Source organism: Homo sapiens, chromosome 19 (genome assembly GCF_000001405.40).
Source record: "Homo sapiens chromosome 19, GRCh38.p14 Primary Assembly".
In the NCBI taxonomy this organism is placed as follows: domain Eukaryota; kingdom Metazoa; phylum Chordata; class Mammalia; order Primates; family Hominidae; genus Homo; species Homo sapiens.
The window spans coordinates 32,327,764-32,388,711 of record NC_000019.10 but is presented as its reverse complement, the minus strand read 5'-3'; the positions used below and the strand labels follow the sequence as shown (position 1 = coordinate 32,388,711).

The 60,948-nt window shown below is 41.7% G+C and overlaps 1 protein-coding gene and 1 long non-coding RNA gene across 3 annotated transcripts, besides 5 other annotated features; one reads left to right on the top strand and one right to left on the bottom strand.

The window, feature by feature from the left end:
* Positions 1-1,044: 1,044 nt before the first annotated feature.
* Positions 1,045-43,102, bottom strand: ZNF507 (zinc finger protein 507). 2 transcript variants are annotated; one of them, NM_001136156.2, is made up of 7 exons: positions 42,929-43,102; positions 41,374-41,467; positions 33,755-35,883; positions 31,979-32,096; positions 28,094-28,208; positions 6,111-6,245; positions 1,045-5,995 (listed from the first exon to the last, which is right to left on the bottom strand). In NM_001136156.2, the coding sequence occupies exons 3-7, from the start codon at positions 35,879-35,881 to the stop codon at positions 5,629-5,631; spliced, it is 2,862 nt and encodes a 953-aa protein (NP_001129628.1). In that variant the 5' UTR covers positions 35,882-35,883; positions 41,374-41,467; positions 42,929-43,102; the 3' UTR covers positions 1,045-5,628. The 2 variants fall into 2 exon arrangements, with proteins under 2 accessions (NP_001129628.1, NP_055725.2); NM_014910.5 differs by lacking the exon at positions 41,374-41,467.
* Positions 19,595-19,889: a silencer, noted in NCBI's record as "tiled region #4314; K562 Repressive DNase matched - State 5:Enh". NCBI's record gives its function as "represses a minimal TATA promoter and a strong SV40 promoter by Sharpr-MPRA in K562 cells {active_cell/tissue: K562}" and the evidence as "EXISTENCE:reporter gene assay evidence [ECO:0000049][PMID:27701403]".
* Positions 33,810-33,978: a silencer, noted in NCBI's record as "fragment chr19:32845640-32845808 (GRCh37/hg19 assembly coordinates)". NCBI's record gives its function as "represses an EF-1alpha promoter that drives an FKBP-Casp9 reporter gene in an ReSE screen in HepG2 liver carcinoma cells {active_cell/tissue: HepG2}" and the evidence as "EXISTENCE:reporter gene assay evidence [ECO:0000049][PMID:32094911]".
* LOC124904689 (uncharacterized) lies at positions 39,359-41,227 on the top strand. The gene is made up of 2 exons (XR_007067225.1): positions 39,359-39,598; positions 41,082-41,227. It is a non-coding gene; the product is annotated as an uncharacterized LOC124904689 (long non-coding RNA).
* Positions 42,929-43,118: a silencer, noted in NCBI's record as "silent region_10479". NCBI's record gives its function as "represses an Ori minimal core promoter by ATAC-STARR-seq in GM12878 lymphoblastoid cells {active_cell/tissue: GM12878}" and the evidence as "EXISTENCE:reporter gene assay evidence [ECO:0000049][PMID:35858748]".
* Positions 43,149-43,278: a silencer, noted in NCBI's record as "silent region_10478". NCBI's record gives its function as "represses an Ori minimal core promoter by ATAC-STARR-seq in GM12878 lymphoblastoid cells {active_cell/tissue: GM12878}" and the evidence as "EXISTENCE:reporter gene assay evidence [ECO:0000049][PMID:35858748]".
* Positions 48,474-48,523: an enhancer, noted in NCBI's record as "active region_14428". NCBI's record gives its function as "activates an Ori minimal core promoter by ATAC-STARR-seq in GM12878 lymphoblastoid cells {active_cell/tissue: GM12878}" and the evidence as "EXISTENCE:reporter gene assay evidence [ECO:0000049][PMID:35858748]".

Genomic DNA, 60,948 nt, shown 5'->3' with positions numbered 1-60,948 from the left:
CATTTCATGCTCCGCTGATTTGGATTCTGAGATACACACCAAAACACACTACCTAAGTCAGTCTATCGTATGGCACCAATTAGTAACTTCTCTATGAATTTACAGGGCCAAAAATGTTCTCATTTTACATATTCACTGATTGACTTGGAAGAAATCTATGTATAAGAGTATGGACTTTTTCGTAGCTCTGCCAGTTTAATCAACAGCTCTAGACCAAAGCCAACTACCACCTCCTCCCTACCTTTGAAGCTGGCTTTGGAGTTGCACATGCTATTCATTATAAAGAGGTGCATTTAAGACTCTTTTCTTTATATCCTGGATTATTCAATTCAACTGTCACCCCAGCCAAGTGGATTAGTCACTGGGGTTACGTTGCACCATGGTTACATTTGCAGGCCATGTGCTGTAGTCCCACACCACTGACAGGGTGAAGCCGTGGGGGCCAACATCAACACCGTAAAGCTGTCAGGAGGCAAGCGAGACTTTTTATAGCTGCATTTTGAATTAGTTTATTATTTAATTATGCATTGTTATTTCAAACTGGCTTTAAATATCAGCGATGGAATAGGTTAAAGTCATAAAATATGGTTAAAATCTGTAGACAGGTAGACTATAAAAATTACAAAGGAAGAAACTAATTTAGTTATAAAGCACTACTATAAAAAGCTTTCTTTGTAAAAAGCCGTTTTCTTCCTGGTAGCTCTAGAGCACAAATTATACCATTGTTCTAGTTCAGAGGTCTAGTCAGAAGACTTTTTCTATCAGATAGGTGGTAAATTAGGTTTTGTGGGCCATAGAGTCTCTGTCACAATTACTCAGTGCTGCTGTTGTACCTTGAAAATAGCCATATATGATATGTACACACACAAAAGCATGGCTGTGTGCCAATAAAACTTTATTTGCCAAAACAGGTGGCAGGTTGGCTTTGAAGAGAGGGCCCTAGTTTGCTAATCTCTCTTCTGTACCAGCGCTGTCCAAAAGAAATATAATGTAAGCCACATATGTAATTTAAAACTGTTTAGTAGCTAAAGAAACAGGTAAAACTAATTTTAATATTTTATTTAAACCAAAATATCATTTCAACATGTAATCAATATAAAAAACTGTTAATACATTTCCATTCTTTTTGTACTAAGTCTTTGCAACTGCTATGTATTTTACACTTAGATATTATAGTGGCTGCCACACTGGACCATACGTTCTAGAGCTTCCATGCTCGGATTCTTTAATTTGGAGGTTAGTGACACAGTTTCAGATTGGGTTTTTCAAAGACAGGGGATATGATTATGTTGTCCCTGGGAAGCATGGGACGAAATATTTGGCCTTGGTCACTTTCAACTGAGGTGACCCAGGATTCTAGGGCACAAATGGATAACCAGACCCACGATACAGTCAGATGATGTTAGCTTCGTCAATGCAACAAATATGTCAATAGCTGTCTGTATAGACGACAGAGTGATCAAGGTGTGAACATATCACTGTAGTTTTTGGCCTTCACTAAGGAATGCTAATTCCTTCGTCAATAGCAGAACTAGTCTTTAGCACTTTGACTATATCAGAATTGAAAGCATATAAGCGTGTCACATTTGGAAGAGAAACTGAACTGGGTAGCAAGGAAAAAAGCTTCAAAATTAGACTTAATTTTTAAAATGATTTAAAAAGCTAAATGCTTATTCAGTTTATCTTCGTGTAACAGTCTAATGCTAGTCAGCAACAGATTAACAAGTTATCAAGAGTCATCATAACCTTCATTTAACTCTTGGGAAGCTTTTAATTATTTACAACTTTCTAAGCAATAAAGTCATCATTTCCAGGAAAAGAATGAACACAACCTGTGGTTAATAGAACTTGGAGCCAAGTTTTTTTTAACAAAAAATTTATTACCAAAATACAATATTAAAGTCAATACATGACAAACTCCTGTAAAGCAAAATAAATTATTCTAACATTGTACAGTATTTCCAAAGGTAGTTAAAGAAGCACTACAGACCTTGCCTCACTGTTCTGAACAGATGAACTGCTCTCCCATGAACACAGTCCTAGAGTTTCCGCTTTAAGGCATGCAGCTTGATGTGCAGGATAATTTTACAAAATGCAAATCATCCTATTTTAATAAGATACAGTGTCAGAATTAACTGTAGTCTTTACATGTCAGTATTCCAGAAATTTTTATACTTTGGCTATAGAAGCAATGCCATAGTGTTACACAATACTTATTTCTTAAAAAAATACATGTATTCATGTTCATGAATATCAAACGCAAATTTCTATTAAATATATTTTATCGAATATTACTTAGAGCACCTTGCTGTACAATTTAAAAAGATTAAATAAGTGTCTATGAAAACTAAAAACACAATAAGTCTCAACAGAGAAGCCTGCTTGTCTTTGTCAAGCCAATTACAGCACGGGAAGGTGCAATGTAAACATGGATGCCCACCATTTACTTTGTGAGAAAAAAAACAGAAAATTATGAAGCCACCAGCAGCCACCTTCAATAGGAAGAAAGATCCAGAACAAAGGCTTCGGTCGGTGTCACAACATTGCACTATCTGGCCAAAGAACTTGGACTACCGATCAAATGGAATATTAGCATGATACTGTTGAACACTGGGACACCCGCCATATTCTGGATGATTAGAGAAAGGGAGAAAATGATAGAGCCCTGAAAAGTATTCTTTATAATGATCAGAATGCATCATCTTCCCCCCTCCCCACCTTTGCCATATGTAGTTTCTTTTCAAAGCTATTTTCACTATCACGTCTTAGTATTTTTTAAGTGTTCGGAGCAGAAAACAAATACTATGAGCTCTGTCTAATAAGAAGTCAATACCAATAAATAACATGTTATTCTATGAAGGAATTCCTACTGAATTTTTTTTTTGGGGGGGGAGGTAAACAGAGGACCTCATCTGTCACCCCGGTTGGAGTGCAATGGTGCCATCACGGCTCACTGCAAGCCTCTATCTCCCAGGCTCAAGTGATCCTCCCACCTTAACCTCCCAAGTAGCTGGTGCTACAGGCACGTGCCAACTATGCCTGGCTAATTTTTAATTTCTTGTAGAGACAGGGTCTCCCCGTGTTGCCCAGGCTGGTCTTAAACTTCTGGACTCAAGCAGTCCTCCAGCCTTGGCCTTCTAAAGTATTGGGATTACAGGTGTGAGCCACTATGCCCAGGCTACTGATTATTTTAATAGCTATCTCTTCTACAGTTAGAATTGCATAATCTTCATTATTACTTTTAGAAAACTCAATTGTTCTTGGTAGACACATTGTTAACTTAAGGCTTGCCACAAAATGATAATGGGAAGGGAAAGAACCTCCTTGATATATGCTTCCTCCTATCGGCCAGGAGAAAGCTTTTAAGGACAATTCTAAGGCCAGAATCAGATGAAACTTTAAAGGCTTTGAACTTCTGGGTTAGTTTTTTCCCCATGAGGTGGGGAAATTTTAAATCCATGATTCCAGGTGGAAAATTTAAGTAACAATCAATGGAATTAGTTTAAAGAAATAAAGGTAATTTAAAAATTCACATCATTGAAATTTTGGGGATGCTTTTCATTATTATTTTCTAAATATGATATAAAACTAAAGCCAAGGAAATTTTCTAAGACAAAATCCTTCTAAGGTTGTTGATTTTCAGAACAACAGATTTTTATAAAGAAATACTGAGTCATTGTACCAGCAATGAAAAAACTGACTTACAATATGAGTGGCAACAGTATGGGTAATAATAATGAAATCATTTTAAATGTTCTATTTGAATTTGAAATTAAAATGTTTCAATTCCGAAAAAAGGAGAAAATGAATATAAGTCCACATACAGTGGATTTGAGGAATATAGTATATATAAATCCATTTCATATTTTTAAAAACCACGTATCAGAAATGGATTAACTTTCATAAATAAATTAAAGCTACCTAAATAAAAAAGCTGCAAAGTTACAATCATTTATGTTTGTTTAAATATCACCAAAATGAGATTAGAAAGAAAGAAAAAAAAATCAGAAAATGTTGCAAGATGCCTGGCCCCACTTAAATAATTCCTAATAATAATTTTATAAATATTAATCCAATCATACCTGGACTTTAGGAACAGAATACTTCTTAAAACGTGCCTACAGCGTATCCCATTCGAAAACCTTTACAGTGTTCCAAGTTGATCGGTCACAGCCTCATCCAGGTGTTAGAAATCAATATTCAGATATTCGGAAATAGCACCGTGAGGATGGTGCACAGAAGAGCGCACCGACCTTTTCACTTGTAGGCAGAATTTACTTAAACAAAACAATGCATAAATGAGTAATCAGAACTACAAAAACAAAAACACCCTGTTTTCTTCACTCCTTGAAATAATTAAAATACAAAATGTGTAATTAATAAGATTACATCTATTTGATGGTGAGTTTTAATGCTAAAGCACTTTGTGTTGGTTTTCCATATGTCCTATCGCACTCTAACAAAATAGAATTTCCAGATAGGAAGAATCCTATAGACTTGCCAAATGCTATTTGTTATTAAAATTTTTACAAACAACCTGAATTTCTGCTATATTTTAGTCACATTTGGTTATATTCCTCTTCTGCTAAATATAACTAAATTAATATACCCCAGGAAAGAAAAGCTCAACACAGCAGTACTCATTTTCAGGAGCTTTTAAATTTCACCCCTCATCCCCTAAGGGATTTTTGGAAATAGTTCAAACTATTTCCAATGCCGGATGATCAAATGTAAATTTTCATACATTGTTTCTTTCACACACTTTCAGATAACAAGTGTGGTTTCATTTAGCAGAGTATTAGAAGGTCTACGTACTATGGAGAAAGTATGCCAAGTTCTGACAGACACTGAAAAGAACCTCTGAGAACACGGAAGACGATTTAGCATTACTACGAATTGAGATCTGGTTTGAGTCTGGTGAGAATTCACCTGTTTCGTCCTCTGCTCACAAGAAATTCATCGTAAATTTAAGACAATACTTCTTGAATGCCTATTTACAATCTAGCTTTGAATTTAGAGATCTTTCCTTTCTTTTTTAAGGAGTAAAGGAACATGTCCTAGATTGAGTATGATTAATTTCTATCAATTTAGGTATTTCAGTAGATCATTTCAAAGCCCTCTAATTATGTTTCCTTGTTGACTCTGTTGGTGACACTGAAAAAACCCCCTCCCAGAACTGCCTCCCATTTCTCACTGGAGGCCTCACAGTCTGCATTTGACAAGTGAGAAGAAAACTAAGCTCTGCTTAAGACTGTGACCCTTTTATGACTTTTAGAATAGTTCCTGAAAAGCCCTTTCTTAACTCTTGCTGGCATTTCTACACTCTAATAAGCTTTTATTAATAAATACACTCGACACTAAGAAGGGGTGACAGAGGGTTAATACAGGATTACACCTCTACTTCCTCTTTGACCCACTCCCCCTCACTCAAAATATTTAAATATCATTACTGCTTGTCCATTTGGAATTCCTTTTATTACAAGTTTGGTTCCAAAGTCACATCTGTCATTTCCTCAAAAATCACATCAACGACTTCTTCTGTGGCAGGAAGTTGTCTGACAGCGTAAAGGTGAAACTGTGGTGAAGGAATCCTCTTCTACTGCTTTCCTGCTCGAGTCATTATTCCACCTAATTTGTGTTTAGAGCTGTATTGTGGTCCTTATTCAGGATGATGTTTACAATTTCACCCTCGTGCTCTTTCATATGATCCAAGAGGTTTTCTTTGCTGGTTGATTCAAAACCACAAATACAACAGCAGAAGAGTAAAACGCAGTACTCCATGCTAGGAGGGGCCAGACTGGAGATTTTTTCTAAACTATATGAGGTATTACTTGTAGGGCTCAGTTTCTCATTCTCGTTGGTACCCAGAACTTCACTGGGAGTCTGGGACATCAGTTCTGAAGATGACACTGCATTTTCTGAACTTCCAGTGACGGGATCTGCACTCTCTTCACTGCTCTTTAATTGAGTCTTTCCAGGGGATTTCCCCAGAACTCTTAAAAACAAAACAAACACAGCACACCGTGAGGAGGCTACAATGTAGGACTAGTAGATTTAATCCTGGCTTTAATTTACATATAGCAATAAAGGGAGGGGGTAGGATGAAATACCTGCCACTTTGTGAAATCGCGTCGTTAATAGCCTTGTTTACTTGTTCGTAGTTGTAATTTTGGTCACTTGCATGTTTCCACATATGAGACTTCAAAGAAGGAGGATGGCTACACACATACCCACACAGAGAGCATCTGGAAGACAGGCAGGCAAGGGAAAATCAGAACGGTCCCATAACATCAGTGAAAAATTATCATGATTCTGTAACAATTATTATAGCCCTTCCTCCGAACCCTTATTAGACATATCGTATTTCACTGAATCTAAGATGTTACTGATTCTAAGAGGTACACTGATTTCAGAGAGGTCCTAGAATGGAAGTCCTAGAATCAATGAAAGAAGGTCTTTTATATTATAAAGAATTAGTAAGAATCAAGACAAACATTCCAGATTACTTTAGTTATTACAATATTTGGAAAGATTTTTGATGTAGTAATATGCAAAATATTTGCTCTAAATTATTTAATCATACAAAGAAAAACTTACACAATTAATACTTTGTACCACTCTACTACTTGAGAAAGCAAAAAGGAACGAAATGATTTTCAACATGAACTGTGCATTCTTTATAGATCCACAAAAAATGGAAGCAGTCGTCTTGAAAAAGCTTCAGCAATTTAGATTTCATAAATAAAACAAATAATCTTAAAAAGTTTCTATTAGAAAACATAATTGTTCCACATACTTGAGTACACTTGGTAAAATCTGAATTTAACAATGAAAGATTTTTAGAAAAATTAATAGACTTTATTTTTTAGATGCCTTTAGGTTTACAGAAAAAACTGGTCAGATAGAACTGAGTCCTCCTATAACCCCTCCTCCCCTGCACCCAATTCCTCCCATTATTAACATCAGTGTGCTGTATTTGTTATAAATGATGAATCTATATTGATAAATTTTTATTAACAAAAGTCCATAGTTTACATTAGGGTCCACTATTTGTGTTGTACAATTCTGTGGGGTTTTTTGTTGTTGTTGTTGTTGTTGTTGTTTGAGATAGAGTCTTGCTCTGTCTCCCAGGCTGGAGTGCAGTCTTGCTCTGTCGTGATCTTGGCTCACTGCAACCTCTGCCTCCTGGGTTCAAGCGATTCTCATGCCTCAGCCTCCTGAGTAGCTGGGATTACAGGCATGCACTTCCACGCCTGCCTAATTTTCATATTTTTGGTAGAGATGGGGTTTCACTATGTTGTCCAGGCTGGTCTTGAACTCCTGGCCTCAAGTGATCCACCTGCCTCCCAAAGTGCTGAGATTACAGGTGTGAGCCACCATGCCCAGCCAATTCTGTTTTGACAAAGGTATAATGCCATGAATCCACCATTCCAGCGTCATATGAATAGTTTCACTGCCCTAAAAATGCCCTGTACTCCACCTTTTCATCCTTCCTTCCTGCCCCTGAATCCCGGGCAACCACTGATCTTTTTGTTGACTCCATAGTTTTGCCTTTCCCAGAAGATCACATAATTGGAATCATAGCGATATGCATGTATGGTTTTTACATGTCTTTCAGGGCTTGATCATTCTTATTGCTGAGTAATATTACATTGTGTGGATGTATCATAGTTTGTTTGTTCACTCACCTGCTGAACAATATCTTGGTTGCTTCCAGTTTTTTGCAATTATGAATAATTGGTGATAGGAACATTCATGTGCAAAGTTGTTTTGTTTTGCTTTTGAGTCTGGGCCTTACTCTGTTGCCCAGGCTGGAGTACAGTGGCATGACCATAGCTCACTACAGTCTCAAACTCCCGGGCTCAAGCAATCCTCTTGCCTCAGCTTCCCAGCAAGCGCAGGTTTTTATAAGGAAAGCCCAAGTTTTTATAAGGATAAAAGTTGTCATCATTTGGGCAAACACTCAGGAGCATAATTGCTGGGTCGTATTGTAAAACTGTCATCTTTTTAGGAAACTGCAAATGCACTTTTCCAAAGACATTTTTGTTAAATACTTAATTACAAACCTAACAAACCAGATAACTTACTTACCTGAACTCTTTCCTACACCAATAAGAGACACAGTCAGCAATAACGAGGCACAAAGAAAATCAAACGGCATAGGAGTAAATAAAACAATTAAATACGGTCAAAGACTAAACTCTTTTTCTCACCCACCTCCAATTTAACTTTGTGATAGCATGCAGCTGTATTCTTTTATCATACACTCTGAGGAATCAGGTCCAAGGCCAAAGGTCTCTAAGAAATACCAGCCCACTTAACAGGCAATAAACAGGCAGTTAGTTCTTTTTTTTTTGAGACAGGGTCTTGCTCTGTTGCCCAGGCTTGAGTGCAGTGGTGGAATCATGGCTCACTGCAGCCTTGGCCTCCTGGACTCAAGTGATCCTCCTACCTCATACTCCCTAAGTGCTAGGATTACAGGCATGAGCTACCATACCCGGCCTAAATAGGCAATTCTTGATAGGACTTCTAATAAATTCAACTATATGAAAAGATGTTCAATCTCACTAACAATCAGGGAAATGTATCACACCCCTCAGACTGGCAAAGATAAGTGAGTCTGATAAAATGTGGAATCTGATAAATCTGGTAAGATTTTTCACAGATGTGGAAAAATGGAAATGTACAAATTTTATGTATGGCACTCTGAAGAGCAATTTGGCAATATCTATTAAGGCTGAAGTGGCACACACCTGTAGTCCCACAATTCTGGTGTTCACAAGGAAACACATACAAGAATCATCCTAGCCATGAACACCAAAAAAGGATACAACCCACAGTGACTGTTCTTCCACAAGCATATGAAAACAAATTGGTTTATTTTCATATAGTGGAATGTTACAAAGTGGAAAAAAAAACAACAACCAAAAAACCCCCATGAGATCTACACTTAGCACCAGAAACCAATGCCAATAATGATCAGTGAAAAGAAAAATAAACAGATCTGTTAAGCTTTTAATTTAAATAAATTGTTAAAACACCAAAACCAACAGAATGTATTACTTAATACATCCATATGTATGTATATACACATACATATGTTATATACATAGAAAAGTTATTCACGAATACCTGCAATGATACACATCACTGTCAAGACAATGGGTTACCTCTCAGGAGGAAGGGGTGAAGAAGTAAGAAAGTGAGGCTTTAGCTATATCTACAATGTTTTATTTCTTCAAAATGTGGTAAAATGTTTGACATTTCATTAAATATTTAAAAAAATTGTTCCCCTATTCTCTTTAAGCTTTTACAGCCTGCATTCTCCTTAAGACTTTATTACAGCTGGCATAATAAAACAAAATCACTACATTTTATTCTTGGTTATCTACAAAAAAACCCTAACCTTAATTCATTTTATTTTGCCCATTTATATCTGAGATGCAGCAATTTTTTGACAAACCTCAATAAATCTATAATATTTTCACTAACATCTTTATCAGAGGGTGGGCAACTGGCAACTTCTCCACCCCCAAGCCATTAAACTCAGTGTCTGTATCTGTGACTGTCACACGGTCGTGGTGTGTACTGTAGTGTGGTCACAGTCCCCTGCTCAAATGTCTCTGGATCAGTTGCTTGAGAAGGGCAACTGCCCTGCACCATGATGGCTGGGCACCCAGCTCATTGCCAGCCAAGAGATGCCCACTCCCTTCCGCCTAGTGCCTCTACCAAGGTGACTTTACATATGTTGTGCTATCATACGTTAATTTTTATGTTATGCAGAGGGGAAACAGACACGAAATGCTGGCTGTTCAGACACTCGCCTCCTCACTTTCATTCAGATGTGGTCCCGAGGCCTCACCAGAAAATTCTTTATCTGGAATGATCCCCCAGTGACAAGTCAGACTTATGCAACAAGAATTTCATATTTTTGAGAAAACTGGGTCAGAAAGTAAACTCCAGAAATCTCAAATTGATCCTATAGAACATCTCTAATGTTATTCCAACCTTTTAAAAATAAGAGTGATGAGCTATTGTTTACTGTTTTCCCTTTTTTTTTTAAAAAAAAAAAGCTTCTAATTTTAGAATAGTTACAGGTATAGATACAGATATATAGAAAAGTTATTTCCCTTACTGTTAACATGTTACCTTCCTGGGGTACATCTGCCATAAATCAGGAGCCAATGTTCCTTACATCATTATTAACTGAAGTCCACACTTTATTCGGATTTCCCTGGTGTGTACTTAACATCCTGTTTCTGTTCCACGACCCCATCCAGGACAACATGGCTTTTAGTCCTCACGTCTCCTTAAGATCTTCTAGACTGCAATTATTTCTCCTACTTGCCTTGTCTCTTTGAGACGGAGTTTCACTCTGGCGCCCAGGCTGGAGTGCAGCGTTGTGGTCTCGGAAAACTGCAACCTCCGCCTCCCAGGTTCAAGCGATTCTCCTGCCTCAGCCTCCCGAGTAGCTGGGATTACAGGTGTGTGCCACCACGCCTGGCTAATTTTTGCATTTTTAGTAGAGATGGGGTTTCGTCATGTTAGCCAGGCTGGTTTCTAACTCCTGACCTCAGGTGATCGCCTGCCTCACCCTCTCAAAGTGCTGGGATTACACGCACTGAGCCACCAAGCCCGGCCAACTTGCCTTGTTTTTAATGCCCTTGACAGATCTGAGGAACATGGGTCAGATATTTTGTAAAATGTCCCTCAGGTTGGGGCTGTCTGCTGTTTTTTTTCATGGTTAGACTGAGCTGATGGGTTCTTGGGAGAAAGGCTACAAAGGAAAAGGGCCATCCTCCCCACATCCCACTCTCAGGAGAACTCACCCCTGACCTTCCTCCCCTGGCTGAGGTCAGGTTTCTCCAGGGTCAAGTTCCTCTTTCTCAACCCGGTTTCCAAAGTGTACCACTGGGAAGGGGGTCACTGGGTGCAGCCCACACGTAAGAGCTGGGATAATCAACTGCCTCCTTGAGGGAGGGGTATCTACGTCAATTACATGGAATTCTTTTGCATGGGGTGTGTCTATTCTCACCCACCTATTCAACCATTTATATACATCAGTATGGACACGTGGTTATTTTATACTTTGGGATGTGGGCAGCAAGCCACCTAGGTGCCGAGGCAAGAGACCGAGGGCACGAGCTGTTCCAGTATAATAAAATATATAAAACAACAAGAGTTAATGCTAGATATAGATCATAGATATGATTATATATGAATATCATTAATCATTAGTTTGTAGCAATTACTCTTTATTCCAATACTATTATAATCTTTGCTCTATAATCATAACCTAGGAAAAACCAGGCCATATAGAGATAGGAGCGGAAGGGACACAGTGAGAAGTGACCAGAAGACAAGAGTGCGAGCCTTCTGTTATGCCTGGACAGGGCCACCAGAGGGCTCCTTGGTCTAGCGGTAATGCCAGCATCTGGGAAGATGCCCATTGCCAAGCGGACCATGGTCTAGCGGTAGCGTCAGTGTCAAGGAAAAACACTCGCTACTTAGCAGACTGGGAAAGAGAGTCTCCCTTTCCCCAGGAGAGTTTAGAGAAGACTCTACTCCTCCACCTCTTGTGGAGGGCCTGACATGAGTCAGGCCCGCCCGCAGTTATCTGGAGGCCTAACCATCTCCCTGTGATGCTGTGCTTCAGTGGCCACGCTCCTAGTCTGCTTTCATGTTCCATCCTGTACACCTGGCTCTGCCTTTTAGTTAACAGTAGCAAAATTAGTGAAAGTACTAAAAGTCTCTGATATGCAGAAATAATGGCGTAAGCTGTCTCTCTCTCTCTCCCTCTCTCTCTCTGCCTCTGCTGCCAGGCAGGGAAGGGCCCCCTGTCCAGTGGACACGTGACCCATGTGACCTTACCTATCATTGGAGATGACTCAACACTCCTTACCCTGCCCCTTTGTCTTGTATCCAATAAATATCAGCGCAGCCTGGCATCTGGGGCCACTACCGGTCTCCGCGTCTTGGTAGTAGTGGTCCCGCAGGCCCAGCTGTCTTTTCTTTTATCTCTTTGTCTTGTGTCTTTATTTCTACAATCTCTCGTCTCTGCACACAGGGAGAAAAACCCACCGATCATGTGGGGCTGGTCCCTACATTGGTGCAAATTCTGTATTGCACTATTTATTTTGTTGCTCAAACTCCTCCAGCCTTGCCCCCTGGGCCTCTGTGGTTGGGTCCCGTGTCCTGCTGCCACACCTCAAGTTTTGTTTCTTAAGCACTTCCTTACATGCTGGACCTGAGACGCTCCAGGATCACTTTGCATATTCCCCACCACAGTCCTAGACTAGACTGATAATTTCTCCAGTTCTTTTATTGGAGAAAGGTATCAGAAACCAAGATTTGGGTGACAGGTGAACTGCTTTAATTTTGTAAATAACTTTTTTCCTGATTTCAAAAATTCGCTGTAGAAAATTAGAAATATATAGGAAAAAAAAGAAAATAAAAATCACTCATAGCGTTATCACTAGATATAACCATTATTATTATTTTGAGGTCTATTTTTCAGTATTTAAAAATACATATATTTTTATAAAATTGGAATTATGGAAGGCTACTGTTATAATTTAAACTTTCTACAATAAAGTATTTAATGACTACAATAAGCTGCCTAGCATTTCACATTGGATGGAATTGGTGGAATTCCATTTAATTCTCTATTGTTTTATGCAGAATATATAATTCTGACAATTGACAATCATCTTTGTATAAAAATCTTAGGCACTTAAAGCTTCTGAGAACACAGTTTATAAACTTTAATTTGTGCACCAGCATGTGCTCATTCTTTTAGGGGAGGCTTATTCTAGGAATACAGACAGTTCAGTATTAGGAGCTTCATTATTATGAGTCACCATTTGAAAGGATTGGAAGCAAAAAGGCATATTTTCATTGGTGTTGCTGAGACTAAATCTAAAAAAATCAATATTCATTTTTAAATTTCTGATTATGGAAATCGTTAAACAAAGGGAAAATTATAAATAAAAGTGATGAATCCGTACCATCCAGTTTCAATTAACTGATTGTCGGCATTTTGCTAATCTTGTTTCATGTATTCTAACTTAAAGTTGCCTGATTTTTGCAGACATGTCTTATTCAAATTAGGATCCAAATGAGATCTACATTTCATATTTGGTTGGTAAGTCTCTTAAGTCTCTTTTAATCTATAATATCTCTTCTTTCTTTCCCGTCACCCCTCATGCATGTATCTGTTGAAGATATCAGGCCCATCTGTCTTGCAGAATCTCTCACAGCATGGACTACACTGAGGACTTTCTGGTGATGTCGTTTATCACGTCCCTGTGTCCTTCATGTTTCTTGTGAACTGGGAGTGAGATCTAGAAGAGTTTCTTGGCCTCTGCATTCCTGACATTTGGGGCTAGATAATTCTTCACTGTGGCGGCTGTCTGGGGCACTGCAGGTTGTCCAGCAGCATCCCTAGCCTCTACTCACTAAATGCCAGTAGTGCTTTCTCCCTCAGTTGTGACAAACGCAGTAATGTCTCCAGACATCGGCAAATGTCCTCTGAGGGGGCAAAAGCCCTTAGTTGGGAACCAATGAGCTACATGTTTCATTAGATTCAAGGTCATATTTAATTTTTTTTTTTTTTACAAATATACTCCATGGGTATAGCTGTGTATTTCCTACTGCCATACTCAGGAGGCACTTAAACCAATAGCACCTAACCCAATATACATTCCTAATAAAACTTCTCTACAAAATAAAGTAGATGGATAATTCTTCAATATCATAAAAATATAACTTTCTCAACTCCAAAACTAGTATCAAGCTTAATTAGGAAACACCAGAAGCATTTCCATTAAGTTCAAGAACAGAACAAGGACATTTACTATCCCCACTGCTATGCAGTGTTGTGGAGGTACCAGCTAGGACAATCAGACAAGAGAAAGAAAGAAGAGGTATAGGCCGAGTGTGGTGGCTCATGCCTGTAATCCTAGCACTTTGGGAGGCTGAGGTGGGTGGATCACCTGAGGTCATGAGTTTGGGACCAGTCTGGCCAACATGGTAAAACCCTGTCTCTACCAAAAATACAAAAATTAGCCATGTGTGGTGGCGGGTGCCTGTAATCCCAGCTACTCAGGAGGCTGAGGCACGAGAATCTCTTGAACCCGGGAGGCAGAGGTTGCAGTGAGCTAAGATAACACCACTGCACCACTGCACTTCAGCCTGGGTGACAGCACAAGACTCTGTCTCAAGAAAAAAAAAAAAAAGAAAGAAAAGCTATAAATAGAAAGGAAAGTATGAGAAAATGATTTGCAGATAATATAATGATATACCTTAACAATCCAATAGAAAATTAAAAACTGTTACAAATAATAACTCAATAAAGCCACAAAACTAACATTCCGTCCAGATCAACAACTTTCTTATATGGAAACAATATTAAAATGCTAGCAAAATGCTAGCAAGAAGGAAAAAACTATTTATAACAGCAATGGAATAAAATAAAATACACAAGAAGAAGCCTAACAATGAGTGAGAGAAAGAGAGAGAGAGTGTGTGTGTGTGTGTGTGTTCCTTGCTTTGCACGGTTCCGAGCTGCATGAATTTCAGTTACTATGGCTTAGTTAAACATTATCAGTCCCCCGACAGGATGGTTCAAATTTCAGTTATTAACTACTATGGGAATACGAACTGTGAGTAACTGCAGAGAACAAACTTCACTGGCAGCTCTTCAGTCTACTATGTAAACAGAGATGCATCATGCCCAGTGACTAAGCAAGCCTTTCAAAGCTGGTGACTGGTCATTGTGCTATGCAGTTCACTTCCCGACAGCAAAACATGTAGTTATGCTGCATCCTTATCTCCCAATGCTAAACCTGCAGGACGTGTTACGAAAATGGATAGTCACAAGAGAGGAACTGGCCAACAAAATCGAAGTGCAGCAAAAACCCACAAAGTGATAATGCTGGAAGCAAAATTAGACATACATGTAAATGAATTCTAGAACAAATAAATAATTGGCCACAGGAATGTTGACACTGCTGCCACTGAAGAAAACTTGGGATATGCAGCCAGAGGATCTCAGTGAAAGTGAATTTAATGACGAGGTATGTAGTTCCTGAAGGAAGTTATGGCGGCCAAAAAGTTTGTGTTAAAGGAACTCTTGGAGACATTTCATGATGATGACAATTACTTAGAAAGGACAACTGACCACTTGCCAAAGGCATAGGAAAGATGCTCATTCTAGACTGCAAAGGATACAATGAGAAGGCAAGCACTGTTCAAACCACTCGATAAGTCTCTTACAAAGAGACAAAACATTTTATTTCTCAAAGTTCCTAAGTTTTAAATTACAGTGTGGTATGATCTGAATTTACGTGACCCACCCCCCACCGAAATTCCTATGTGGAAACTTAACCTCCAAAGGGATAGTATTAAGAGGTGGGGCCTTTGGAAGGTGACTAGGTCATGAGGGCAGAGACCTTGTGAATGTGAGTGGTATGATCTGAATGTATGTGCCCCCCCCGAAATTCCTATGTGGAAACTTAATCCCCAAAGGGATAATATTAAGAGGTGGGGACTTTGGAAAGTGACTAGGTCATGAGGGCAGAGGCCTTGTGAATACGATTAATGCCCTTATAAAAGAGGTTTAGGGGAGCTTTATTGCCCCTTCCAGCATGTCAGGATGCTGCAAAAAGGTGTTATTTATGAAGCAGGGAGCAGGCCCTCATCAGACACCAAAGCTGCTGACACCTTGAGCTTGGACTTCCCAGCCTCCAGAACCGTAAGCAACACATTTCTGTTGTTCATAAATTACCCAGTCTAAGGCACTTTGTTATAGCAGCCTGAAGGGACTAAGACACACAGCACCACAGTTTAGATATGGTCTGTTTGTCAACACCAAAACTAACGTTGAAATTTGATTCCCAATGTGGCTGTACTGGGAGGCAGGGCCTAGTGGGAGGTTTCTGTGTTTGGGGGTGGATCCCTCATGAATGGGATGTTGGTGTTTTTCTCTCGGTGGTGGGTGAGTTCCTGCTCTTCCAAGACTGGACTGGTTCTTGGAATGAGTTAGTTCTCTTGAGAGTGGGGTGTTATGAAGCCAGGACGCCCCTCAGTTCTTCCGTTCTTCGCATGTGTCCCCCCTTTTTTGACCTTCTCTGCCATGTTGTGACATAGCACAAAAACCTTCACCAGAAGCCAGGGCCAGGCCCTCAAACTTTTCGGCCTGCAGAACTGACAGCTGAAAAAAACGCCTTTTCTTCATGTGGAGCGTTGTGGGTGATCTGGTTTGCCATGCTATCAGAGCCCCTTGCTTATGGATTGTTAGTTTAAATTACTGAGCCAATTCCTGTCCACTCAACTGGTCAGCAAACGCTCTCTCTTTATTTAAACCCTTTTCTGATTATATAATCTATATTCCTTGCACAAAAATGGAATATAGGCAAGTATAAAGACAAATTCTAAAAAATTACTTGCATAGCTTCCTGGTCTTTTTTAATGTACATATGTAGATCTGAAGCAAAAGTAGAATCATACTATAGATTTTTAATCCTACTTTTGACAATGTTCCATGAGTATTTTCTCAAGTTAAAAATTATGCATTTTCAATGGGGTATAATGTTCCATCCTATGAAAATACACTCTACTAAGTAGCATAGAGCTAGAATGTTTTTGATCTTTTTGACATTATAAACAATGCTATAACAAATTATCTTGCACATCAATATAAATGCACTGCAGATTATTTTTTAGGATAGAGTTCATTTCCCCCGCAAGACTCCTTAAGAATAATAAAGAATGGACTGGGCGTGGTGGCTCATGCCTGTAATCCCAGCACTTTGTGAGGCCGAGGCAGGCGGTTCACGAGGTCAGGAGATTGAGACCATCCTGGCTAACACGGTGAAACCCCGTCTCTACTAAAAATATAAAAAATTAGCCAGGTATGGTAGCGGGCGCCTGTAATCCCAGCTACTTGGGAGGCTGAGGCAGGAGAATGGCGTGAACCTGGGAGGCAGAGCTTGCAGTGAGCCGAAATCACGCCACTGCACTCCAGCCTGGGCGACAGAGCGAGACTCCATCTCAAAAAAAAAAAAAATAATAATAATAATAATAAACAATTAACACTCCTAGTTGAGACACAGAACATTACCAATATACCTTTGAGACTCCCTGTGTGCCTCACCTCAATTGCCTCCCCTTCCTTTCCAGAGATAAGAACGTTCCTGGGCTGACGGGCACAGTCATTTTTTTTTTTTTTTTGAGATGGGAGTTTCGCTTTTGTTGCCCAGGCTGGAGTGCAATGGTGCAATTGATCTTGGCTGACTGCAACCTCCCCCTCCCAGGTTCAGGTGATTCTCCTGCCTCAGCCTCCCAAGTAGCTGGGATTACAGGAATGCACTACCATACCTGGCTAATTTTGTATTTTTAGTAGAGACAGGATTTCTCCATGTTGGTCAGCCTGGTCTCGAACTATCGGCCTCAGGTGATCCACCCGCCTCAGCCTCCCAAAGTGCTGGGATTACAAGCGTGAGCCACCGCGCCCGGCTGGGCACAGCCATTTTTAAGGCTCTGATCTGTACATGTAGTACCCAGAAAAAGGAGAAATGATAGAAAATATGTTTTGACAGTATGGTAAGGGCATAAAAACAGAAGTGCAGATCCATGGAACAGAATAAATGGCCCAGAAATAAATCTAAAAATACACAGTCAATGAATATTTGACAAGGGCACCAAGAGGACATAATGGAGAAAGAACAGTCTCTTCAATAAATGGTGCTGGGAATACTGGATATCCACATGCAAAAGGATTAAACTGGACCCATATCTTACATCATCCACAGCAATCAACTCAAAATGGGTAAAATAGCTGAATGGAATATCAGAAACCATCAAATTCCTAGAAGAGAATACAAGGAAAAATCTCGCTGCAGTGGCAATGATTTTTTGGTTATGATACCAAAAGCTCAGGCTACAAAAGCACAAATAAATAAATGGGACAACATCAAACCAAAAAACTTCTGCACAGCAAAGAAAACAATCAACAAAATGAAAGAGTAACCTAAAGACTGCAAAAAAAATATCTGCAAACCACATATCCGATAAGGGGTTAATATCCAAAATTTATAAAGAACACTTATAACTCAATAGCAGAAGGACAAATAACTCGATTAAAAAATGGGCAAAGGACCTGAACAGATATTTCTCCAAAGACATAAAAACTGCAACAGTGATATGAAAACGTGCTCAACATCACTAATCATCAGGGAAACACAAATTAAAACCACTAGGAAATGATAACCTGTTAGGATGACTATTATCAAAGACAAAAGAGAGAATAAATGTTGGCAAAGGTGTAGGGAAAAGGAAATCCTACTACACTGTTGGTGACAATGTAGATTGGTACGGCCATGAAAAATAGTATGGAGGTTCCTAAAGAAATTAAAAACAGAACTACCACACGACCCAGAAATCCCTCTTCTGTGTAGGAGATGAGATCGCCACCTCACCAGGTATCTGCCTTTCCATGTTCAGTGCAGCATTCCTCACAAAAACCAAGGTATGGAAACAACCTAAGTGTCCACTGACGGACAAACGGATAAAGAAAACGTGACGTGCACGCGCGTGCGCACACACGTATGCACGCACACACACATACTCAATCATTCCGCCTTAAAAAGGGAGAGCCTGCCTTTTGCCACAACATGGATGGCCCTGGAGGCCTCATGCTAACAAGCCAGACACAGAAAGACAAATATTGTTCAATCTTACTTAAAAATCCAATACACACACACACAGAGAAGGAAGGAGTGGTTACCAGGGGCTGGGGGTGGGGAGGGAGAGAAGATTCCGGCATACAAAGCAGCAGGTATATAGGATGAACTTGTCTAGAGACCTAATACACAGCATGAGGACTGTAATCAAAATGTGCTGTATTAGGAATTTTTGTTAAATAAGTAGATTTTAACTGCTTTTGCCACAAAAAAGTACGTAAGATGATAGATATGCTGATTTGCTTCACTATAGTAACCATTTTACTATCTACATCTTATACATCATATTGTTAACCTCCAATATATACAATAACATGTATTAAAAAACAAAACAAAAAAAAAAGAAAGTATGTTTTGAAACAGAGGCTATGTCTAACAAATCATTTCTAACCACCTCACCAACAGACCAGCAACAATCATATTTCCACGTAGGGTAAACTGCTCCTTCCTATCCCAACCCATCCATTGGCCAAAAAAAGTCTTAAACCAAAACGAAACCACATGACAAAAGAGCACACTGATCATGACACCACCTGTCACGATTCTGCTTTGCTTCCTTGGTGGAATTGCTGGATGCTCCTGATGACAGAGCCATTTGGGACTCAATTATTCAAGTCTACCAAGGCAAAGTCATACACATGACATGGGGAAAGAAGTGAACACCCTAACAGTGTGATTGCTGGACTCCTAGAGTGGCCTGTAAATATGGCCATTGCTAGATCCAGGCTTTGGAATGTCCAAAGCAGCACAATTTCTATGTTAACCAATAACACCCAACCTGTATCTGTATAAAAAATGATTTCTTCCCAATGCAAAGAAGCTACTTTGGCAACCCAAAGAAAGCCAATGTAGAAACCCAAGGCTTCTTATAACTTGGCTAAAAAGCCTGAGACTGAATTTTTCTACAGACTCTCCAACTGTTACTAAGTCAGTTACTTCGGTCTCAGAACCCCAAGGAGATAAGGATGTTGGTTTAAAACCCCCCACTTTCCTGGCCTGGGACCAAGGTTAGTTTCCAGGTCAACTGCCTTGAGGGCTTAGATGGAAAAAAGCAGATGGATGTCCTACAAGATTTGGGGTGACCTGAGTCTGGTTTGAACACATAAACAACGATTTCAATAGAAATTTTGCAATAGAGCTTATCTTATGACCTTCAATTCATTTTCTATGCTTTTAAAGAAATAACTAAGGCCCCCACAAAACAGCCACTTCAAATTTTGTGATGAACCTGAGAGATCTTTATGCCACTGAGAAAAACAAACTCTTTCAGTTCATCTCTTCAAAACAAAATATATATTTTTTCCTCCTGATAAAACTATCTCCTTCACTATTTTCCTTAAACAAATTGAAGCTTTCTAAAGACTTAAGTTTTTCCCTAAGCCAACACATTGACTAAAGAATCACGATGCCTACAGATGAAAAAAGACTGAAGCCTGTAACTCTGGTGGAAGTGATGGGCTGTGACTGCCAAGGTTAGGTCATAAAAGGCAACAGAGCTTTTGCCTACTTCTTATCTAAGAAGCTCATTTTGGGGACTAGCAGACCTGCAAAGTCCACAAGGAGAAATCATGTATGTGTTCCAGCTGATGCCCAACCAACAGCCAGCACAGCCACCAGCCTATGCTGAGGCAGCATTCAGAGGACTGTCACCCTAGCTGTCTGGGTCACTTCCAGCCTTCAAGCCTTCCCTGATGAGACCCCAGACTGTATGGGACAAGCCATCTCTACTGCGTCCTTTCCAAATTCCTGACCGACCCACAGAATCCCTGAGCATAATGAAATTGCTTCTGTTTCACACCCTGATTTGGTGTGGGCTGCTGGCATGCAGCAGCAGTACACTTCATAAAGAGATCTCCCTGGTGTAGCACAGACAGGCAGGATGACACAGTTATTAGGAGCAAGAGTTCAGGCCCCGGCTCTGAGACATGGGGAAAGTTATTTAAGCTAGCCCAGCCTCTGTTTCCATGTCTACAAAATTGGGGTAGTAATATTCCTAAGTACTGGGCTGCTGTGAGGACTGAACTGACACGTATTGAATGCTTAGCACACCGGGTCTGGCCCACAAACAATCTTCTCAAAAATATCAGCTATTATCATCATTTCTAATATACTTCTATTTATACAAATCCCATACAATAACTGACTACACTGAGAGACAACCTTATCATTTCCATTCCAAACTGTCATTCCCCCTGCTGAAAGCCTTTCTGGAATGTTTTCTGTTTAGATTTTTTTAGCTTTAGTGCCATATTAGTAAATGAGGCTCAGTAATACCTAAGCACGCATAGTTGATGTGCCATCCCTGAAAATCAGCACACATTTTTATTTCTGTATCATCGTCTACCTTACTCAACAGACTATTTCAAAAAATCAAAACTAGTTTCAGAATATAAGAACACAAAAGTCCTAAACACAAAGAAAAAGATTAATACATTTGACTATATTAAACTGGAAATGTCTGTTCATCAAAAGACATCATTAAGAAAGTAGAAAGGCAAGCCACAGTTAGATGACATCTGCAATACGCCCCACAAAGGCCTTGTACTCAGAATACATGAAGAGCTCCTGCAAATCAGTAAGAAAACAGCCGATGATACAGTTTGGATATTTGTCCTTTCAAATCTCATGTCGAAATTTGATCCCCAATGTTGGAGGTAAAGCCTGGGCAGAGGCGACTGGGTCATGGGGATGGATCCCTTACGAATGGCTTGGTGTAGCCATTCATGAATAATGAGTTCTCTGTCTGTTACTGCAAGATCTGACTGTTAAGAAGAGCCTGTACCTCCTCCCCTCTCTCTTGCTCCATGTCTCACAATGTGACATATCTGCTCCCGCTTCACCTCTGTCATGACTGGAAGCCTCCTGAGACCCTCACCAGAAGCAGAGGACAGCCTGCAGAACCATAAGCCAAATAAACCTCTTCTTTATAAATTACCCAGCCTCAGGTATTCCCTTATAACAATGCCAAACTAATACAATAGACAATGCAAAAAAGAAGTGGGCAATAATAGCCCATAAACAAATGAAAAGATGCTCAAACTCAGAAATTATCAGGGAAATGCAAACAAAAGCACAGTAATACACTGCTATACATCTACCAAAACAATAAAGATTAAAGACTGACAACACAAAGTGCTGGTGAGGATGTGAATAGGTACAACCATTTTGGAAAACTGTTGACACTGTCTACCAAAGCTGAATACATATACATGTCCAATTACCAAGAAATTCCACCCCTAGGTATAAACCCAATGGAAATGGACTCATTTCATATATGTGCCCAAAAACATGTAAAAGAATGTTAAAATGGTATCAGATCATATCAGGGAGGAAAACCTTACAATAACTCAAATGTCTATTCACAGAACAATGAATAAATTGCGGTGGTCTTAACAGTGGAATACTATGTAACAATGAAATGCAATTCTGCTAGGTGGAACTATACAGACACACACATACACACACGTTGAGCAAAAAAATCTGAACATAAAGTAGAATATGTACTGTATGATTCCATTTTTATTAAGTTCAGAAACAGAAAACACTAATTGATAATGTTAGAAGTCAAGATAGTGGATACCAGACAGAGGGGAGGGGTGGGTAATGACTGGAAGGCCCACGAAGGGGTGCTGCTGAAGAGCTCATAATGGTTTGTGTTACAAGCATGAGTTTAATTTGTGATTATTCATCAGCTGTACCTTTATGATTTATGCAATTTTCAGGAGGCATGGTAACATCAATTATAAAATCTATTTAAAAAATTTAGAGGGAGGGAGGGAGAGAGAGACTTAAGATACTCTCTTAATAGAGCGGCTGGACCTTGTTTGGTTCTCAATATGAAAAAGCTACCTCCAAAAGTATGTTTTGAAACAATTAGGGGAAAATGGGTATTTTTGGACTGGGTATTAAAAAAAATTCATCTTATATTATTTGGGCAGCTATTCTACTTAAGGAAGAAAAGGCGTAATAATACCACTACACATTTATTTTCAAGCACAAATTAAACTTACACAAAAAGCTTATAGAATCAGACCCATTTTATAGATGGGAAGAACTGAGGGATATGGACAACTATCAGTCAACATTTACCGAGCACCTACTATGTCCCGGGCAGTGTGTGGAGTACTTGAGCCCAAAGCCCATGTACTTCCCTTGACATCATGCTGTCCCCCTGCCACAGTACAGTTTCAGAACCTAAGCACAGTACAGTTGTATTTCTAAGGGAAAATGGGTTCCATGCCTTATGGTTAAAAAGAAACTGATACTCTTAGGACAATGTTTTGTTCTCCCATCTTGTTCTCTACAAAAGTGGTACTGGGAGATGTAAATCAGGGCAGGTCCAGCAGTGCAATATTGAACTAAACCAAGGACCATCTAATATGAAAAATTTTGAGTGGAACTTTTCAGTAAAACTTTGGGGCCAATGTTATAAATGTCAGGTATAATCTCTCACCTTATACAAAAATCAACTCAAGATGGATTAAGGACTTAAACCTAAGACCTGAAACTACAAAAATTCTAGAAGATAACATTGGAAAAACCCTTCTAGACACTGGCGTAGGCAAGGATTTCATGACCAAAACCCCAAAAGCAATTGCAATAAAAACAAAGATAAATAGCTGTATCTAATTAAAGAGCTTTGGCAAAGCAAAAGGAACAGTCAGCAGAGTACACAGACAACCCAGAGTGGGTGAAAATCTTCACAATCTATACATCTGACAAAGGACTAATATCCAGAATCTACAATGAACTCAAACAAATCAGTAGGAAAAAAACAATCAATCCCATCAAAAAGTGGGCTAAGGACATAAATAGACAATTCTCAAAAGAAGATACGCAAATGGCCAACAAACATATGAAAAAATCATTAACGATCAGGGAAATGCAAATCAAATGCAACATCACTAATGATCAGGGAAATGCAAATCAAAACCACAGTGTGATACCACCTTACTCCTGTAAGAATGGCCATAATCAAAGAATCAATAAACAGTAGATGTTGGTGTGGATGTGGCGATAAGGAACACTTCTACACGGTTGGTGGGAATGCAAACTAGTACAGCCACTATGGAACAGTGTAGAGATTCCTTAAAGAACTAAAAGTAGAACTACCATTTGATCCAGCAATCCCAGGAAAAGAAGTCATTATTGGAAAAAGATGCTTGCACGCGCAAGTTTATAGCAGCACAATTCACAATAGCAAAATCGTGGAACCAACCCAAATGCCCATCAATCAACGAGTGGATAAAGAACTCGGAGATATATATATATGATTGAATACTACTCAGCCATAAAAAGGAATGAATTAACAGCATTTGCAGTGACCTGGATGAGATTAGAGACTATTATTCTAAGTGAAGTAACTCAGGAATGGAAAACCAAACATCGTATGTTCTCACTGATACGTGGGAGCTAAGCTATGAGGACGCAAAGGCATAAGAATGATAAAATGGCTTTGGGGACTTGGGGGGAAAGAGTGGGAGGAGGGCGAGGGATAAAAGACAACAAATATGGTGCTGTGTATACTGCTCGGGTGATGGATGCACCAGGTTCTCACAAATTACCACTGAAGAACTTACTCATGTAACCAAACACCACCTGTACCTCAACAACTTATGGAAAAATAAAATTTAAAAAAGAAAAAAAAAGAAATGTCAGGTATAACTATAATTGGTGTATGGTTTACACAGAGTAAGAACAAAGTTATTAATAGCTGCATTGGTAGGCACTGGGATAGAATGATGTCATTTTAATCTTTCCCTGTCCTTCCACAGGAATGGAAAACAGCTCTCTTTTTTTCTGGGTAAGAACAGGGCTTCTGAGATAATCTGACAACTTCATGAGCAGAAAATGGGAACAAGCCCCTTCAATGCACCAAGTAACATGCTGGGTACTTCATAAATATAATCTCACCTAATCTTCACAAAGCCTTATGAGCGGGGAAGTATTCTCCCGAGTTTCGTATGGGAAAAGAGGCTTAGTATGGCATAACATTCCCAAGGTCCCCAGTGGGGCACAGAAACTGTGTGGTCCAGGCCTGTGATGCTCCCAAGATACTAGAGTGACTCCAGAGCAGCCAGACATAGCATGGGGACCTCAGCAGGGACAGCACTCTGCCTGGGCCCAGCATCTCTTTTGTAAAATGAGCTCTGCCTGCCTACCCTGGCACAGAATTAATTCTTCTTTGTTTCCCTAGTGTTTAGAGGTCATCAGCCTTTTAGTACTTTTCTTTGGTTAGATAATGAATTATTGAGAAGATAAAAGCTGGGCCCAGTAACTACCAGCTACCACTTACTGGCTGTTTATTATGTGCTGGTACCTTAGGTATTTTATTTCACCCTCACAACCTTAATATCCTCATTCTATTAACGACAAAAGCAGCACAGAGAGGTGAAACAGTTTGCGCAAGATCACAAATCTCACAAGTGGGAGAGCTCAGATTCAATCCCAGGACTATCTGCCCCCAGAACCAGGGATCCATGAAGCCGTACTGCCCAGACCACAAGGATGGGGTCATTGAAGGACTGGAATGACAGCATAAAAAGCAAAAGCACGAGAAAGGAACAGGTTTCACCACTACAGAAAACTTGTTATGTAATAGGCACACTAAAATAAACAATAAATCTTTTGTGCCCTTGTGCAAAGTTTAGAAGTTGTGCAACAAGGCCTTGTAGCTCTTTAAGAACTCATTACTGCTGCCTGTGAGCATGTTTCTTAACAAAATGTAGGGAATCAGAAATGCATAGGATATGGCATGAACTCTGAGAAACCAAGCCCAAACTCTGACCATAAGTGCACCAGGCAACGAAACTGAATGAAGCAGACATGAAATGAGCCAGAGAAACTCCTGTGATCCTTGAATTAAGTCAGACATTATAAAGGCTACGCTACCAGCTCCGCTTAAAGCACACAGTATAGGACAACGAGGAGAAAGTCCTAGAAACATCCTGGAATAGAACATGTTAATCCGTAATGCTCTGCGACCAGAAATCCCATGAAGGCAAAGGATGGTGAGTATTTAAAGAAAGTTAAAAGGAGAGCCATGACATTAGAAAATAAGACTTATGAGGAAAAACTGATAATAAGTACAAAGAGGGAGATATGACAAAACTGTATCTAAGGCATAACCACACCAAACCCAGTGACAAAGTGGAGTGTGAATAAATTTGGAAAATAACAGACTGAGAGTTCTCTGATGTTACACAAAGAGGATGCTCACGGGATGTTGCCCGTTGGTAGGAAGACCCTAGGACAACTGCAATGAATCCTATGAATCTGTGAATATTTTAAGAACACAAGAAAACATCCCTGAGACACTGACAGCTATCAAAATGAATCTTTAAGCTGCAAGACTGATCTAATAAAGCAGATGTAAAACCTTCAACAGAACTAGAATCGCTAACCTTTTTCCTAAGTATTTGAGGGTTTACTTGCTTATTGTTTGTCTACAAGTTCCATGACAGCAAAGATGACGTCTGTTTTGTTATGACTGTAGTCCAAGAATCTAGCACGGCCCCTGAAGCATAATATTTGCTCAATAAATATTTCTCCATGAATGAAAGAACAATCTAATTCTGGACCCGGAGAAATGTTATTTTCTTCTTACTTAAATCACATGAATCTGGCACGGTATGTCTAAATTCAAGGATACCAAAAATATAAAGGCAAAGCTTTCTCCTCCTATCAGGTAAACTAGTGTTCCCTGTTTCCATCACATTCTCCTAAACATTTCCCAGTATAAATCACGAATGTAAATATACTCAGTCCCACCTATTAAATAGACTGATTGGACATGGTGTAACCATGTAATCCCAGCACTTTGGGAGGCCAAGGTGGGCGGACACTTGAGGCCAGGAGTTCAAGACCTGGCGAAACCCCGTCTCTAATTAGCTAATCATGGCACATGCCTGTGGTCCCAGCTACTTGGGAGGCTGAGGCATGAGAATCACTTGAACCCGGGAGGCGGAGGTTGCCGTGAGGTGAGATCACTCCACTGCACTCCAGCCTGGGTGATGACAGAGCGAGACTCTGTCAAAGAAAAAAAGGAAGGAAGGAAGGAAGGAAGGAGGGAGGGAGGGAGGGAGGGGAGGGAAAGGAAAGGAAGGAAAGGAAGGAAGGAAAGGAAGAAAGGAAAGGAAGAAAGGAAAGGAAGGAAGGAAACGAAGGAAGGAAAGGAAGGAAGGAGGGAGGGAGAGAGGGAGGGAGGGAAGAAAAGGAAAGGAAGGAAAGGAAAGGAAGGAAAGGAAGAAAGGAAAGGAAGGAAGGAAAGGAAGGAAAGGAAGGAAGGAAAGGAAGGAAGGAAGAAAAGAAGGAAGGAAGGAAAGAAGGAAGGAAGGAAGACACTGAGGAGGACTGAGGCAAGGTCAAACACCTTCCACAGAGTTTTAAGACTCTGCAAACAGATGTACTTTCTGAAGAGTGATTATAAGTAAGTCTGCTGGTTTGCAAATTAAGCACATATTAAATATTCGAAACCATACACAGATCACCACACTTTGGGATTAAACAATGACCTTTTATGGCACAATCTGTCAGGTTTTCATTGAGATTAATACAATAACTTTCCCACACTCACTTGTATCATATCTACAGAATCTGGGGAGAGAGTTAAACCTGCTAAGTTTTGACAAGGGGGTGAAAGTTCATGCGCATTGCCTAGCACTATCACTGAGAATGCCTATATTTTCTGAAATATATATCTGAATTTGCTTTTGGGAAAAATCAAGTAATGAAATTAAATGACTTATTCTACACATACTAGCTTAATTTTGAAAAATGGACTCTTTCATAGAAAATTTTATTGCCTTTAAGTTTTAAGGATCTTTTGCTGAATACTGAGTACCTTACTGCCAAATTACTGAAATGAACTCTAAGGCATTGAAAATTGCTATGAAATTTATACCCATATGAAATGAAAACATAAAATTGACAGATAAAGACAATTTCCTATGTATCAACTAGACAAAATGCCTACTGTCCTAAGATTCAAGCTTAAAGTTCACATCTTAACAAATCAAACAAGACATAATACCAGCCAGGTGCAGTGGCTCACGCCTGCAATCCCAGCACTTTGGGAGGCTGATGTGGGAGGATCCCTTGAGGCCAGGAGTTCGAGGCTGCAGTGAGCTGTGATCATACCACTGCACTCCAGCCTGGGCAATACAGCAAGACACTGACTCAAAAAATAAATAAGTAAATATATAAAACAACAAAATATAAAACCAATTAGTGAAAATTTCTTACTTCTTAACCTGTGTTTCAGTAAGTGCTATACATTTTTATTTCATTTTATTTCTTTAATATAAAATATTTTAATACAAACATTAAAATTCTAGAATCATAACACTTACCTGTACGGCTTATCAGAGTTATGGATTCGCCTGTGGTTTCTGACACCAACATATGTTGTACTTGTATAATCACACACATCACATCTATATTGTTTCTGGACTGAAGACTTATTCCCTAGACAAGGTATTTCAGAGTTTTAGTAGCAGGCTTTGACAAGATTCAAATGACAGCATTTACATTCCATTGTAAATGAAAATTTATACCACACAGTTGTATTAATATTTCAATCACGGCTTTCTCACTGTTTTAACAAGTCTGAAGTGGTTTTATAGGTTTTCCTGCATATACACTATCAGCAGATATAAACTGAACATCATCTGACCTATAAACACAGATAGGTTGGGATGATTCCTGCATAACCATGTACAATATTCTAAGTCATAATGAACTTGCTTCTGGCTATGTAGGAGCTAAATTAATCAGAGACACCCTGTTGATCTGTATCACCAAATAGGTGTTACTCTAACCAATATTGGATATACTGTCTTACAGAAACACTGACTTGACAACAAGCTGTAATTTAATACTATACTCCAATATTATAAAGTGTGGCTATGAAGCATATATAACCAACTCAATATAAAAAGCCTGGCTAGGTGTGGTGGCTCATGCCCATAATCCTAGTACTCTGGGAGGCTGAGGTGGGAGGACTGCCGGAGGCCAGGAGCTGGAGACCAGCCTGGGCAACAGAGCAAGAGATCTCTCCCCCACTCTCACCCTACAAAAAAAAAGCCTAAGGCCTTTTCACCCAGTGCATTTTCTTTGTTTACCACTAAACGTCAGCTACCAACGCAACAAGAAAGGAAAAGCGGCCGCAAATTTTTAAGTGCTATGCAATGTATAATTCTTTCTAGTTAACTGACAGGTTACAGGGACAAAGGTTATGACTGACATGAATATGCAGCTCTCCGAAACGCAGGAGACATGGATCCAACGAAAAGTAGCCATGTTACTAAACTCACTCTGCAACAACAGGGCTGAGTAATTCAAGTTGGGGTAAGCTTATGTCAACACGAGTTGAGTGACTTGATCATATAAAACGATTTCTTGAAGATATTCAACGCTTCATGTACTTGTCTGTCAGCATACAGTCCACAGGCTATTCACACTCTGCTTTATATTCAGAAACAAAGCAAGCATGGAAGCTCATGAAAAAGGCAGAGCAGGAAGAACTGTGTGTCTCTTGGCAGGAAGAAAGCTTAGGTAGAACACCTGTATACACCGCATAAAAGTAAAATCCGTGGTATTATACAAAGGAAAACCCACACTGAAATTTCAACAAAGAAAATCCTTAAGTTAAATTTACGGTTTCTAAAATTGAAATTTTCTTTTGCTAATAACTACTGCCAAGCAGAACAAAATGTCCTAATTTCCTGGTATAAATCTATAACGTTAATATACACACTAATCATAATTATAATCTAAGTATTGCTCTTAATTGGTAGGTTAAAAACTTGGACTTGATTATAAATGGCACTGTTCCAAATACAGTTTTAAAAAAACCCTAAAAAATGAAGTGTGAAATATTGGATAATGGTTTTGTGTGAGAAATATTACAGATCAATGACAACTAATAAAACTGACAGATGGAAAAACTTAATATAGCACAGAATGAGAGCCTGTGCTACTTCAAGCAACTGTTTCCAATGGAAAGAATATTGGATTTAAAGTTCAAAAACTTGGGCTTAGTCCTCGCTCTGCCACTTTCTACCAGTATGATCATGGGTAAATTATTTTGCCTCTTGAAGTCTCAGTTTTCTCATCTACAAATTGGAAATGCTAGAACCTCACAGCATAGTTTAGTAAGTCCTATATTTTTCCTTTAGCAAAGTCTGTACTTTACCTGCATGTCTGGGTAAAATCTCTGCCCTGCCACTAAGCTGTCTATTCCCTGAGGATAAGGATCTGCTTGTTTTGTTTAGACTGAATCCCCAGCGCTTGGCAAATTATAGGTTTCCAATAAAAAACAATTTAATTAGGTTTCATGGAGTAACACCATACGAAAGGGCTTTGCTTGCGGCTCTATTTGAGCTCCTGCGGTATCTGCTGACATACCCATCAGCCTCGTTCTGTCTTCTTCACTGAGTTGGATTCCTGAAGGGCAGTGATGCCTTTCACTGTACTCCCAGCACCTAACACAGTATCTAGCTCAAGACAGGCAGGCCATGCCTTTTGGCCAAGCAAATGTTAAGCTGAAACATGCCCTAAGGTATCTGTGCTATCTGAATGGCAGAGACTGAGGATCACAGAGGCACAAATCTCTCTTCTTGTTTAACAAGTTTACTAAATAGGTAAAGAAGTTTTAACAAAGCATGAATTATTATTACCTTATTTGTGAGCTAAAAATTTTTTCTTTGGCCTGACAACCAGATTTCAAAATATCTAATATTGAGTTAATAAAGTACCCATCCAGGTATAAGTATGCAGCCATTTGAACTGCTACAGTACTGAGAGAAAAAAGCAAATGGAGCCAGGTGGAGGAAAAGAGGCATGGCAGGCAATTTAAAAATCCATGCATGTAACCCTAAAAAAAAAGCATGAGCCACAAAGAAAAGATGCTGCAACATAAAATCTAGTAAACATTCATTAATACTGTAAAGTCTGAAGTGGTTATTTTAATTTTGAGCTGACACTTTAATCTTTTTATTAAAATTGTGAATTTTAATGTTAACTCATTTGGACAGTTTGAAATGTTTGCTTTTTAGGACGGTGCTAAAAAAGACATCTTCCAACACTGATATTAACTGCAGGTGGTGCTACTGAGTAGTATTTACTTCATCCTTTCATTAGGGATTTATGGTCCAATCATATCAGACGTTTTAATGTCTCCTTTAAAGGGGATATGGAAACATAATGAATTAAAATAAAAGGAGGCATTTAGGGCTATTTTGTAAAAAGGAAACAAAACTGTTTTAGCTCAGCCATCTACTGCAAAAACAGATGCTATATCATAAACTCCTTTTGTTTCAGAGAGTTTTACAGGGATGACATCTGTTTGACATGAGAATTTTGGTGCTACAGTGGTGTCAAAATCAGTTCTTTCAGAAGCATTCTAGAATCAGTTATGCTTTCTGGGGTATAATTTAATGAAACATTATGGTAAAACATTTCACTCTGTAGTCGTTTCTAACTTTAATTCTTAGCAAATCTAAAAGGGAAAGTCACCCCAATATGTCTTATCTCCCATAAACATTATGTGCCACACTGGAGACATTTAAAGTATATCAATTTAAGTGAGCTGAACCAAAGCGGCACAGCTTAGTACACTTTATCCTTAATTCTCCGGATGTGGCATCCGCCTTTTCATGGAGCTCTAATTAAATCTTTTGATTCTAATATTCTTATTACCAGAAACTCGGTTGACTGCTACTTAACTAGTACATAAAAAGATCTTGTGTGTCTGTGTGTGTGCTTTTTTTTTTTTAATAATGCAGATGAAATCTGGCAGTCATACTTGGGTAAGAATAAGATCACAGCGGGGAGCCCCAGTTAAAGTTTGGGGTGGGGGCCTACCATCTGCAAAAGCTCTGTTCTCAGTAGGTCAACTGGTGCCGAGAGAGGGAGGGGAGGCCTGTTTTCCATGTTGTAGCTTTTCTGGCTTGCTTTTCTGGCTTGCTGGTACATCACCTTCTAAGGGGCTCTTAAGTTTCAACTGAAGATGAATCCTTACTATCTAGGGCTTCTCACCTAGGACCTAGTAATCATCTGCTTCATTCAGTACTTGGCATTTCCTCAGAAACAGAGATCAGATTCACTCACATCCATGGTACAAAAATGGAGGAGAATATAGGCTTTTGCCCTGAAAATAACCAACCATGACAACTAAGGGCACTTTTATGTCATGTGCAAGTCACTGCAGCCTGCATAACAAAATACATAGATACCTTCCTGGACACATTTTCCATCAGCTGTATCACTGGAAATTCTTGGCTCATTAGAAGTTGCTATTGACAAGGTATCTGGAAGACTGTGCTGTTCTCTCTCATGGTTCCTCAATTGACTCTAAAAAGTGGAAAGAAATATGTAATTTTCAATAAATATACATGTCCAACTCTTAGGAGGCTGTAGAAGAACAGGTTCATTGCTTTCATGGCCTAGTACAACGAATTACCATATTTTAAAATCAAGTCTGCTAAAGGATCATTTGACACATTTGACAATTTATAGAAAGAAGTACATTAGCAAATCATAATCACATTCAACGGACAGTTCCTCTTCATATTCTCTGAAAGGAAGTCACCATTTTCTTAGGTGATTACACAGGGCGTGTCCGTATTTACTGAAACACTGGTAGGCCCAGAGGAGGAACGAGCAGAGTGTTCAGAATAATGCAACTTCACAAAAAAAAATCCAATCAGTAATCACCAGACTCCTAATTTTTCATTGAAATATCTAAATGTGTAAGAGATCTAACTGGAAGTGCTCCTCCAAGGACATCCTGTCTCCTCTACTTCCATTCCCATGAATCAAGAGCTCAGTAGCAAAAGAAACTCCTGGAGACTTCAGGAACTTGTCTTTGCAGCCTATGTGGACATCCTACTTGGAATTTCATGAGTGTAATCTGAGAAGCAGTGAACCTCAGACTCAAGGGCTTTCTTATTCCTGTTACCTTTTTTTTTGAGATGGAGTCTCGCTCTGTTGCCCAGGCTGGAGTGCAGCGGCATGATCTTGGCTCACTGCAAGCTCCGCCTCCCAGGTTCAGGCCATTCTCCTTCCTTAGCCTCCCGAGTAGCTGGGACTACAGGTGCCCACCACCATACCCAGCTAAGTTTTTGTATTTTTAGCAGACAGGGTTTCACAGTGTTAGCCAGGATGGTCTCAATCTCCTGACCTCATGATCTGCCCGCCTCGGCCTCCCTCCTGTGACCTTTTTACCACAGCTAGACCCCAGCTCTCGGTAATCTGAGGGAAAAAGTCTACCTCCTAGTTAGCCCTTAGGATAACATTTGTAATACATTTTCAAGGAGTCACCTGGCCCACTGAAGAAAAGTTCTAAACCAATGATTCAACGTTTCCTTTATAAAAGAATAGCACTTCATACAGGATATTGGTTTTGATAAGGTCAGCACTTAAGATAAAAATCAGACAGTCAAAATAACTCTTGAAAGTTCTTTACCCTGCCCATAAAACATGACACACATGGCTCTATTTCCATGACAGTACCTTTTAATAGGTCCGCCATAGCCCATTTTTCCTTCTGCAATGATACACATCACTGTTGGTTATGTAGAAGCTGAACTGAATGCCTGGCATTCTGGGGCCATATAAGATGAAAAATATGTATTTTTTTGTTGTGATGATGTACGGTTAAATTTGTTTAAGTCAAACGTATGTCAATACGTTAAGTCAAACGTATGTCAATCCACTATACACTCCCTACAATTCTCTTGCAACAGAAAATCAACACTTTAAACTATACACACTAAAACACAGAGGCTGTCAAGGAGGCAGCAGGCAGGGAAAAGGATTCTACAGCAGAAATTCTGAACAGTCCCAACTTTAATACTGGTAAGTTGGGATCCCCTTGGGCAACTTATCAAACTTTTCTGGGACCCAGTTTCCTTATCTATAAAATGAGGTGATTGGATTAGATCTACAAAGTTCCCTTCTCACTCTAAGATGCGAAGGTCCTCTGAAAGACTTCCTGAACCAATGCTTACCTTATAATGGAAGGATTCTTCACACTGCTTGCACTGGTATATTCTTGTCTTACAGTGGTGGATCATGTGACTCTCCAAATCTTTGCTGTTGTCCGCTATGTGCTCGCAGATAGGACACTGATAAGGCTGTCTCTGTCGATGGACTCGTAAGTGCTGCTTGATGTAGCCCTTGTTGCCACTTGTGTAGTGACACAGGCGGCAACGGTAGGGTCGTTCAGCATTCGGGATGTATTCCACCACATTGTTTCCGGACAAACTTGTATCGCTGTTGGGTTGGCACTGGGCGTTGTCCTGCAACTCTTTCAAAATGTCATCGTCTGAAGCGTTTTGGTCTGTCCTTTCTCTCAATTTTTCAATGACGGTGAGTAAGGACATGCTGATGCCTGTCTTAACCTGCCCATCTGACAATTCCTGCCTACCCTCTGGGAGTGCTACCAAGGTGGAGTTGCTTTGGTTAAGACTAGTTAATCCATCTGAAGAGTTTTTAAGTGGCGACATCATTTTTGAGTACGCTGCCAATGTACTATCTACTTGCCTTTGACTAGTATCTGGATCTAAAAGGTTTATATCTCCATAGTGCCCCAGGTTGGCTCTTGTCAACTCTGCAGCTCTTATAGGCATTGTGACAAGGGCTTCTGCAGCTAATGAGTGTAATCGAAGAGACTCAGAATTTGTCCTTCTCCGGCCTGGTGGGGCATTCTCATCAGTAGCCAGGCCTTTATTCATTAACTCGTCTTTTTTCTCTGAACTGCTCCAGCCTATGATCAATCCCCCAATATCAACAGTACATTTATCAGCACGATAAACATCATCCATTCCTTCGCGCCCAATCTGAGCTTCTGTCAGGCTCAGGTCCTTCCCTTCTTCCATTTCAGTGTTCATGAGGAAGCGCTTCTGTGAAAGGGTTTCTTCAGCACTTGGCAATCGCTCCACTATCACGTTAACATGCCCTTTTTTATTGGGGCTGCTGCTGATGATTTTCTGTGCTGATGTAAGCAGGCTATCAGGAATCAGATTCTCCTCTGCATCAGAAATCACTTCTAGCATTTCTTCCTCATTGGGGTCCAGGGTAACTGACTGACTTAGGTGTACTCCTCTTTCTGCACTCTGTTCTAAAGGAGATGAAGATGATAACTGTTCTGAGCTGCAAATCTGCACTTGCACTGATGGCCCATTGTGGATACTCAGTTCACTCTCTCCAATAGCAATGACGACTGCATCGACCCCACCAGGCGCAGCAGCTGCTGAAGAATCCAGCAGGCCTAGGGGTTCATTTTCATTTTCAAAGATTGGATAGGAGCAATCAACCTCCCCAGCATGTTTCCAAGCGTGTGTTTTCAACATTCTCTGCTGGCCACAAGTATAACTACAAAACAAGCATCGATACATGCCGTACTGTTCGTATGCATACCATTTCCTCCTACCCATTTCTGCCACAGATGCAGTTTGGACAGTATGAGTCTGTAGATTGTCCACACTTACTGGGATATCTGGAATGGTTTCATTTCTTTCTGTGGTTTTCCGACACAAAGAGCTGGAGGGGCTTACGCACTGTTGGGCTTTGGATTGGGTGTGGATATTGGCATCATTGTCATGGTCATTCACCACGTGGGCTTCAAGTTCCTCCTGGCTTCTAGATGTAATATGGCACTCTGAGCACATCAGTATCACTTCATTTTGCTGACCATGTTGCTTAATATGATCTTTTAACACGGAAAAGGATGATGATAGAAACTTACAAAGGCTACACTGATAAGACATAGCCTTCCCTTCATTCTGGGCAAGAGTGTCAGGGGTAAAATTTGTTTGTGACATCTCAGCCCTTCTAGTATCAGCAGCAGGTGACTGGATTACTTTAGCCGGAATCTCACAAAGTTCTTGGGTTTCAAGAGAGTGTGTTGCAGCACTTGAACGTGGGCGTTTCTTCCCAATTAAAAGACATTTTTGTGACTTTTCATTTTCCACTATCTTGCTTAACTTCTGGATAACATGGATTAATGGATCTGGTTTAGTTTTTCTTTGTTCATCAATTTCCAATGAAGGACTGATGATACTTTCAGCAGTCAGTATAGCTTCCTGTTCCCCAATATCTGGCACCAACATGGCAACACTGCTACTTTCTTCCATATCTAAAAAGGATAATGTAAAACAGAAAAATACCAGGTTACAGGATAATTACAGGCATGTAATTTGGAAAATATAAGAGAATGTTAGTGTCTGTAATCTCATCTAAGTATTTTCTAAGCTGGAAGCTCCATGTCCACACACCCGGCGATCCCCAGTATAGATTTAAATTGGTTAGAATTTCTCTTTACAATGCAATCTTCTATCAAGACTAATGATGAAGATACTCCCCTCTATCACTTATTTCTTCGGAAATGATGATCTTTTTCTCCATTTTTCTTCACTTTCTTTGCCTTCAGCATCCAGCAGGACCAAAAGTACTCCCTCCCTTTTGCACAATGCCAAGAAAAAAAAAAAAAGACTCCTATTCCTTGATTAAAGGAGCACAGCCATTCTCAAGGCATGTGAAACCCCTCCAGTTACTGTGAAACATCACTCTGTAAAGCCAATGACTGATACAATTCTTGAGAGTATTTCTTATACCAAATATAGCTGCAGTTTTATTACTAAAATCACAAATTTGTTTTTTTTCTCCCCAAATCTTTGAAATTGTGAAACTATAGTCATGTAGTTTGTACAGGGCATATTGAATTTGGGAAAGTACTATATAAATGAAATTAAATAAAAGCAATAATCTAGTTCCTACTTTTACTTCCTTTATCTTCCTGAAGATAAACCACAAACTATGCTGTGGTTTTTTTTTAGAGGTCATATTAGTGGTCAACTATTACTCATATCCACATATATGGTTTTTTTTTTTTTCCCTGAAAGGGTAAGGGACATCAGAGAAGGAAAAAATTGATATCCCAGTTGTGTTTCAGTTCCAGATATGAACAGAGTCCTTAGAAGAGGTTATTTGTTCGTTCTAATAATGCATTATGGCTGAGGAAGTCACTAAACATAAAATACCCATAAATCTTTCTGCCTAAGTCTAGAATACTCTTTCTATTTCCTGGCAGTACTTTCATTTCAAACATTTCCTTTGGCTTAAAGTGAGATTAATTTGTTGACTTGGATCACATTTTTAAGTTTAGGCTTTTTTCCAGCAACAAGTTTTGTTTTTCCACATTTTAGGTGCATTCTGGAATCTTACTCACAACATTCAATAAATGCCAACAAAATTTTTAGTGGCACTAGCTATAGACCAAAGACCACACTATTCTTAAACTTCAGTCCCAGGCTCTGAATTCTTATTTTAGGTGGTGAATCATGGCTGTTCTTCCCCGCATGGTTGAATCAACATATAAGGGCCCTTCAGCCCCTGCCAAGATGATACCTAATGTCCTGCCAGGCCCCGCCCGCCCCCACGCCACACACACACACATATACACAAACACAAAAACAGGCCCCGCCCCCCCACGCCACACACACACACACACACACACACACACACACACACACACACACACACACAGCTGACCAGCTTCAGTGCCAGGTCGCCCACAACTCTGGGCAGCAGCTATGGCTTTTCTTCCTGATTTTCTACTCCTTCTGGCAAGCCAGCTTTCTAGATCTAGGTCCACATCAGGCAAAAATGCAAACACTTTACTCTTGGCTTCTTCAGTACTATTTCTTCCCTTCTTCCTAATAATACTCTGCCCTATGGCATCAGCTTTTTTTCTCTTGGCTACTAGCTGTCTCTAACTGCCCTCACATGCATTCCATGGCCATTCCAACAATGACAGCTACCCTGGCTCCCAAAGGCCCGTGGTCCTTCAGCCACTCTCCCTTAAACAATCTCTCAAAAGACTAGTTCTGTTTCATCTTTCTCAGGTAGAAGGAACAAAAGTCTTTTTAGATCTCTACGCTCAGCTGTAAGTCATTAAAGAGGAGACCAATGGGGGAACAATTTGTTTCCTTAGAAAAACCCTTTTGTGACTTCCTAAGTCACTTTATTGTCTTAGAATTCCACATTTTTAGGCCAAGAGGAGCTGTGGCTCTTCATGTGACTACTGATTTCCCTTTAAGGTGATTAACTTAAGGCCTTATGTCTGTCAGTTCAATGGTTAAATGCAAATTGATTAAATAATAAGTTTAATAATAGGAATCCTCCTGAACACGATACGGCTCTCTGCTGTAGATCTAAGGTCTCCTTCCCCATGAAATGTAACACCCATGTAGGCTGACTGATCATCTGGAGGTTAACAAGTGAATGTTTGCTCAAGAGACTTTGCACACCCGTAGGGTTACAAAGGTGACTCATGTTATCTTTCTTCTACTTAATAAGAGAAGTGACACAGACCAGTGCAAATTGCTCCCTGTGGATATTTCAGTGTGTACCTTAAAAAGAAAGTGAAATGAAGAGAAGGAGGAGTTCATCTTAACTCAAGAAAAAGACTAATACAAAAGAATCTGACAAAACATTCAGATTTTTAAAGCTGTGTCGGCTCAGGCATTAAGAGCTAATGGAAATTTGCAGCAGATGCTCCAATTTTCCCTGAACATTTATGTAAGTATCTCATTTTAAAGGCTGCATACATTTGGGGATAAGTACAGTAATGGCAGCTATAAAACAGATATGACAACATGAAATACGTCAGGAAACACCTGAAAAACCAGTTTGGGTCCCCATGCAAAATCAATGCACAGGTTAATCTCATAAAAACAAGTCTCTGTTAAAAAAAAAAAAAAAAGGTTAGATAAACAGCTGATAATAAAGTATACACAGAGGGGAAGTTACTGTAAGGCCAACTCTTTCAATTTTCACAAAAATGTTACTTAGACCACTAATGCAGAAATACATATATATGAGATTGTGTGTCAAGTGAAGCAAATCTGAACAAAAGAGATGAAATAAGGAGTATACATACAATGTCAGTGGCTCAATAGTGATGACAACATAAACTATGACAATCTGCATACTCTCCTTGGCCTCCAAGAGATCAGTGTAAGCACAGCTTTAAAACAATTACCTTGGTGATACTGCAGTGGTGGGGTGGATAGGATGAGAATAAAGAAAGAATGACTAATTCTGTAATTGAAGTTGCATGATGAGTACCTAGGAATTCACTGTTCTTTCTACTTATGTAAATGTTTAACATTTTTCATAATAAAAAGGCTAAACAGATCATAATAAAGTATACACAGAGGGGAAGTTACCTTAAGGCCAATCCTTCAACTTTCTTGATTCCTTAAAATCACAGAAATTTTATTTAGACCACTAATGCAGAAATACAAATATGTGTGTGTGTGTAACAAACAAATTGTTATGTGCAAGGCGCAAGGCAAAGTATCAGGAAAAATTTTAAATTCTTAATACTTGCAGTTTAAAACTGAGTTGAGTGGATAAGGCAAACATTTGGAAGTTAAAAAGTAACAGCATTTAAACAACGCAATGGTACACAAGGTAAAATAAAAGGCAACAGTCAATGACTAAATCCTGAAAGATACTGAAGAGCTCTTTTGGGCTAGCAAGGTAAGCAAAAGCTTCATGGAGAGGTAAGATGTCCACTGGTTCCCAAAGGATGGGCAGCATGCCAGACATCATCCATTTGCCCTCTAGGCTCACTGTATCCTCCTTTCCATTCTGCTCTCTGTCAGAGGGATTACATCACTAGGCTCCCCTGTCCTCTGCCTTCTGGTTGAGGTCAGCCAATGAAGAACCATGACAGATCAGAGGGAGGTAGCAGAGTGAGATCAGAATATTCATCGTCCTGGTTCTCTACCTCTAGGTCACCTTGGATTGGCTGTGTTCCTCAATAGAAGGCTATTTCTTTCCAGGTAGGCTGCTCTCCAAGACCCTTCTTCTGATTCTGATGCCTCTCCCTCTCCTAATGCTGCTAGCTCCAGATAACTGCATTATGCTGTGGTTTGCTTATTGAAGTCCAACACCTTTATTACTAATATCTTTGTAAATATACCTTCCTTGAATTATCCTCATTTCAACGTGCCATTTGCTTCCTTGGAATACTGCTGATACAAGTTGACACAAGGGTAGCAGTGACCAGAAAAGCAGCCATGACATGACTATATTTTTAGAAGTAAGAATAAGCATGCTATCTGGGGGTGAGTGAAAAGATCGATATGGCTGAATAGGAAAGTTCACCAGGAGGAAAGAAGACGACAGGCATTAGCAAAACAGGAGATTTCTTGTTTGTAATGTTTAGACATAACAACATTAAATATATTAAATTGTTACCAATAAATAAGTAATAAACAAAAGTTGTATCCCAAACCAGAAAAGTTCTATAACCCTTTCCACCAACTCTCTCAAATCTTTCCTTGACAACAGTATTCCACAGGCAAATGCTTCTAATTAATATCTTTCTCACAAAAAGTTAGGAGCCAAATTATTTCAGTTGTCTTTATTTCCTTATAATTTGCTATTTGGTTATTTGGGTATCTAATTAGTTCTTTATAATTACAGTAGTATGGTCATCATGAGTAAAATCAAGTTGAACAATTCATGTGGGCCTGGAGAAAAGGCTGTAATTTTCTGTGTTTATATGAAGAAAAGTACAATATGATACAAAAGAACCTTCTCTTTCAGAACAAGAATTTGTTTTTTCCAAAATGGGAAAAAAAAAAAAATTGTGCTATAAAAGTAATGGCCAATAAATTCCCCATTCTTCCAGATTATTGTAATTCTAAAATATGACAAATTTATTTTGCTCCAGCCAAAAGAAGGCAGGGGACATAAGCTCAAGGGTCCCTCCCCTAAAGTGCCCTCAATTAGCTGTGTGACCTTAGGCAAGTCACTGTCTCTGTGAGTTTTAGATTGCTCAGATGTAAAACAAGAGGGTGAAGCTAGATGAACTTTCAGGTCCCTGAATTATAAACTGTCTATAAAGTTACCTGGAAACTGCTTACACATTATTTATAGATTTACCTCACTATATTGGCTACAATTTATTTGATTTAAAATCTTCTGAGCCCAAGGTAATTATTAATTACCACTAAGAAAAAAATGAGTATAAATATCACAAGTATATGGAGTTTCATAGTCTAGAGTTTCTTAGTTGGCACATAGCCTGAGAGAATATTCTAATTTGGCAGCTGCAATGAAGACATAAGGTCTAACTAACATTAACCAATATTCAGATTTACTGTCATTTATTGAGCACCTATAATGTGCCAACCAGAATGCTGGGGACTACAAAAATGACTGAGGAAATCCTTGCCCATGAGGTGCAAGTCTAGGGAGTAATGCCTCTGTAGATTTTGTGTAATATTCAAATTTTGTGTATTTTTTTTTTTTTTGCAGATGAGAAACCTGAGACTCACAGACACAAAGTGGTAACTGGTTTAAGAACAGGAATCCAGGCCAATCTCACTCTAAAACCATGCTTTCTCTAATACACCAATTTTCATCTTAATTCTCAATGAGAATAAAAATGTACAAAATATCAATACTGAAAAGAGTAACAGCTCCTTACAGCTAGGCTCTATCAAACATGTTAGTGGTATCTGATCCTCATAACTCTTTAGGACAGGCTAGGTGGGTGTTATACAGTCTTATAAATAAGGAAACACTCAGTGTGGTTTAAGTGACTTACCCAAGGTTACATGGCTGTTAAGTGGCAGAGCCAGTGTCTTTCAAATCAATTCCTGAAATTAATACAGTCCCTTGGATCAATCTTCAAAATCCAGCTGTGGCCAAGAACGAAAGTATATAGTATCAAAACATTTCTCTTTCTTGGTGAAACAAAGTAATGATTTTTTTTTTGGCAGTGAAAAATTTCTCAATATTCCATGTAAAAAGAAATTCAGAGGAATGTTCATGCAACCCTATTACGTAATGCAAATTTAAATAATTTATCTAACAAGCCGACTTGAGGATTTTGCAGAAGTTAGGAAAAAATAGCTCTGGAAACTTCTCCCAATAATTGTGTATTTTGTTTTACCTCAGAATTTAGGTACTGGACTCAACACTATTGGTTTTACTGACAACATTTTCTAATGAGAATGGAACAATAAATTGCACATTGCTATTTTAATCTAAACTAAAAATACAATCTAACGAGTGATTCTGCAACCAAGCACAATAGGCAGAAAAACAGCATAAAAAGATATGACACAGTGGTGTGACCTATATATCTTCTAACGCAGTTTCCTACTCTGGTCCTACATTTCTTTGCCACTGTTTCTTATACTGGCTGGAATAAATCTAAAAGATAAAAAAATGCTTATTCGTTTCACCTAGAATGCAACTACCTTATCGATTACGGTTAAGTAAAATAGCTCACTGCCAGGGCAGAAAAAACATCTTTAGGGCTCCCCTGAAGTTAATTTTCAACGAGTTAGTGAGGTAAAGGAATGAAGGGCCAGGCTTTCTTTTAATCAATAATGCAACCCATACTCTGAGTGAGAGGGGAGTACTGGAGAAAGTGCAAACTCAAAGAGGTGATAAATCCAGTAATTGCCTGAGAAGAGCGATGCAGACTGATAGCAAATTACAGCCCACTGCAGAAACTTAAAAATACCGCCTTGGGGTTGGGAAAGTGGCCGCCACCTTATTAATCATCCCGGCCTTCTACACAAACCATTCATTCCGATGCCCCCAGGTCTTAAGAGGTGGGAACTTTCCCTGATGGTCTCCGTGATCTCTGGAGACATCATTCTATCTCCAGAGGATGGTAATAAATGCAGAAGACCAGGGCTGCGTTTCTGTAGTAGCTTTTTCTACACCACGCACTGGCTAAAGGACTGAGGTGATGGGTCGGGAATGAGGGAGCTTAGAAAATTAATCAAAAGATGCTGTGAGAACATCGTGGCTGGGTCCATCCCGGCTGGCCTAAGCGATCTCACATTTGCAGAAAGAAGCAACGCCTGGAGAAGGAAGCAACGCCTGCGGGCGGGCCGGGCTGGTGACAGTATGCAGGGAGCAGCAAGTTCCCCCCACCCCCAGCTGCAGGGCAAGCCCAGAGTCTCCGCAGGCCTTGCTGCACAGAAGACAGAACCGGGACACGGAACTTGGGGCTTGTGGCTAGCACCGGGCGGGGGTCGGCCGGCTGAGGAGGAAGCGAGCGCCGGCAGAGGCCTGAGGGGAGGATGCACATGGCCGGCGGCGGCGCTAACAGCGGGCGGAGGGGCGGCCCCGGGGCGCGGTACCTGCGGTCAGGCGGCGGCTGCTGCTTCCGCGAGCCTCGTTTGGCCAGCCAGGACCCGGCCGTGCCCTCGCCCTCGTCCTTGCCCACCTCTCTCCCGGCTCTTTTCCCTCTTTTCCCCCGGTTTCCCCCTCCTCATCCGGAGCTCCAAAATGGCGGCGCTGGGGACGGATCACGTGAGCCGCGGGTGGGTCAGGTGACCCGAATGGCGGGCAGCGGGGGCGGGGCGAGGCTCAGGCCCCGCCTACCGGCGTCCCGGGCCGCCGAGGCTGGACCCGCGAGAGGGAGGCTCCCCAGCCGGTTTAGCCCCTTGCAAACCCTGGCTCCCGGGCGGGGTTCGGGCCCAGTTGTCTGGCTCTCATGGCCCCTTCCAGACGTCTAGATTTAGAAGTCACCGTGTATTCACTTTGGCATCTCCCCACGTCGCCTAAATCCGCTGTGGGCTAGCCTTATCACCCCACTCACCCCGCAATTGGCTTTCAACAATGGGCATTGGGGTTTTTTTTTTTTTTTTCTTTAGCCTTGTGCTTCTGGATTTGTATTAGTTCCTTTGGTAGGACTGTACATTTCAAGGTGTTCTTGGCTAAAATATAGAGGTCCTAGCCAGATTCGCAGCTTGGCGTTAAGGGGTGCCTGTTAAGGGCCAGAGCTGGCCCTGGGGAATCTCTTTGCTTGAGAGATTCAGGATTTTCAGGGTTTGTAGGACCAGACCCAGTAACACAAGCTCAGCCCTCCGAGGGCACGATGGTGTTTGTCATTCGGATCTGTTCTATGAAAGATACTAGGGTGGTTCTCCTGCTAACAGTGAAAAACGGACTAAGTGAAGCATTCCAGCCAATTTCACCAAAAATGCTGGATAGTTTTGCCGTATTAGGAACTACGCAGCATGGTGCTTGGGTCTGGACTCCGGGTGAGCGGTGGGCATGAGCAAGGGTGTAAAACTGAAGATTCTGGCCATTGTAGTGGAATGGACTCATTTGGTGAGATACCTCTTGGGGATCTGTTCCAGATCTTTTTAGAGGCCTTTACAGCTGGCTGGGCTGTCCACGGTCCTGGGAGGAAGATCCAACAAAATTTAGAATCAGACAGGCTGATAATTCCTGTTACTGTATTTCAGAATTCAAATTCATCTGAATTTGGGGGTTAGGAAACCAGCAAAGTTAGAATTTTTATTTTTATTTTTATTTTATTTTTTTGAGTCAGAGTCTCACTCTCTCCCCAGGCTGGAGTGCAGGGGCGCAATCTCGGCTCACTGCAACCTCCACCTCCCAGGTTCAAGTGATTCTCCTGCCTCAGCCTCCCGAGTAGCTGGCACTACAGGGCGTGCCACCATGCCCAGCTAATTTTTTTGTATTTTTAGTAGAGACGGGGTTTCACCATGTTGGCCAGGATGGTCTCGATCTCTTGACATCATGATCCGCCCGCCTCAGCCTCCCAAAGTGCTGGGGTTACCGGCGTGAGCCACCGCGCCCGGCTGCAAAGTTAGAATTCTGCTATTCCACAGAATCCTTTGCCAATTAGACCAAATAGCTGTGAAAAAATAAAATGTTGAGTAATTTTTTTTTCGATAAAAGGTAAGAGATTGAGCAGGAGACTAGCATGGAAGGGTGGAAAGAAAAAACAGTGAAGAAAACCCAGAAATACGAAGTGTTGAAAGGGAGAACAAACAAGTAATATGAGAAATTCCTTGCCTTGGGCTATTGGCACAAACAATCCTAACTTATCATTATCTGAAGAGAGGCTTTTCGTTAGTCATGTCTTAAGTGTAATGTCCATGAATCTGAAAGTAGACAGACGAAATGACAGAATTATTTGATCAAGGGAGAGTGCAGAAACACAATAGAGAAAATATAATCTAGGGATAATAAAGAACTTTTAAAACAAGCGAACGAAAGTGTATCTTCGTTTGAAGTTCCTGTGGTGGTCATTACTGGTATTCACCAGCTAGTTCCCATTGTCCCTCTTCTGGCATAAGGTTAGTTTCCATTGACCCTGTGGCTCGGGGGTGTGGCCAGTACTGGTGTTGGCTAATGGATCGTGTGTGGGAGTGAGGGCATTCCCTTCATACTGGAGCATTTAATTGCCAGTGCAGTTCCCTCCAGAGTATGTTTCCCTTTGGCTTGATGACTGGCAGTGTTTCAGGTGGCGGCCATCCCGTCAGCCAGCATCTTAGAGGGACAATGATGAGCTGAGTCCCCAGCTGACCCATGGTGGTGGATATGTAGGGTGAGCAAGTCTCTGATGATTTTGGAGCTGATTTTTTGTTGTTGTTTTTTTGAGACAGAGTCTCACCCTGTCGCCACGGGTGGAGTACAATGGTGCGATTCCGGCACACTGCAACCTCCACCTGCTGGGTTCAAGCCATTCTCCTGCCTCAGCCTCCAGAGTAGCTGGGATTACAGGCACATATCACCACGCCCGGCTTGTTTTTGTATTTTTAGTAGATGGGGTTTCACCATGTCAGCCAGGCTGATCTCGAACTCCCGACCTCAGATGATCCACCCACCTTGGCCTCCCAAATTGCTGGGATTACGGGCATGAACCACCGCACCTGGCCTTTTTTTTCCTTCAATTTTAGATTAGGGAGGTCCATGTGCAGATTTGTTACATGGTATATTAGATGATGCTGAGGTATGGGCTTCCATTGATTCCCTCACCCAAATAGTGAACATTGTACCCTATAGGTAGTTTTTCAAACCTTGCCCCCCTCCCTGCCTCTCCCTTTTTGGGATCTGCAGTGTTCATTGTTCCCTTCTTTATGTCCATGTATACCCCATGTTTAGCTCTCACTTATAAGTGAGAACATGCAGTATTGGGCTTTCTGTTTCTGTGTTAATTTGCTTAGGATAATGACCTCTAGCTGCATCCATGTTGCTGCAAGGGACATGATTTTGTTCTTTTTTATGGCTGCATAGTATTCCTTGCTGTATATGTACCGCATTTTCTTTATGCAGTCTACCATTGATGGCACTTCAGTTGATTCCATGTCTTTGCAATTGTGAATAGTGCTTCAGTAAATATATGAGTGCAGGTGTCTTTTCGGTAAAATGATTTATCTTCCTTTGGGTATACACCCAGTAGTGGGATTGTTGGGTGGAATGGTAGTTCTAATGTTAGTTCTTTGAGAAATCTGCTTGTTACTGTAGCATGACACAGCCACTGATACCCACTCCCTACTCTGATGTACCTGGAACAGCCAGAGCCATTAGGAAGAAATCATTATAGGCAGAAAGGAATGATAATGAAGGAATTAGGACCTTCATTCCTGAAGACTGAGAAAGTATACAATGCAGAATCTGATAGGAAAACCAAGACAACTTCAAAAAGCCTGGGACACAGCACCTCAGTATTTCTCTTTCCTAGAAAAGAACTCTCTGGAAAGTTACAGTCAACATTTTTAAGTCAGAAGAATGCAAAGGCATTCAGATGTAGTTCCATTGAACTTGTGGACATCTCACCTAAGCTCTTCTCAGCACCTCTCACCTGCCACAGAGTGTTATTTATCATGATTTAATTAAACAATCCTAGTAAGATTTAGTATTATAGATAGGAAACTCGCTTATTCAGTTATCTAGCGCCTATTCAGTGGAATCTGATTGTGTCTCCAGATGAGAGATGACCCAGTAACTGAATCCCTATCTCCACACACCTCATTATTTTACTTTGAGGCCATTAATTAGTCGATGAGGCTAAAGGTTTCGCTTTATCTACAAGTATCATGGGTCTCTGTATCTCCTAAAGTGACCACGGAGTTTGATGATTTTACAAGCTGAACTGGAGCACTACTTACGTTTTGGGAACGCTGAAGACAGTGCCTCGAGTAAGTTGCCAAGGTGATGACTGGTTGTAAACTGAATGAGACATTGAACGAGTTGAAACTGGAGGAAGACCTACTTGTTTCCAGCCACAATACTTATGAAGGACACCTTGTCTTTGGTGTGATAAGATTAGATTAGATTTGTTTTGAAGGGATTAATCATGTAAGTCTTTGGCACAGAACCGAAAATTGGACGAGACGTGTGGCCCGTATTTCTTTAAGGTGTAATTTTTATCATGACCTTTAAAAAATATACTGCCTCGGCCGGGCGCGGTGGCTCACGCCTGTAATCCCAGCACTTTGGGAGGCCGAGGCGGGCGGATCACGAGGTCAGGAGATCGAGACCATCCCGGCTAAAACGGTGAAACCCCGTCTCTACTAAAAATACAAAAAAATTAGCCGGGCGTAGTGGCGGGCGCCTGTAGTCCCAGCTACTTGGGAGGCTGAGGCATGGCGTGAACCCAGGAGGCGGAGCTTGCAGTGAGCCGAGATCCCGCCACTGCACTCCAGCCTGGGCGACAGAGCGAGACTCCGTCTCAAAAAAAAAAAAAAAAAAAAAAAAAAATACTGCCTCAAAAAAGGAGAGATTGTAGAAAGGTGAGAGGAGGCAAGAGAGCTAAAAGGCAAAAAAGGATGTGGTAGTGCGAGCTGAGAAAAATAAACCCCGAAATTGTCCCTGACTTTGCTACTTAGCCCTTGTGGGACTGTGAGCAAGTGGGCTCTATCTTTCCGATGTTTTCACCTTGCTTGTAAAACAAGAAGTTCAATTTATCCTTTTTTTTGAGCTTCAGATGACTGGTATATAGAAGCACGGAGTTTAATGATAGGAGTCCTCTGGGTTCAAGATGGGACTTCATCATTAAGAATAATGGCAAGACTTGATTTTATTAATGAATGAAAAGATTGCTTGATGTAAGTCAGAAGGAATGTAAGATGAAAAGACGTGATATATTATTATATATACAGCTGTCAGTAATAAATTAACATTAGCTCTGGGTTCCTTGCACTTTGCATCCTGAATATACACCTAGAAATACTTCATAATTGTAGTTCAGGTCTCAAGGACCATCATAAATTATCCCTCTGTCATTCATTCTCTGCTAAAAGCCACAGACCTATGTTTCTTCAACAGCACATCAACATCTAAAATCCTTGGTGCTATGAGGCATACATATTAATTTATTTCTTATTGAGGGCCCAAGTAAACCAGAAGGATGCATAATGACCAACCCTGACGATGAAGAGGAGGAGAAAGGGCAGGGGACGTGATTGTGAAAATCAGGGTTGGCTCTGGCTAATACTGGTCTTTGCTTAATTTGCAGCTCAGCTGTTTTGGGGCTGAGATGCTAACTTATTTAGAAAAGGCCCACCGAGGAACTCAGACATAGCAAATATAGCAGCCCTGCAGTCAACGCTGCGATGGAATTCTCTCCAGAGTTCTCCTAGCCCTGAGACCCTGTCTTAGACTCAGGACCTGGGTATAAGGACAAGAATCAATAATGGTGACATCTAGTGGCCCACGCGCAATGTGCAGCCAAGCCACAGGGCACTCCAGTGGAAAATGGGACCTGTGCCTGGTCCAAGCCAACTTAGGCCTGACCCCAAGCTCCTGAATCAGCCTAAGAGTTTGGTGTCTGGCAGAGATTCCCTGCATTCGTGTTGATTTGTGATTGGGATCCAGGAAACGCACCAGCAGGCTGGGAGTGGAGGTGGAGGGGGGCTGCTTTTGAGGCCGACAGGAGGCTCCTTTCAGTCTAGTCTGCATATGCCACAGACTGGTGCTGCAGGAAAGCGTGGCTCGGCGGAGCTAGCGGTGGAGCAGGGAGCTTGCCTCCGCCAGACTGTCTTTCTGCCTCAACGCAGACTGGTTATTGGAACGCTCAAGCAATTTTCAGTCGTCTTTGTCAATAAAGTCAGTCTCTTCTCTGCAAAGGGAATGAAAATGAGATTTTGAGGCCTCCAAAGAGCTCTCTTCTTTGGCCATTTTTCTCTACCCAGGAGCCAGGGAGTGGCTTCACCGAGCTGGGTGGGAGCTATTTGCTCTGCCCCAAACCCCTGTTGACAGGTAATACCACCTGCTTCTGAACAAGACAATATGATTGTAATAGTATACTGTTCAATTCTTCCTAGGGAAGCAGTTTCCTGAAAACAGTGGCCTTTATTGATGAGTGGAGCAGAGGAAGAAAATGAAAAGAAGAAGGAGGAGAAGATGAAGAAAGACACTAAAAGGAAAAGTAACTGCTAATCAAACCAAGAAAGCCCAGCTAAGGGGTAATCCTGCAACTTAAAAATATGTCATTTGTTATTTTGACAGCTCCTTTTGAGGTGATAGACTAGGAGGAGCTGCTGGCATCATCACCGACTGGCTGGGAGTTCTACTTCTTGCTTAAGACATCAGTAAATGGATAACTGCAGATTGCAAGGAGTCTATCTTCTAAGATTCCCAGCTTGAGCTCTTCGTATACTGGGGAAGACCAAGCAGAGGGAACATGGTATAGTATTTGACCTTCTGGGATGTTTATTTAATTAATTAATTAATTAATTAATTTTTATTTTTTGACACTGACACTCTCGCTCTGTCACCCAGGCTGGAGTGCAGTGGTGCAATCTCAGCTCACTGCAACCTCTGCCTCCTGGGTTCCAACGATTCTCCTGCCTCAGCCTCCCGAGTAGCTGGGAATATAGGCATATGTCACCATGCCTGGCTAATTTTTGTATTTTTAGTAGAGATGGGGTTTTACCATGTTGCCCAGGCTGGTCTTGAACTCCTGACCTCAAGTGATCCACCCATCTTGGCCTCCCAAAGTGCTGGGATTACAGGCGTGAGCCACCATGCCCAGCCTGGGATGTTTCTTTCACTGAGAAAGAGACATGAGTGATAAAGGAAAGGAAAAAATGCATATCGTACCCAGAGAAAGTTCACTATATTAGTCCGTTCTCACACTGCTCTAAAGAGCTACCTGAGACTGGGTAATTTATGAAGAAAAGAGGTTTAATTGACTCACAGTTCTGCAGGCTTAAGAGGAAGCGTGACTGAAAGGCCTCCGGAGACTTACAATCATGGCATCAGGCAAGAGGAAACAAGCATATCTTACCATGGTTGGAGCAGGAGAGAGACAGAGTAAGGGGGGAAGTACCACAAACTTCAAACAACCAGATCTCATGAGAACTCACTCACTATCATGAGAACAGCAAGGGAGACGTCCGCCCACATGATTTAATCACCCCCACCAGGACCCTCCCGACATATGGGGATTACAATTTGAGATGAGATTTGGGTGGGGACACAGAGCCAAACCGTATCATCCACACTGCAAATAGCAAATTGCATGCCCCTTCTGGCCTCATCTTCAGCTCCACAAGGCCAGAAGGCAGGAAGGCCCAGTAGAAATCTGTCGCCAGATATAAGTGGTGCATCCAGAATTAGGCATGAGTGGAGCTGTGGGGTGCATGAAGCTTCATGATTAGGTGGTCAGGCTGCCATGTCCATCCCTCTTGCATCAGGCCTCCTCCTTCCACTCATATCTCTAGGCCACCTGCAGGGACATCCCTAGGACCAGGTAATGGGAAAGCAGAATCTGAGCTACCTAAGTTCAAGAATGGGTCACCTTGGCACGTGGAAGAAAATGGACCAACCTGAATGGAGCAGGGAGGTGCACACGGACACAGGGCATCTATCTGGATCGTGGAGACCCCTCTGCTGGGGTTGGAGGACTCAGTATGGGGAGCAGGAAGAGCTCTGGCCAGAAAGGCAGATTGGGGCTGGGACTGGGCCAGGCAGAGACAGGCAGCAGGCCTCTGTTGAGGGCCTTCTGTTGGAGGGCCCATGTCGGGCGCTCTGCTTGTGTGATTTCCTGCGTCTTTGTGGACTTCACTCTCTTGTCATTAATTCCATGTGTAATCACTGCCTCAACACGTGTCTACCCTGGTGGGAAATGAGCTTCAAGAGCCCAGGGGAGCTTGTCAGTTTTGTTCATCAATATCTCTCCTGCCCTTCCGGCCTAGAACAGGGCCTAAAATGTAGCTACATTCAGTAAACACTGAATGATCGAAGAAAAAAGTGATTTCATTTAGCAGACATGCTCCCAAGCATAAAGTTTATTGGAGGAGCTACTCAAAAGCATCTTTTGGGAAGATAGGGTGTGAGATTGAGGGCCGGAGGCTTGGAAAGAGAATAAACGTGGCATCCAGTTAGAGACAAGGGAGTTGGCCACAGAGAGGCCCTAAGAATCTAGTCTGTGGACCGGTTTTCATTGACCCTGTGCTTCAAAACCTGTTAGCACTCACTAGCTGTGTGTCCTGGGCAAGTTACTGTACCTCTCTGTGCCTCAGTTACTTCATACCTACCTTACAGGGCCATTGAAAAGTTTAAAGAACCGAATGTGTGTCTGACTCATAGAAAGCAATCAGTAAACAATAAAGTATTGTTCTTGCAAAGACTGGGACTGGAATGATATGAAATGGAAGGAAGAGATGGAGTTGAAGGACACTGTGAACAAAGAATATGTCGCATTCAATGGCTTGTTGGAAACAGGGTGGGCGCTTCTGCTCTTCCACGCGCCCTTGATTGGAAGCTGCTGTTCGCAAGGCACAGACGGCTCTGAGCTCCAGACACCGATGACAGAGGCAGGCACAGAAGTCAGACAACACACGAAAAGAAGAAGGGCAGAATCGCCCAGCGACTCCATAATCAGCTTATGTCGTGGAATTTGATGTGAGCACGTTAGGAATGTCACATACGACTACGTGGGTTTTTCAGCCTATTTTTCCTGAATGCGGATTTTGTTGGCAACTGAATGTGTGCTAACACCCTAAGATTTAGTTGCATTTTGGTTAAGAAGTCCAGAAGACTTTGGACTTGGCTTTGAAAAACCGAAAGTGAATTGAATTTGCATTATTTAAGGGGCTTATTCAGATGAACACTGCTATCTCTTCAGATGTAAAAATTCCAAGACTCAAGAGTTGATATTTCAGCAGCAACAATGACATCTAGGGGCTGGTTGCTACAGGTTTAATCTTAGCTATATATGGTCTACATTTTGAAAACGAAGAGTGCTAACATGTTGATGCAATCCAGAATGTCTGCTTGGACTGTGTGAACTTGGTTGGTGGCCAGGGCAACGCTGATGGATCAAAGAAAAGAAAAAGCTGAAAGTGGCTTATGCTGTCATCTAAGAAAATTACTTTGCTTCTGAAATTGCAACACCTCTCAGTTTGCTTGATATACTCATTTTCCCCCTGACCTTTTAACCAGGGATGTGGCATCCTTCTCAGCTTTCCTGTTTAATCCAGGTCCACTCTTCCCATGAGTGACAGAACCAACTTTCCTGCACGGAGAGGGGCTGGGGCCTCAGGTTCTAGCCGCTTTTGGTTTTTCCCATCCTTTGAAGAGCCGGTGGAGCAAGTCTTTGGCGGTTCATTTCATCTCTCCCCTATGGTTGTTTGTTTTGTTTTGTTTTTTTGACACAGGGTCTCTCTCTGTGGCCCAGGCTGGAATGCAATGGCCTGATCCTACCTACTGACTCCTAGCTGAGCCTCCAACTCCTGGACTCAAGTGACCCTCCCACCTCAGCCTCCAGAGTAGCCAGGACTACAGGTGCATGCTACTGCACCTGGCTAATTAATTTTTTTTTTTTTTGGTAGAGATGGGGGTCTTGCTATGTTGCCCACCCTGGTCTCAAACTCCTGATTTCAAGCACTCCTTCTGACTCGGTCTCCCAAAGTGCTGGGATTACAGGTATGAGCCACCATGCCTGGCTCCCTTATATTTTTATCAGATTCTTTCATTTCATTTTTATTTTTTTTGAGACAGAATCTTGCTCCGTTGCCCAGGCTGGAGTGCAGTGGCATGATCTCAGCTCACTGCAACCTTTGCCTCCTGGGTTCAAGTGATTCTTCTGCTTCAGCCTCCTAAGTAGCTGGGAATAACAGGGCCTGTCACCATGCCCGGCTGATTTTTATATTAGTGGAGACAGGCTTTTACAATGTTGGCCAGTCTTGAACTCCTAACCTCAGGTGATCTGCCCTCCTTGGCCTCTCAAATTGTTGGGATTACAGGCATGAGCCACTGAGCTCAGCCGAATCAGATTCTTTTAAATGGAGACTAAATACATCTCTTGCCTTCATGGCTTTGACCATCAGTCTCAGAGGCAGCCTTTGGTCTGTTGTCAGTAAGTCAGTCAACTAACAGTGTTGATTAAGCTCCTCTGAGTACAGTCGTGTGTGTGTGGGTGGGGAAGGGTGTGTGTGTGTGTGTGTGTGTGTGTGTGTGTGTGTTCCACTGGTGCTTAGATGGGAATGAGGGTAACTTGAAAGGCAGTACACATGGTATAGCCCACATGAAAAACACGCGTAGTTTAATTAGGGGACACCAAACATACATGTTAACAGAAAATAAACTATATATGAAAACATCTGTGAGAATACTGGAAAAGTACACAAATATTCAGATAATGTTTAAGTTTCCTCCCAGCATGAACATGCTGTGATTTTTGTGCAGATTAAAACAAGTATCCTGCTCTACGGATGCATAATAATGTTGGTGTCATCGCAAGAATAATAGCTATGTTATAGATTTTTGGATTTTTTGTTTTGTTTTGTTTTTTTGAGATCAAGTCTCACTATGTCACCCAGGCTGGAGAGCAGTGGCCCGATCTTGGCTAACTGCAACCTCCGCCTCCCGGCTTCAATCAATTCTCCTGCCTCAGCCTCCTGAGTATCTTGGATTACGGGCACGTGCCACCATGCCTGGCTATTTTTTTTTTTTTTTGTATTTTTAGTAGAGACAGGGTTTCACCATGTTTGCCAGGCTGGCCTCGAACTCCTAACCTCAGGTGATCTGCCCGCCTTGGCCTCCCAAAGTGCTGGGATTACAGATGTGAGCTACCACGTCCCGCCTAGATTTTTGTTTTGTTTTAGTGAGAGCAGTGCAAAATAGAACCCATCTCCATGGTTGAAGATGGGTTGACTCATTGTTATCAAGCTCTGAGATTCGTTTCTGGGCCATTTGCAGAAGTGTACATTTGCAGTTAGCTGAGAGTAGCAAAACTTGGCCTGACTGTACCACTCTGGAGATGTGTGCCCTCAGTGTTTTTCTGTTTACCTTAAGATGGGCCAGCAAGTCCTTTTTATTTCAGCCCTTGCTGTTGACCTTTCTTTTTCTCTCTTTAGTGTGTTTGTCCAGTCTCCTGCCTCAGCAAGTGTGCAGAACGGATGCATAGCAGGTTGTCAGTTTCACCTTCTACATAATCCTCGAATCTTTCCCTTTCTGAAAGAGCCTAAAGGTCCCCAGTGGCTGCTCATAAAGATCCAGACATTTATTTCATCTTCGAGGTCCAGCCTGATGTCCCTGGGCACTGCCCCAGCCTCAGCCCCATCACACCTGCCCATCCTCACCAATCTACACTTTGGTTTTCCAGCTGCACCAAGCTCCGTGTCCTCACTGTCTCTCCCTACTCCCCATTCATTCTCTTACTCTTCCTTCAGGTCTTAACGAAAGAGCTATTTTCTCAGGGATGCCTTCATTGACCTCTGTGACCAGATTAAAATCTCTTTACCCTCTCTTAACACCATGTGCCCCTTGCTATAGTTGCAGTTTATCTGTGTAGTTTGGGGATGAATGGCCACTCCCTTCTATAGACTGTGGATTCTGTGGGGTCGTCCACAATGTTGTATCAGCATCTGGCATGGTACTAGTAGATTCTTGTAGTACTTCAGATCTGTCTACCCAATATCACTTTGCTCCATTTAACTGTGTAAAATAGAGAACTGGATGGTAGACACTATGGGTTATCAAAGGTTATATTTATGTGGGTTGTTGGATCCACTGAGGAAATCTTGATTTTCTTTTCTTTTTTTTTTTTTTTTTTTGAGATAAGGTCTTACTCTGTTGCCCAGGCTGGAGTGCAGTGGTGCGATCTTGGCTCACTGCAACTTCCACCTCCCTCGGCTCAAGCAATCCTCCCATCTCAGCCTCCCTTGCTGGGACCACAGGTGTGCATCCCCACGCCCGGTTAATTTTTTTGTATTTTTAGTAGAGAGAGGATTTTGTCATGTTGCCCAGGCTGGTCTTGAACTCCTGAGCTCAGGTGATCCACCTGCCTCAGCCTCCCAAAGTGCTGGGATTACAGGCATGAGCCACCACGCCTGGCCAGAAATTTTGATTTCAATAAATACTTAATTAACATTAGTGGGCATTAGTGTTGAGTATAGAAAATTCCAGTTACTTAAAGGGTCTTATTTATCAAAGGCCCCCCTGCATATTAACACTGAAATGATGTAAATCACAAGGACACCTGAGGGGGCCAGTTTTGCATCAGTGGAGAAGTTCATCTTTGTTAGCTGGAAATTCTTGTACTCTACACCCTTGGCAGAGAGTCCAAGCTGTCTCTGCCTGCTCCCGCCTTCGCTCTGCCAATTTAATCTGGGGTTGCATTCTTACAGCTCGGGGAAGAGCTGCATTCAACTCTCTCTTGGAAAGACCTTCATGTGCCTCACTAACCGCAGGTTAAGCATAGTCTTGAAGTTTAACCTGTAAGGGAGAGATTATCACGTGACATCTTAATTTGGAGCAGGGATTTGTAACTTGCAATCTACTTGGAAAGAAAAAATAAAAGATAAACTCAAGGGAGCAGAGCAGAGGGTTAGCACCCAAAGTCCTCTCTTGGGATGTTTTTCTAATTGTTTTTGAATTTATCCTAGTTTTCAAAGTCAGAAGAAAGAGAAAGCCTAGTATGGGGGTTAAGGGCAGAGATTCTGTCTGGAGTGCCTGGACCTGTTTCCATCACTGTCACTTGCTAGCTGTGTAACTCCAAGTCCTCACCTTTCACGAGCAGAAAATTCTATCCCCCAACTCCTAGTGTTGTCCTGTGAATTTTATGAATGAATACCTTGGAGAGCACTTACAACTCTCCCGGGAGAAAGCATTCTTTAAGTGTTAGCTCTTATTTTTCCCTAGAAAAGTGGTGGACATGTGCTTTTTCTTATTCTGATGTGTGGATAGTGTTTGTGGTTCACAATGTCATTCATTTACTTACTTTTTTTTATTGTTGTTTGTTTGTTTGTTTTGAGATGGAGTCTTGCTCTGTTGCCCAGGCTGGAGTGCAGTGGCACCATCTCGGCTCACTGCAACCTCTGCCTCACAGGGTCAAGAGATTCTCCTGCCTCAGCCCCACTAAGTAGCTGGGATTACAGGCGCCAGCCACCACACCCGGCTAGGTTTTTTTTTTTTTTTGTATTTTTAGTAGAGACAGGATTTCACCACGTTGGCCAGGCTGGTCTCGAACTTCTGACTTCACATGATCCGCCTGCCTTGGCCTCCCAAAGTGCTGGGATTACAGGCGTGAGCCACTGCACCTGGCCTCACTTGCTTAAATTTTAAAGCATCTAAGTTATGCACGGTGCTGAGGAAGAAGGGATGAGTAGGGAGAGAATCCCTGCTTTCACAGAAGCCATGATCTAGTTGGATAGAGAAGGTCCCTGTAAGCACAACTTCAGAATGTACTGAGTCCATTCATTCATGCAACAAATATTTCTCAAGGGGCACAGTGGCTCATGCCTGTAATCCCAGCACTTTTGGAGGCAGAGGTGGGAGGATTGCATGAGGCCAGGAGTTCGAGGCTGTAGTGAGCTGTGATCATGTCACTGCATTCTAACCTGGACGACAGAATGAGACCCTGTCTCAAAAACAAGAACACAACAGAGAAAAACAAACAAACAAACAAAAAAATAAGTATTTTTTGAGTACCAGCTGTGTGTCGGGTGCTGTACTTGGCACCAAGGATACAGTGGTGGAAGGAATAGACCAAATTTCTGCTCTCCTGGACCTTAGAATCTAGTGAAAGAGACGGAAATAAACAGGCAAAGAGGCAGACCAATGCGAAGTGTAATTTCAGTGCTGGATGAAACTAGAACAGAGTGAAGGGATGGAAGGTACATGAGGGAGGTGGAGGTTCCTGTTTTAGAGAAATGGGGTGTTCAGAGGAGGCTGCCCTGAGGAAGACCAGAAGGCTGATATCCAGGGACTGACTCTTCCAGGCTCAGGGGACCACAAAGTGATTAGAGCCAGGGCCGAACACCACCAAACATAGCAAGGCCACTTAGGGAAATCTCAAAGGAAATGACAGGTGTGGATTGGCAGAGCAAAGGCAGAAGATATTCCAGTGCTCTGTTGGTGAGATCTGATATGGTTTGGCTCTGTGTCCCCACCCACATCTCATGTGCAATTGTATTCCCCAGTGTTGGAGGTGGGGCCTGGTGGGAAGTGATTGGATCATGGGGGTGGTACCTAATGGTTTAGCACCCCCCTGCCAGTACTGTCTCGTTGTTTAAAAGTGTGTGGCACTTTGGGCCGGGCGTGGTGACTCACGCCTGTAACCCTAGCACTTTGGGAGCTGAGGTGGGTGGATTACCTGAGGTCAGGAGTTTGAGACCAGCCTGGCCAACATGGTGAAACCCCCATCTCTACTAAAAATACAAAAATTACCCGAGTGTGGTGCTGCACGTCTGTAATCCCAGCTACTCGGGAGGCTGAGGCAGGAGAATCGCTTGAACCTGGGAGGTGCAGGTTGCCGAGAGGCGAGATCGCACCATTGCACTCCAGCCTGGGCGACAGAGCAAGACTCCATCTCAAAAAAAAAAAAAAAAAAAAAGTGTGTGGCACTTTCCACTTCGCTTTCTTCCTTTTTTTTGGTATGGAGTCTCACTGTTGCCCAGGCTGGAGTGCAATGGCACAATCTTGGCTCACTGTAACCTCCACCTCTTGGGTTCAAGCGATTCCCCTGCCTCAGTCTCCCGAGTAGCTGGGATTACAGGTGTCCACCACCGTGCCCAGCTAATTTTTGTATTTTTAGTACAGGCAGCTTTTCGCCATTTTTGCGAGGCTGGTCTTGAACTCCTGACCTCAAGTGATCTGCCGGCCTTGGCTTCCCAAAGTGCTGGGATTATAGTCGTGAGCCACTGCACCCAGCCTGCTCTCTTCCTCCTGCTCCCATGGCTGCTTCCCCTTCATCTTCCACCATGATTGTAAGTTTCCTGAGGCCTCCTCAGAAGCAGAAGCCTGTACAACCTGCAAAACCATGAGCCAATTAAACCTCTTTTCTTTGTAAATGACCCAGTCTCAGGTATGTCTTTATAGCAGTGTGAGAACAGACCTGGAGAAGGGGCGCTGGGTGGAGCGGGACAGCTCATGCTTCCCTCACCTCTGTGAAGGGCCTTGCAGGGTCTATGGAAGGTTCCTCTGCCTCGTGCCTCAGGACCCAGCACTGTGGATTTCTCCAGCTGGTGCCATGTCAGGCTCAGCCCCTTATCCTCTCCATCTCAGGACTGGGAAGCTGGGCAGGTGCAGTGACACCAGCGGAGCGCCCAAGAGCAAATGCGATTTTAAAGTTGTTAGGGCATTTTGGCATTCAGTTCCCCGAGATGAACAAAGTGTCTTGTCTGGTAATTGCAATTAATGGCTCTGCTATTCAAGCATATCCGTCAATAAATCTCCTCTAATAACCGATTGGGCACAGTTGTTGCCATAGTTATGTCTCTAAATTGAGCTCAGGGTAGTTGGCCACGACACTGACCTTAGCGGGGTCAGGGCTGCTTCCTGACTGTATGACTGCATATCCCAGGAATTAGAACGACCCTCCAAATGATTGGCTTCCAGCCAGCTGAGAGGCACGCTCAGCCCCGCAGCTTAACTGCCTGGAGATTTCCTGTAAATCTCTTAAATGCAGAATAAAAGTCTTCGAAACCCTGTAACGCCGGTGGTTGCAGTAATTCTGTCCAATCCACTTCTGTACAATGCTGGGATAGAGTCAACAGGGAGACCCCATATCAGATTGGTGGTCACCAGTGTTGTTCATGGCAGGCCTCATCTCAGATTCCTTGGTTGATGAGGTCAGTGCCCTACCATGCATTCATTCTCTTTAATTCTTCCCTTGTAGATAATTCCTTCTCCACTCCCAAGTACTGTCTTTAGGAGTCCATCTCTCTACAAAAAAAAAAAAAAAAATTTTTTCTTGGATTTCTAGAGTGTCATCTCAAAACCCAGCTTGGAACAGGGTCTTGCTCTGTTGTCCAGGCTGGAGTGCAGTGGGGCAATTATGGCTCAATGTAGTCTTGAATTCCTGGGCTGAAGTGATTCTCTTGCCTCAGCATCCAGAGTAGCTAGGACTATAGGAATGTGCCACCATGCCCAGATAATTTTTATTTTTATTTTTTTGTAGAGATGGGGTCTCTCACTATGTTGTCCAGGCTGGTCTTGAACTCCTGAGCTCAAGGGAGCCTCCCACCGCAGCCTCCTAAAGTGTTGGGATTACAGGCGTGAGCCATGGCACCCAGCCGGGAGTCCATCTGTCTCTTAATCCCACCCTTTGGCTCTTTCATGGGCCATAATTCTGCAGCCACCATGCTTGCTTGTTTGGTTCAGGGGTCAGCTTCCTGAAGCCCCAGCCATTACTCAGAGATCACATCTGCCCACTGCGTCCTCATTTTATGTCATGCCTTGCATCTTCAGGAGATCTTGGATTTCCAGGGTGCCATTTCAAAACCCAGTTTGGACACCTCCTGAGGTGGGGGTGCTTTTAAAAGTGTCTATTTATATGCTTGAGATGATTGCAGATGATTACACAGAAGGTGGAAGAAGGGATCTGGAGGCAAAAGAAAAATAGTCTCTCTTAATTCGTGTCTGTGTAAAATCCCAAAAAAATGGGAAGACAATGGAAGTCCATTTCCTGTCTCTGATTGGGACTCAGGCTTGATTTAAGCTTTTCTTTCTTTTTTTTTTTTTCTATAGTTTTTCAGTCTCTCAAGTGTCTTTTATTCTAACACAGTTCCTTTTTTAAAAACATTTTTTATTTTTTATTTATTTTACTTTAAGTTCCGGGATACGTGTGCAGAATGTGCTGGTTTGTTACATGGGTATACATGTGCCATGGTGGTTTGTTGCACTTATCAACCCATCATCTAGATTTTAAGTCCCGCATGCATTGTATACTCTTATTCTCTTTTTTCAGAGTTGGGGTCTTGCTTTGTCCCGGCTAGAGTCCAGTGGCATGATCATATCTCATTGCAGCTTCCGGCTGCTGGGCTGAAGTGATCCTCCTGCCTCAGCATCCTGAGTAGCTGGGATTACAGGCATGTGCCACCAAGCCTGGCTAATTTTTAATTTTTTTTGTAGAGATATAGATCTCACTATGTTGCCCAGGCTGGTCTCAAACTCCTGGGCCCAAGTGATCCTCCTGCCTCAGCCTCCCAGGTGGCTGGGACTGTTGGCAGGTACCACCATGCCTGCCTATTTAAAAAATATTCTAGTAGAGACAGGAGCTCACTATGTTGACCAGGCTGGTCTTGAACTCCTGGGCTCAAGCGATCCTCCTGCCTCCACCTCCCAATGTGCTGGGATTGCAGGTGTGAGCCACCGTGCCTGGCCATACTTTTCATTGCTCTCCATTTTTGCTGTCCTGCTCTTCTTCTGTTGTTTATCTCAGAGGTAATGTCGTAGAATTTTAGAGCTGGAAGGGTCTCAGGGATGGGAAAAGCAGAGAGGTGGTGCAGCTGGGAGCTCACGGAGCAGAGGCCTGGGCTCAACCATCCTGCCAAGTGCCCAGTTTCTGCACCATTTTCCTTTCTGGAGAATCTCTGTAACATGGTGTGGCAGGGCTTACCATGTTCACCTTCTCTTGGAGGGTCTCTGTGAGAAAAATGGAGAAGGATTTCCATATGCCAGAAATCTGCCAAGGCATCTCTTTTTTTTTTTTGAGATGGAGTCTCGCTCTTTCGCCCAGGCTGGAGGGCAGTGGTGCTATCTTGGCTCACTGCAAGCTCCGCCTCCTGGGTTCACGCCATTCTCCTGCCTCAGCCTCCCGAGCAGCTGGGAATACAGGCGCCCGCCACCGCGCCCGGCTAATTTTTTGTGTTTTTAGTAGAGACAGGGTTTCACCATGTTAGCCAGGATGGTCTCGATCTCCTGACCTCGTGATCCGCCCGCCTTGGCCTCCCAAAGTGCTGGGATTACAGGCGTGAGCCACCACGCCCAGCCAAGGCATCTCTTTAAGATGACATAAACTGTTTATTGGTTTGCTTGTAACTTTTGCAATAACCATCAAATAGAATAAAAACAATGTGTCTGTTTTCAAGGTGGATCAAGTTGAAAAACTCACTAAGTCGGTGCAGGAATCCTAATCTTTTGGACTGTAGCATTTCAAATTAATATCAAA

Excerpts from the sequence above, each read along its gene's own strand:
- ZNF507 (NM_001136156.2), bottom strand. The coding sequence starts at position 35,881 with ATGGAAGAAAGTAGCAGTGTTGCCATGTTGGTGCCAGATATTGGGGAA. Across the intron at positions 6,246-28,093 it reads AACTCTGATAAGCCGTACAG|ATGCTCTCTGTGTGGGTATG; the intron begins GTAAGTGTTATG and ends CCTGTCTTCCAG. Across the intron at positions 5,996-6,110 it reads GCGATTTCACAAAGTGGCAG|AGTTCTGGGGAAATCCCCTG; the intron begins GTATTTCATCCT and ends TTTGTTTTTAAG.